The following is a 72,089-nucleotide window of genomic DNA, read 5'->3' as shown; positions in this document are numbered from 1 at the left end:
TCTGTGTTTGGATCATTGCAATTTGCTGGAGCTAACATGTAAGTCCTTTGCACGTGCTAGTAACACTTTTAATACTTTAACATGCATAGATTACTGTAATATGTCTGCAGCTTGTCTTCTTGGCGAACATGTGGAGCCATTGCACATTCTGTAGGAAAGCACTGCTCCAAAAATAAATGTCGGTTGATCTCCTTAATTGGGGATATGTGAAGGAAATGGTCTAGTGATGGATGTAGGAAGCTTTTGGTGTTGGCAGATAGAATATGCGGATGAGAGTTATAATGGTGTCCTCCCCATTGAATGAACGGACTGGGTACTCACAGCCCCTTCTAGAGAAGTCCAGTTAGGGTCACATATCAGAGGATACTGTAAGCAGCATTATACTAAGGTCTGAGGGCAAACTTTTGTATCAGGAGCTGCGGATATTGTCAGGTGAGGTGTGATGCATGATCTAAGGCTTCACTGGGGACATCTTAGTATTTCAACTCTATGGGCTCAATCCAATTAGGTGTGAATGGCGAGTAGCGAGTTTGTGTCTTGAAACTCACACACTTCGCAATGAAGCGCGTTCCAGAGTATTCTCCAATCCAATAAAAAATTCCTATTCGCAGCGGAGGGGTGAAAATTGACTGCCAAATGAGATTTGCGAGAATTGCATGAAAATGTGGGGAGACCATCCTGGAACCCCAAAACTGATAATTTTGTTAGCAGGACCATATAGAAGGCTGCTTGTGGGTATTATAAAGGTACTGTAGGTTTTTAAATGGTGTAAAATGGCTGATTTGTGTTTTTGTATGTTAAATGCATGAAAATGATAAAAAAAACAAAAAACTTTTTTCATGTGATCTCAAATTAATTAAACGAAAAATGCAATAAAAAGTAGGAGAAACGGTGATTTTGGGGTACTTTGAGGGTACCTTGAAATTTGTTAAAAATTTTAAAAACAATTATTTTTCAACTAAAAAAATATTGTAATTAACTTTGGGGTGCCTAAACTAATGAAAAAGTTGATTTTGGGGTAATTTAAGGACTTTCTTATCCCCAAAATTTACATGTAATTATTGGACTAATGAAGCTCATTGAAAACTTCCAAATGCCTAATTAGTCATTGGGGTGTGGGGGGTGGGGGGGGAGGAGTCTAAGGGGTTCAGCATGGCATCCCCACATTTTAACCTTAAAATAAAGACTTTCCTTTCCATCTCTCACCCTAAGGAGGTGCAAGAGGAAAGTTGTGAATTCAGTTCAGTGTGAGTTGCTAATTGTGTTGCAAAATGAATTCGCTATGCGAATTCAATGTGAAAATATCAACTCGCATCTTACACCCACCCATGATTTATTAAACAACTGGAAATTTCCAAAAAGCTAAATTAGTCCAATAATTACCCTCTGCCAGCAATGTCCTCCTCCTCCGCCACCCCAACGTGCTGAAATCAGACACTTCTCCTCCCAGTCTACCACAATGTTCTCATCCACCTTCTCTGGCAGCTGGCCCAGAGTCTGTGCTGGGATGGTAAGGAGAGGGCATCCCTCATGTAGTATATGAATAGCCCCATGCAGCAATGCACACACTGCAGGCACAGCTTCTCCCTTCTCTCCCCTCTCATTGCTGAGTCATGTGGATATGATCCTCTCACAGGGGGAACAGAGCACAGCTTCCCAGAACTGTGGGATGTATAGACTGCCTGTGGGATAAGAAATAGGGGGGCACAGAATGTCACCAGTGTTTGCGGGCAGCGAACAAAGGATGGGTCTTTGCTGCTGCCCAGGAGGTGCTGTTCTTTTGCAGTAAAATTTACAGCAACCATTTTTTTTCAATTGGATTCCTCTGGTATCAGGAGCACGCATAATACACGGTGATGAAAAAATGACTGCGAAAGCTGCTTTAATTTTTACAACAAAAATCAAGTTCCCAACTGAATATGCCCACATATCTTTACTCTTTCTGAACTGAAATGAATCCATGGAACGTTTCAGGGTGTGGTATGATCCAGGCTTGTGGGAGAAAGTAGTAACTCATGGTGAAGCTGAAGTAGTTGTAGAAACAAACATTTTTTTATTTTTTTTTAAATCCTGAAAACCATTCTATACACCCAGTGCCTCCTCTTCCTCTGTAATGTAAGAGATGTGCAACAGCTATCTTCCAGGAATTTCAACTCTGGTATTTAATTAGCATAGTGCTTTCATTTTTAATGCACTACGATGTATAATCTAAAACACATGCATATGCACCGTTTTCTCCATATATAAACATAAAATGTCAGAAATGCACTATATTCATACTGAATTTGGTCAATAAAGTAAAAGATGGTATACACCACAGTGTTGTGCTCCGTAAAGTCAATGGTAACTATCAGGACTGTCTTACTGTCACTATTTTGGAGGCTAAAACACAGTGTAAAGAATGTCTATATATACTCCTCTAAATGATTACATTATAGAAACATACAGGGGAAGGAAGGCGCAGCTACAAATATCTGTCACTGTGAGGAGGCCCCTTACAAGGTCTGCTTTCTCTCTTGCTTGAAGAGGCTGTCTTGGAAGAGTTGCATGGGCTGCTGTGTCTAGTTATTCATCAACTGATATTTTGCTCCTCATCCAATACACAAACTAACATAAATTTGTACTAGTGTAACATAAATTATAAAAGACAAATAGTCAACAAGAAAAGGTGAGGTAGGAAATCACCGCCAATGGTATATATAAATATATATCTCCTTTATTTATATGGCACAAGGATTCCGCAGTGCCTCACAAAGTACGTAAACAAATGAGCACACAGGAAAATAGTGACTTATACCCCTTTTACACCAGAGAAAAAAACCTGGGTTTTTGCTGGGTCTACACCTCAGTGTAAAAGGGTCCCTGAAAAAAACCTGGGTCAAGTGACCCGGCAATCCAACCCAGGTAGCTACCATGGTCGGACCCAGGATGGACCTGGGTAATGGTGCAGTGTAAACGGCACAACCCGGGTTATTCGACCTGGGTCATGCCTAAAATGAGCTGATTGGTGGTTGTGGAGCAGTCACCTCCCACTTTTTATGACCTCACAAGTTTAGCAGGGCAGATCCAGGTTCAGTGTGAATGGGGTTAACCTTAAAATAACCCAGATTGATGGTGCTGTGTAAACGGCGTCTGACCTGGGTTGGAGCAACGTCTGAAAACCCAGGTCGGACCCAGGTTTTTGGTGGAAAAGAGGGATTTACAGTACAAAACAATGCAGGACAAGGACATAGTTTATAAACATTCCTGTAATAGTGATCATAACACTATAAAGCAGCAGGGTATCAGCAACCAAGTGTTAGGTGCTGCTGTGGGGAGTTTGGAGTAGATGATCGTATGAGTAAGGGAAGGAGAAGCACAGTGGGAAGAGGGCCCTGCTCGTGAGAGCTTACATTCTAAAGTGTAGGGGCAGACAGACAGGGGTGACACAGATGGGGTAGACAGTGAGGAAAAAGCATGGAGCAATAGGTTAGGATCAGAGCTGGAAGGCTTTGAGGAAGTAGTGGGTCTTGAGAGCTCGTTTGAAAATGTTTTGAGTCTGATAGGGAGAGAGTCCCAGAGGTAGGGAGTAGCACTGGAAAAATCTTAGAGGCGGGAGTGGGAGGAAGCAATCAGTTGGCAAGAGAGGCGACATGCATTTATTGAGTGAAGCGGGCGGGCAGTAGTGTGAAGTGAGATATGATCAGAGATGTAAATTGGAGAGGATTGGGTGAGGGCTTTGTAAGTGAGGGTAAGAACCTTGAACTGGGCTCTGAAGGGGATATAAAGATTGTGTATATATATATATATATATATATATATATGTATACAGTCAGGTCCATAAATATTGGGACATTGACAGAATTTTAAAATTTTGGCCTCTATTCACCACCACAATGGTTTTGAAATGAAACAAACAAGATGTGCTTTAACTGCAGACTTTCAGATTTAATTTGAGGGTAATTACATCCAAATCGGGTGAACGGTGTAGGAATTACAACAGTTTCAATATGTGCCTCCCACTTTTTAAGGGGCCAAAAGTAATTGGACTGTCAACTCAAAAGCTATTTCATGGACAGGTGTGGGCTATTCCCTCGTTATTTCATTATCAATTAAGCAGGTACAAGGTCTGGAGTTGATTCTAGGTGTGACATTTGCATTTGGAATCAGTTGCTGTCGACTCTCAATATGAGATCCAAAGAGCTGTCACTATCAGTGAAGCAAGCCATCATTAGGCTGAAAAATCAAAACAAACCCATCAGAGAGATAGCAAAAACATTAGGTGTGGCCAAATCAACTGTTTGGAACATTCTTAAAAAGAAATAACGCACCGGAGAGCTCAGCAACACCAAAAGACCCAGAAGACCATGGAAAACAACTGTGGTGGATGACAAAAGAATTATTTCTCTGGTGAAGAAAAACCCCTTCACGACAGTTGGCCAAATCAAGAACACTCTCCAGGAGGTAGATGTATATGTGTCAAAGTCAACAATCAAGAGAAGACTTCACAAGAGTGAATATAGAGGGTTCACCACAAGATGCAAACCATTGGTGAGCCACAAAAACAGGAAGACCAGATTAGAGTTTGCCAAACAACATCTAAAAAAGCCATTACAGTTCTGGAACAACATCCTATTGACAGATGAGACAAAGATCAACTTGTACCAGAGTGATGGGAAGAGAAGAGAAGGAAAGGAAATGCTCATGATCCAAAACATACCACCTCATCAGTGAAGCATGGTGGTGGTAGTGTCATGGCGTGGGCATGTATGGCTGCCAATGGAACTGGTTCCCTTGTATTTATTGATGATGTGACTGCTGACAAAATCAGCAGAATGAATTCTGAAGTGTTTCAGGCAATATTATATGCTCATATTCAGTCAAATGCTTCAGAACTCATTGGACGGCGCTTCACAGTGCAGATGGACAATGACCCGAAGCATACTGCAAAAGCAACCAAAGAGGTTTTTAAGGCTAAAAAGTGGAATGTTATGCAATGGCCAAGTCAATCCCCTGACCTGAATCCGATTGAGCATGCATTTCACTTGATGAAGACAAAACTGAAGGGAAAATGTCCCAAGAACAAGCAGGAACTGAAGACATTTGCAGTAGAGGCCTGGCAGAGCATCACCAGGAATGAAACCCAGCATCTGGTGATGTCTATGCGTTCCAGACTTCAGGCTGTAATTGCCTGCAAAGGATTTGCAACAAAGTATTAAAAAGTGAATGTTAGATTTAGGATTGTTTAGTTTGTCCCATTACTTTTGGCCCCTTAAAAAGTGGGAGGCACATATAGAAACCATTGTAATTCCGACACCGTTCACCTGATTTGGATGTAATTACCCTCAAATTAAATCTGAAAGTCTGCAGTTAAATCACATCTTGTTTGTTTCATTTCAAAGCCATTGTGGTGGTGAATAGAGGCCAAAATATGAAAATTCTGTCAATGTCCCAATATTTATTGACCTGACTGTATATATATATATATATACAAATTACTAAATATAAGATCCACCTAGGTGGTAATAAGCACAAAATAATATATGGCGAATGTTTTTTTAATTAATAAATCTGACACCTTGTAATTAGCGATTGGCTTTATACAGTATATATATATATATATATATATATATATATATATATGTATGTATAAAAATAACAAGAGGTATGGTAAGAACTTACCTTTGTTATCTCTGTTTCTACGAGGTCAATAGGGTCCACAGGGTTGACCTTGGGGTATAGCTGGATCTGGATCCACGGGCACCACGCAGTTAAAGCTTTTGCTGCTCCCAGGATGCACCTGGGTCCATCCTCCTCTATACCCCGCCCCGAGCCGCAGGCACCTCAGTTGGTAAGCAGCCAAGGCCAGAGGAGGAGACTGAACATAGAGAAGGAAGACTGGAGCACATAAGAAACCATACTGTCAGAAATGGGAGACGGAAAACCGGTGACCAGCCACACAGCCCATATGAAGCCAGGTGCGTCACGGCGGGCGCCCTGTGGACCCTATGGACTTCGTAGAAACAGAGATAACAAAGGTAAGTTCTTACCATATCTCTTGTTTACTACTTCAGGGTCCATAGGGGGTCCACAGGGTTGACCTTGGGGATGTGCCAAAGCAGTTCAATTAAGGGCGGGGACACTCCTTTGCAGAAAGGAGAACCCGGTGCCCGAAGGATGCATCCTGAGAGGCAAAGGTGTCAAAAGCATAGAACCTCAAAAGTGTCTGAATGGAAGACCAGGTGGCCGCCTTACATAGCTGAACAGCAGAGGCGCCACGTCTAGCAGCCCAAGAAGGACCCACAGACCGAGTGGAATGAGCCTTAACGGAGGCTGGAACAGGTAAACCCTCCTGTGCATAAGCCTCACAAATATCAGAACAAAGCCAACGGGCTAAAGTTTGTTTGTTGGCAGGCCAAACAAAGAGGACTACAATGAATCAGACTTCCTAACAGAATCAGTCCTGAGAGCACGGACTACATCCAAGGAAGCCTCACCAGCTGAAAGATCAGGTGACTGAAAAGCTGGCACAACAAGTTCCTGATTGATGTGGAACTTAGAAACCACTTTCGGCAGAAACTCAGGACGAGTGCGAAGTACCGCTCTGTCCTGGTGACAAATCAGAAAAGGGGGACGACAGGAAAACGCCCCCAATTCTGACACCCTCCTGGCAGAAGCAATTGCCAGGAGAAAAACAGTCTTAAACGTTAACCACTTGAGTTCCACTGACTCAAGAGGCTCAAAAGGAGGACCCTGCAGGACCCGAAGAACCACCGCCAAGTCCCAAGGAGCCACAAAGGGAGGCTGGATTCGGAGAACACCTTGGAAAAAAAAGTGTGAACATCTGGCAGTGTAGCGATCCTTCGTTGGAACCACACAGACAGCACGGACACATGAACCTTCAGGGAGGCAAGACGTAAGCCTAGGTCCAAACCTAATTGAAGAAATTCCAAGATCCTAGAAACTCGGAACACCTGAGGATCATAGTTTCTGGACTCACACCACTGAAAGTAAGTGTGCCACACCCTGTGGTAAATCCGTGCGGAAGCAGGCTTGGGTGCCCTGAGCATGGTACTAATAACTGAACCCGAGAAGCCCCGAGACCTTAAGATGGCTGTCTCAAGAGCCACGCCGTCAAAGACAGCCGACCCAGATCCGGGTAAAGGCAGGGCCCTTGAGACAATAGGTCCTGACGCTGAGGAAGAAGGTACGGAGCGTTGATGGAGAGGCTCCTCAGATCGGAGTACCAAGGACGTCTGGGCCATGCTGGAGCCACCAGAACGCGCGAGCCGCCGTCCTGCTTGAATTTCTGTAGGACCCGAGGCAGCAGGGATATCGGAGGAAACAGGTACGCCAGTTGAAACGTCCATTTCACTGACAGCGCGTCCACCAGACTTGCGCCTGCGTCTCTTGTCCTTGACCCGTACACGGGCAACTTGTGATTGTGACGGGAGGCCATCAAATCCAGCTCCGGCAGCCCCCATCTGTCCACGAGTAGTTGAAATACCTATGGGTGAAGCGACCATTCCCCGGGATGCACGTCGTGACGGCTGAGGAAGTCCGTCTCCCAATTGAGGACTCCGAGGATGAAGACCGCCGAGATTGCTGGAATGTGGCACTCCGCCCAAGCAAGGATGTGAGACACCTCCGACATCGCAGCCTGACTGCGAGTTCCTCCCTGGTGGTAGATGTACGCCACAGTGGCGGTGTTGTCGGATTGAACTTGATCCGCCCTTCCTTGAAGAGCGGTGCCGGACGACTCCAGGGCCCTGTATACGGCCCTCAGTTCCAGAATGTTGATGTGGAGAAGTGCTTCCTTTGCAGTCCAACGTCCCTGAAGTGACAACGAGCCTGTCACTGCCCCCCAACCCCGGAGACTGGCTTCTATTGTGAGCAGGACCCAGTCCGGGATCCAAAAGGGGCGCCCCTTGACTAGATGAGCTGTCTGAAGCCACCAAGCTAAAGACTGTTGAACCTCCGGGGACAACACCAGCATCTGAGACTGGATCCGGTGAGGTAACCCATTCCATTCCGATAGAATCAGCCCCTGCAGGGGCCTGGAATGGAACTGGGCAAATTCCACCATGTCGAATGCAGACACCATGGACCCCAGAACTCTCATTGCTGAATGGACCGACAGTCGGCAACTGCTCATGCAACTATGTATCCGCAGCTGTAGGGAGGAGACCTTCTCCAGAGTCAGGAAGATCCTTTGCTGATGAGAATCTAGCAGGGCTCCCAAATTAACCATCCACTGTGATGGAATCAGGGAGGACTTTCTCCAATTTATCAACCACCCGTGTGCTTGCAGACAAGCGATCGTCAGGTGGAGATGTTAAAGCAGTACCTCCGGAGAGCTCGCCAGCAAAAGGAGGTCGTCTAGATACGGCAGCAGCCGTACATTCTGGCTCTGAAAATGGGCGGCCATGATCGCCATCACTTTGGTCAATACCCTTGGTGCTGTGGAGAGGCCAAAGGGAAGCGCCCGAAACTGGTTGTGATGTTGTAGGATAGCGAACCTCAGATACCGCTGGTGCGAAGATGCTATCGGAACATGGAAGTAGGCGTCCTGGATATCCAGGGAGACCATGTAATCCCCAGGTTCCATCGCCAGAATGATGGAACGTAACGTTTCCATCCGGAGTTTGGGAACTCTGAGGAATTTGTTCAAAGACTTCAAATTGAGGATAGGGCAATGAGAACCATTTGGCTTCTGCACCAGAAAGAGTAGAGTAGTACCCCGTCCCTCATTGTGACTGAGGAATGGGAACAATGACCCCTGCTTTCAGCAAGGACTCTATAGCTGCCTGAATCTGCAAAGCTTTGGTTTTGTCCTGAGAAGGACTCGTGCAGAAAAACTGGTGGGGCGGTCTGTGCCGAAAAGACAGGGCATACCCCTGGGAGACCACTTCTCGAACCCAGGCATCCATGGTGGTATTGTGCCAGCACTGGGCAAATTGAAGAAGTCGGCATCCCAGTCTGGGGTCCCCCAAAGGGAGGCCCGTCCCATCAGGCAGAAGGTTTATCTTGCTGCTTGGAAGAAGGGCACCTAGCACTGCTTCTTGGGCTTAGAGGCGGCCTTGGTCGCCGACTACCTCGGGAAGGACTGACCTTTGACCTTACCCTGAACCCGAAAGGACCGAAAGGCGGTGCTCCTCACCTTAGCAGGTGCTGAAGCCGAATGGAGGAAGGCTGACTTGGATTTAGCCAGAGTGTCCACTATTTTGTCCAAGTCTGGACCAAATAGCAACTCCCCATTAAAAGGTAAGGCCTCCAGGACCTTTTTAGAGTCTGCGTCTGCTCTCCAGGACCTCAGCCACAAGGACCGACAAGCAGACACAGCTGCAGCCGAAACCCTAGAGATCAGCAGGCTGGCATCTAACGCCGCTTCCCCAATATAGGAAGCCGCATCTCTCATCTGTCCTATTAACACTCTCTGGATATCCGGAGCATCCTCTGGAAAAGTATCCTATAATGCTTTTGGCCCAGCTCTCAACGGTGTTAGCCACCCAAGAGATGGCCATGGACGGACAGGCCACTGCACTTGATAGAGAGTAGAGAGACTTTAAACAAGTCTCCACTTTCCTGTCCGTGGGATCCTTCAGAGAGGAGATAGACGGTAACGGCAATGTAGCGCTTTTAATTAAGCGGGTGACATGGGAATCCACCGCAGGTTGGGTTTCCCATTTCCTGCAATGAGCCTCAGGAAAAGGATAATTGGATGCCAACTGTTTCTGTGGTTGGAATCTCTTACTGGGTGACTGCCAGGCCCCCGCCATATGATCCGTCAATTGGTCAGACAGGGGGAAAACATTCGAAGTTACCTTAGCCTTTTTAAAATTAGGAAACTTCGACCTAGGAGCCGGTGCATCATCCTCTATGTGAAGGATGGCCCGGACCGCCCTAACCAATGCCAGCACATTAATGGAGGACTTAGTCTCCACCTCCTGGGCCATGGCATCCGAGTCAGTGTCCTCATGTACTTCTCCGTCATCTGAAGACACGTCCGTGTCTGTTAACTGCGCAGCCAGTGAAGCTGTAACGGGGCGCTTGGACGCCTTCGGGGGCATGTCACTTTGTAACATCGATTGAAAAGCCGAAGATGAGGCCGCCAGACTCTGAACAGAGCTGGAAAGTACATTCACCCAGGGTGGAGGAACCGCCTGAGGATACCCCTGAAAGGGCACCATGGACTGCTGCGTCACTGGGGGAGACTGAACATACACAGGCAACCCCGAATAAGGACCCACAGTCTGAGACCCGGGGGGAGACTGCAATAACTGTGGAATATCCGGGGAACAGGGGATGGTATGCTGGGGCAACGCCCTAGTAGGGACAGCTAAACGGTCCGCGATTGATGCCAGCACCTGTGAATACATCGCCCAAGGAGGATCCTGCGACGTAGGGGGTTTAGAGGGGCCAGGCACTAGCTGGCAACACCCGCACAGACCATCCTGTGATAAATCCTCCCTATCAACCCCTACAGAACAGCGTCTGCAGGAAAACAACACAGGAGCCACAGAGTGCTCAATCTCCTCATCAGACATGACACAATAAATTTTCAATAAATATGTATCACAAAGAAGAGGTGTGGCGTATAACACCTGCGTACTCACAAGTATGCAACACAAACAGCCCACAATATGGTACTGTGTAGCACACAACTGTATGTGACTGACCTCACAAATACGTGTTCTATAAAAGTGAGGTTCACAGAAAAACGCCCTTCTCCCACACACCTGCCGGGCTGTAGGAGAAGGAAAGGGATAGGTATAAGCTGACAGTTAGTAGAAATTAGCACAGAGAGGCAGCACTAGCAAAAGTCACATACCATGCAGAAAGATAATACTCACTGCACCTTTCGCTACAATCAACCTCCCAGATTCAGTGTCTGGGAGGGCTATAGCTCTGTGTACACTGGGCCTGATTCAGAGCCGGACGCTATTAGCGGACGCTCATTCTAAAAAAGGGGCCGGATATTTAAATTGAGCGCTCGCTCTTTGCGGTGTGTTGACGCGTCTGAAAAATGCGCTCGCTATTTGTAAAGACGCCCCTTTGCCGTTCACATCACACGTCATCTCCGGTATTTATTAGATTAATCGGGAACATCGAAGGGCATCTGAACTGCTCGCAGTGCTTGTGGTAGGATTTTCTTTCCCCTAATACTGCGAGCAGTTCAGGCTAAAAGGCAACCAAGTGACGTGGTCGATGACGCTCCTTTACTAATTATGCACTGCCATTAAACGCTCTTTTGATCGTTAGGCACGCGGATCTCCACTCCCCCGTTTTCAAGCACCTTCCCTTGTTACTACCCACAAATGGTACATTCTGTTAATCAAATTAGCCCCTCACTGTTTTACAAGCGCACAATTTCCGACCGCAATAACTGGTTTGCGCATGCGCATTACAACCCATACGCATGCGTAGTTGTGCGAACATCGCTCAGAGCGAATGAGCGGCCGCTTACGAGCAGCTCTGAATCAGGCCCACTGTCCTTTAGCAGGGGAGAGGTATGCAGGGGACCGGTCCATGCACCTCCTGGAAGATCTGCGTTGCTGCCAGAGAAGATGGCCGCCGGAGAGCTCAGAGGAGGAGTGGCCGCAGGAGGAACAGCTCAGCGACGCCAGCACACGAGAGAAGGCGCACTGAGCTGAGGAGCCGCAAGACAGGGAAAAGCGCACTCCCCTGGCCAGTAAAGAAACCCAGGGACGCTGGTTCCCGCTCCAGCCTTTACTCCCTGGTGGTCTAGCGGACACGCGGGGTATGCCTGAGAGGGGGAGCGCGCTGCAGGTCTGTCCCCAGAGACCTGCAGCTAAAAACTGCATTTTCCCCGCGGACAACGCAATGCGCTGCCCGCGGCTTACCTGACCCCAGTGAATCCGGGAACAGTCTGTGGGAGGTCCCGGAGCCCTGCTAGTACTGACTCCGGGGTCCCGCTGCGATCCCCAGATCAGTACTGGCATTGCAGCGCCAGCGGGGTTGTTGGAGCGGCAGCGTGGACGTCCAGATGGACAGTCTGATGTTTCCGCTCTGAAGAGTAAAAATAAATAAATATCTTCTTTAAAAAAAAAAAAAATAAGCTTAGGGGCTGCTTATATAGCCCCACTGCGCCAGGGTGACCCAACTCCGGCCGGGCACCAACTAAAACTGAGGTGCCTGTGGCTCGGCGGCGGGGTATAGAGGAGGATGGACCCAAGTGTATCCTGGGAGCAGCAAAAGCTTTAACTGCATGGTGCCTGTGGTTCCAGATCCAGCTATACCCCAAGGTCAACCCTGTGGACCCCCTATGGACCCTGAAGTAGTAATATATATATATATATATATATATATATATATATACATACATACATATACACAGACACATGCAGTAGTTTGGCACCCCCATTGGAGATGGTTTGTTACCTCCCCTTTTCTTGTTAGTTTGTATATTTTAGGTACTCCAGAATTACAGATTGGGGAGCTGCATTTAATAACACAATCCATCAATTGCCTGGCATGGTTGCATCAGATGCGACCACACCAGACTGGGCTTTCCATGACATGGTGGCATCTGATGCGACCAATCAGAAATGGCCACTAGCTGGCTGCAGGAAGCTAATCTTCCCGCAGCCACCTATATAAGTGGGACCTGCTGGTCTCTCTGCACCCGTGGCCGCCCCTCCAGTGTGTCCCGATTACTGCTGGCCATAGTGATCGGGCATCCTGCGGGACCCCCTACCGGCACCACTGCACTGCTGTCCCGGGCAGGTGGCGGCATCCTCCTCCCCCGGCGCGGCTGTTACTCCTAGAAGCAGCAGCCTGCTGTTCCCGGCGGCACTCCCACCCTGGCGCTGCTGTGACTAGAAGCAGCAGCCACGGCTCGGCTCCTGGTAGCCACGGCTGCTGCTCTGTCCCCGGATACAACTCTGCCTCTCCCCTCTTGTTCCAATCACTGCTGAACACAGTGATCGGGCATTGTCTTGTATTGAGCATGTATTCTCACAGGTCTTTATATACACATATAATTTTTTATATATATATATATATATATAATGTGTGTGTGTGTACAGGTAGAGAGTTTCTCATCTCAGAAATGCTCGGGACATGCAGCATTTCAGATGAGATTTTTTTCAGTATTTAGAATACCTGGGGGGTCTGGAGTGGGTGCGTGGGGGTCCAACATTGTCTGCGGGGGCCCGGCTTGTGTTGCGGGGATCCAGCGGCATCCAGTGGTGGGGTGCGGGGGGTCCGATGGTGCCCATCATAAGAATTGCTATTTTTATGGTATACAGTGATTAAAAACATTTTTTTTTTTATAAAAAAAAGTGTTGGATAGGTTTTAAAAAGATGCTCTTGACCTAATTCAGTCATTAAAAAAAAAAAAAAAAAGACAATTTCTGAGCGGTTTATGGGGGAAAAAAAAATTGTCAGTTAAGTGGTTAAGGTTTTTTTTTTTTTTGCATCCAGATGATTTTTTGTTTATGGCAAGAACCAAACCACCAATATAGTTTGATATAAAGAACATGTGCTTGGGTCATTAATTGCTTATATTTTGCTGCCACACTGCACAATAGCATTGATACACTGTATGTTTTAAAGGTAACACATTTTTTACTATAAATGTAGGATACATATAATAATGTAGTAATGTTTTGTAAATACAGGTTGAGTCTCCTATATCCAAAATGCTTTGGACCTGGGGTATTTTGGATAACGAAATATTTCAGATTTTGGAATATTTGCATATCATAATGAATTATCTTAGGAATGGAACCCCAATATACACACAGAATGCATTTATGTGTTATATACACCTTATACACACAGCCTGAAGGCAATTTTTATACTTTTTAATAATTTGTGCTTTAGACAAAATTTCTGTACATGGAACCATCAAAAATCAAAAGGTTTCATTTTCTCAGTCATGCCAAAATAAATCCGTATTTCGGAATATTTGGATATGGGAGACTCAACCTGTAGTATATTATACAGAATAGGGCAGAGGTTACCAAACTTTTTGGAATCACCGGAACCCTAGAGAATCAGCACTGTTTTAACAGCACCCCTAAGCCAAAAGTTTGTTATTGAGAAATTCAGAAAAAAAATGTAGTGAAGTAGTAAAGTAAACTGATTACCTGTCATCCTTAGGTTCATTTATGTGGTGTTGGACAGGTTTGTAATTTCTAATTGTCCACATATTTACATTACATTGACCATAAAGAATTTGATTTGGTGCTGGACCACCGTCCCGAGGCACCCCAGGGTGCGCGGCACAGTTTGGGAATCACTGTTATAGGGTCTAATATTTTTGATGGAGTCAAAGTTAATGCCTTTCGTGGCATTTTTTTTCCCCACCCTGACAGGTTTATGGGGGAGATGTACAAAGCTTTAGAAAGAGATAAAGTACCAGTCAATCACCACCTAACTGCCATGTTACAGGTTGTGTGAAAAATTAGTTAGGAGCTGATTGGTTGGTATTTTCAATCTCTCCAAGGCTTAGTACATCTACCTCTCAGTCTCTTCTATTTCTTTACCTTGGAGAACTGTGGAGTGGATTGGCACCAAAACACAACGTTAAGCTCTGACAGCAGTTTTCCTTCATTATCCAAACATAGTTTTACTAGGTTTGGTTATCTGAAAATAGGAAAAAAATTTTTCCTTTTTGCTCAATGGGAGGTTTATTATGATTCTCATTACCGTACATACATAATTGATTTCATTTTTTCTATTTTGTATATGCAGCCTCTAATTATATTACAACCAGTCGAAGCACTGAACAATGCAGTATACAGATACAATATTCCCATACACACAGATGTTTCCATTGGGATGTAGTTAGGTAGCTGGCGGTCGAAATGGCTACCGCCGGCCTCCCAATAGAAAAAGCATGGCATGGGACTAAAGATAGGCGTCTAAACACCAACGCCTATCATTAGCCCCACGCCAGGCATACTGAATGTAGATAAGCCGGGCATCGGGAGCTCTTAGCCACGGGGGTTGGGGATTTATGGACTCCCAGGGGTACTTAGGTTAGGCACCCCCCCAACAGGAGGGTTAGGCTAGGAGAAGGGGGGCATAGGGTTAGGCACCCACCAGGGAGGGCTTAGTGTGCAGGGAGAAGGGGGGTTAGGTTCAGGTACCCCTGGGGGGAGGTTAGGGTCAGGTACCACTGAGGGAGGGCTAGGGTACTTACTTAACCTAGTGGAGATCTTCATCTGCCAGCCGTCCGGCGTCGGGATTTCTTTGCGGCTTAGAACCGGCGTTGTTATATACCGATTCCGATCCCATTGCTGGACTAAGGGCCTGATTCAGCAGCGATTGTTAGCCATTGCACATGAACTGCAATTGCACTGCGATTACGCACGCACAGAGGAATCCATCGTAGAGTAAGTGACGGGCTGTGAGAGTTCAGGGGGGGTGACAGGGAAGTGGTTGGAAAAATGTAGTTATCTCTGTCCATTTGAATGCAGTTGCTTGGACGTGCATATATTAGCCACTGCGATTTCTTACGCAGCTTGAGAGCCCACTGTGTGCAAAGACTTGCAGTGTCTGCGGAAGGTCAGAGCGGTTGTAAATACTGCATGAGTGGTGGATGTGTGTCAGTAGTACCGATGTTTACACTGACAGATATGACAAAGCAGAAGTGGGCGTCTATGCCGGCTGCGCTTTGGCAAGCGTTAGCATGCAACGCAGCTGCGAAGATATGCTATTTCGCAGCTGCGATCGCAATTAGGCCCTAAGTCAGTTATCAATCACACAACTAGAAGAAAAAAAAGGGATGTAAAAGAAGAGTACTCATCCCATCTCCCAAATGCTATTTTATAAATGCCACAAAATAATTCACATTTAAAACTAAGCTATTGTGTGAAAAGTTTACAAGACCAGGCTTAATATCTCACACAAGGGAACTACATAGAAACTAATTTCTTTAATAAAAGTTGCAGCGGCATGTAAACCAAAATAAAATAGGCTGAATTTCAGCTTTGTAAAGAAAATCTCTTTATGGCATGTTCACCTACCCATTCAGATATGGGTCACATATGACAGTTGCATCTTTACTTCCATCAAAGACCCACAGAGGCAACTTGTTTTTTTTTAGACAAACCGTTCAAAATAAACAAGCATTACCCAGTTGATGCGAGAGGTACTATTTAGTAACAGTATCTTGAAACTGAAATGAAATACCTGGGGGTAATGGATGGACAGCCGGGCATGCATATGAATCATGCTATAATATTTAATGATTCATATGCAAGCCCGGCTGGGCCGCAGTCAGGCTCTAAGCCGGACGCCCGCTGAGATGTTATTACCAGCGGGCGCCCAGCTCCTTCCCTGCAGCGCCGCGTTAGCAGGAGTTCTCTTCTGAACTACAGCTTCCACCTCTCTCCATGCGCACTATGGGAGAGACGTCATGACGTCTCTCCCATAGTTCCGAGGAGCAGCCGGGCGGACAGGACGGCGGCGGATGCAGGAGCAGGGATTAATGTGTTTTTTTTTTTGGTACAAGCGGCACTACAGGGGCATTATATGGGGGCACTACTACAGGGGCATTATATGGGGGCATAACTATATGATTTCCTTCCTTTCAAATCAAGGGGGTAACGTCGGCGTATCTAAATATATTTTGGGGTAAAAAAGTTCCCTGATCTAGTATGAAGGTTCACATTTATTAATACTAAATATGATACTTCATTCATCAGGCAAACATTTTATTTTATTCTAGAACCATGCTCTCTACACAGAGTGGACTTCAAAGACCAACAAGATAGTAAATACTGCAGAATTTACACCCAGCCATAGCCATAACATTAAAACCGGTGAAGTAAAGAACATTGATCATCTCGTTACAAATGCACCACTCAGTTCTTGAAGGTGATGTATTGGAAGCAGGAAAAATGGGCAAGTGTAAGGATCTGAGCGACTTTGATGGGCCAAATTGTGATGGCTAGATGACTGGGTCAGAGCATCTCCAAAACAGCAGGTCTTGTAGGGTGTTCCTGGTATACAGTGGTTAGTACCTACCAAAAGTGGTTCAAGGAAGGACAACTGGTAACAGGGTCATTGGCTCCCAAGGCTCATTGATGCTGTGAGGAGTGAAGGCTAGCCCATCTGGTCTGATTCCACAGAAAAGCTACTGTGGCACAAATCCTAAAAAAGTTAATGCTGGCTATGATAGAAAAGTGACAGTACAGTGCATTGCAGCTTGCTGCGTATGGGGCTGCAAAACCGCAGACCGGTCAGTGCCCATGTTGATCCCTGTCACCTGGCAAAAGTGCATACAATGGAAACCTGAGCATCAGAACCGGACCGTGGAGCAAGAAGGTGGTGGCCTCAAAGATGAATAACATCTTCTTTTACATCTTGTGGACAGCTGGGTGCATCATTTACCTGAGGAAAATATGGCATCAGGATGCACTGTTGGGAGTGGCCTGTTTTAGCAGGATAATGTGCTCAGCCACACTGCAAAAATTGTTCAGGAATGGTTTGTGGAACATAACAAAGAGTTCAAGGTGTTGACTTGGCCTCCAAATTCCCCAGATCTCAATTTGGTCGAGTATCTGTCGATGTGCTGGAAATACAAGTCTGAGCCATGGAGGCCCCCACCCTGCAGCTTAAAGGATCTGCTACCAATGTCTGATTGCCAAATACCACAGGACACGTTCGGAGGTATTGTGGAGTCCATGCCTCTACGAGTCAGAGCATTTTTGGGGCATGAAGGGAACCTACGCAATTTAGGCAGGTGGTTTTAATGTTATGTTTAATGTGTATTTCAGATGGCAAATAAAAACAAAAAACACTTTACTCATAAGAAAATATAACACTTGTTTATTATATAGTTGCACAAGTAGGTGAAGGTTATGAATTAGAATGAAGATAGACACAATCAAAATAAATAAGTATTTTAGTGACATATGTTAACACTTTTACACATGAGAAACAGTGCCTACTGTACATATAGAATGGAATGTTGAATGCAGTCAAACCCTAGCGTAATTATACCAGCTACATATTGAAAAGAATGTATACTTGTTTTTAAATAAAAGTGCTTTAAAGACAAATGGAAATAAGCAATATATATGTAAAAAGAAAAAAAGAAAAAACATAAAAGTGGTTACCATTACAAGCAAAAACACTATTGTCAGTGCTTCCTCATCCAAACACACAACTTAAAAGGGGATATTGCTTAAAAGCCAAAGACAATCATTTGCATTACTCCAGTTTTGTCCAACTTTATCTGACCAATTGTGTAGACCCAATCTCTGCCATTATTGTCCAGGTTAAGGATATCCATGCTTGAGTCCAGATGTTTAAATCAAATTGACTGAGGCACTAATTATGTCACCTGCACTGAAGCATAGATATCCTTAACACGTGGACTATAAAGGGCAGAGTTCGGGAACCTCTGGTGTAAGCTGCAGCATAGAGGAATGCTACCCACCACTGTAGGTCATGGATATTTTCACATGTGGAAGTTGCACCAAGGGGCAGATTCATTTAGTCATGGTCTCACCTCCAAGGTAAAGTACGATCCATACACAAGCAGCCATGAGACTGCAGTCAACACCCTCTGAAAGTGCTGCTCACATGTCTCTTATTGAATAGTTCTTGGTACTTGAACAAGGAGAAGAGACTGTGCGACACATCCCACACCTAATTGAACCTGACCCTAAAAGTAACCAAGTTGAACTTTCATGTACAAATGTCAGCAGCCAGAAGTTGCACAATGATGTAGCAATAGGCAAATATTAAACAGTCTGCACTGATTTTTCTTTTTTTTTTCTTTCTACAAAACTGGAATTATGATTTAAAAACATGTATTCAATATATGGCCATCTAGCTGATGTGGAAATACACATACCAGTGTGGCCTGCCACAGATTTAGCATGCCCTAATAGCAAAACTATGGAAGGGCATGCTGGGATGTGTAGTTCAAGAGCACCTGGAGGGCTACATGTTGAATGCCCCTACATTAAAAGATAGTTTGAGCAGTATCCCCATAACCACTAATGTAGACTTTATAAAAAAAAACTGAAAAGTCCATTTAGGTTTGTTTATTCTGAAATGATGCACTTTAGTTGTACCATGTTAGTCGATGGCAGAAGCAGGAAATATTAAACTGTTACTCTTTATTGGCCAGTGGCAGAGCACCCTAAAAGAACCAGCAGTGGTATGAAACATGCACACGTACCCTTTATGCAGGAGCATAAAGTGCATTGTACCTTTTCCTGAAAATCCTACAAGTGGTGAAACTTTATATGCTCCACTGCATTTTTCATACAGTAGAAACAAAAACCATCATGCTAATAGAAGTTAGATTCAGAAGAACAGATTATTGTAGTAGCAAATATCTGCAGCATTGGCCACAGCATAAATCATTTTATTATCACTGTATTAAAAAGGCTTTCAGAGCAAAAGTAAAGGGAATAGAATCGGATACAAAAATTCCAAACCATGCTCTATGGAATGTACAGGGACAACCATTGCGTGTCGTTATAAGTTTAATTCAACAGCGGTCTCCTTATTAGGCCAAATCTGTAGCCTACTAAGCATCTAAGCAATGTTTAACATTGCAATAGACTACCAAATGGTCCTCACCTACCGAAACATGAATCTGCAACTCCAGTGCATACATTCTGTGGCTGATCTGCTAACTAGTATCTCTGCTCCATATCAGCACATTTGAATCAAAACAATAATTCCATTGCTTTGTACTTATGGGCATAAATGTTATGGTTCCGATTGCATATTACATGATATCTGACAAAGAGCGAAATAGTCTTGAAAGCTTGCAATATAAATATTCATGTAGGCAATACATGGCACCACTTTCTCCAGAAGATACACAAAAAAATTCTGTTTCATTTCAGAATCTGCCACAGTCATTTCATACCTCAAGATCTGTAGTCACCAAAATATATCCAACAGCTAAGGTCAATATTTGTTTGAATTAAATCACACAACAGTGTGCATGGCCTTGGCCTCCCAAATCTTTGGTGTTTTTATTTTCCCAGCAACTGGTTTACAGCAGGGGGTAAAGTGCACAGACCAGCATCAATATAATGGTAACTACAAAATTTAGTTTAAATTCAATGAGGGATGTACTACAGAGAGGAAGCCCATTCAAACATTGTACTACATAAAGATCATTTTTGTATGTAGGAATATCACCAGTGCTAATCACAAGTGTGACAAGTCAGGAATATTGGGTGAATTCAATTGATATTGACGTTCCCCACCCCCTAGATGGGCATCTATGCTAACAGGCGCCTGATGGAGCAATTCAATTGTTTCTCCATTCGTGCACCCATTAACAGTCATCATGGCCCCAAATCACAGGGTTTAGGCACACGCAGCGGCTAAACCATTAAAAAAAAAAAAAAGTGGTTAGGGTGCCTAAAAAAAGTGGGCTTTGGACATTTCTTCTTGCACCTCAGGAGGATTAGAGAAGAAATGTCTCACCCCGCAACTGTAGGCGTCTGAATGAATCAACAATTGAATTGCTCCATAGAGCTCTTATTGATACAGACACCCATGAGGGGGCGTCTATAACAATTAAATTCCCCCTATAGAGTCCAAGCTGCGTGTCTGTTTTGAATTGAAATCCTCCCCTTCTCTACTGTTGTGCTTTCATTGCAAAGAAGAAGTGGATATCAATTTTAAGATAAGTTATTGCATTGTTTTTTCTTTTACATTTGAGCCTTTGTTCATCATACTTTTGCAGATACAGATGTGCCCTCCTAGCCCTAATGTGCCAACGGGTGCGAGATGCCCTGTGCGATTGAGCCTCATGAAGCAGTGTAGCGCAGCAACCTTTTCTTTAAATGTTGTGTCTTATTTGCATTGCGGACGCAGTGAAACACCACTGAGTGTACTAGAGATGCTGGGCTGCGACTTTAACTGCACAGAAATGAGTTTTAACCTTACACAAAGACGCAGGTGTAGCACTTTGTATACAGATTTAGACTCATTCACACATATGTACAAATGTCATACATTAATCAGTGCAGCCTAGTCACGTAGTTTTGCAGCTTCCAGCTTTATTTGTGCAAATAAGACGCATGTTCTGAACGAATAAGATGCACGGCCAAGTGACCCGGGATCTGGCGCTGAGAGGGGCTGTTTGGTGAGACTGAAGCCACGGTGTATGAGGACACATCTGTATAACGGTCCCACAAAAAGTTGATTTGTAACTCCTTTCACAGCATTTATTCTAAACCAAGTAGAACAACGAAACATATGATGTGATCTTACTCAGTTTTATGTGCTATGCAGGCTGGGTAATAGAATGAACATGTATGCTGGAATTACAAAGATAAGTCTACAATGGTTATTACAAAATAGTGTGAAGGTGATATTTTTATTGAAAACAGAATACAAACACATTTTATGTTGACTTATGTTATTCATGTTGACTTACTGTTGTACTTCCCATAGTTGTAAAGTACACATTAAATTCTGCAGGCACTTTGTAAGTCTAGGTTCTAGTTTAGACATGTATGTTGAATTAATTGAAAATCCTGCTGAACTTTCAGCATATATGTAAATAGGTTAGTCCCACTAAGAATACTTCAAAATCGTTATCAAAGTAACAAAAAACAAAACAAAAAGCTCTCTTCCCCTTATGGACTGCATAAACATATATGCAGAACATGCAGAACACAAACTAGGCATGTATAGATGTGTCCACATATGTCTTTGCTGCGAATGTGAAAAATCACGGATTGCATAACGGGAAGAGTGCCCGCAAAGTGTGTACGTTTGCCTTGATCGTATCTCACGATGCATGTGCACGTTTGTCGTGATCGCATCTGTATATGGTGGCAGCGGCAAGCCAATTGCCTGGTCTTTTATCAAAAAGTATATCGACATCCTCCTGCATACCATCCCCCCCCCCCCAATTTGGAATATTCATTAGAAGAATGCACTTATATTGAATAGCCTTTACTCGCAAGCTTTTATAACTAATTCCTTTAGTCCCTCAATTAGGTAGAAACTACTTTCATATGCAAAAATAGGCACAATGTTTCATTGTAGGTGCACTAAAAAGAAAAGCTAATTAGTACAAATGTAAATTTGCTTTTCTTAAAAACATACACAAACTACATTTACTGTTCACACACATTGCTCATTGAACAGTATAGTTATTTGTGATACGTTATTTATGTATGGATATTTGATATTAGCTTGTAGTAAACCATTTTCAATTTTGACATATCTGTGTATACTCTAAAATGTGTGTTTAACAATTAAATAGTTTCCAAAAAAATGTGCAATAAAATTTATGTTGAAATACAATTAAAAACCACAAAATGTGCATTTATGTAGGGGATCCCATCTACAATAATTAAGGCACACTTCAAATTCTACAGAGAAACACTTTAATTAAATAAAAGGAGTTTTAGCTTTCACGTAGAGACCAAACATAGAAGTAGCATTTAAGAGCTAAAGTGACAAGTCTGACTGGCAGTGAAAAGTAAAAAACCTAAATGTAGGGATGAGAACCTGAGATGATGTGCACACTACAGACCTAGAATTATTGCATGTGGAGTGAGCAATCTAAAGGAAGTCTGAGATACAAAAATAAAATCTAGAAACATAGAAATGTACAACTTTTAGAGAAGGGTGTTTGGAATTATCACAGCTTGAAAGATGTGTCAGCTATTAAAAATAGATTTAAAAAAAAATAAAGTCACATACAGCAATCTATGCATCATAAAAAGGCTGCAGTCTCTTCTCCCATATGTACCTCTAGTGGCAGAGGTGTAAAACTCAGCAGTTAACTGACAGGCTCCATAGGCAACAAGAAGAGGTGTAAATGTGAAGTTTGAGACGTCCCCTCTCAGTGGCACATCCGCAATGTCATTTCTTTCTGTGGATGGTATAAAATCAGTTAACGAATTCGACAAACAAATCTAGTAATAAATGTGAGGCCATACAGATGTAGCGAATACATAAAATATTTGCAAATACATTTCATCAGTTAATTTAAGATGCACAAAAAGAGCAATGCATAATAACATTGCTGCCCCACTGTCTCTCAGTCAAAAGTGCCCATTATGCAGTGCCCCCTGTATTTGTGCCCTTTATGCATTGCCCCCTGTAGTTTAGCTTTGCCCTTATGTAGTGCCCCCAGGCTTAAATAGGGCCCCAGTAGCAGCCCCCTTTATACAGTGCCCCCAGTAGCAGCCCCCTTTATACAGTGCCCCCAGTAGCAGCCCCCTTTATACAGTGCCCCCAGTAGCAGCCCCCTTTATACAGTAACGCATACACACAAAAAAAATAAAAATAGACAACTTAACTGATCCCCACTCCAGCCGACAAATGCCACTGTCCGCTGCTCCCGGCCCACTCTGCACTACGGGAGAGACGTCATGACGTCTCTCCCATCAACCGCTGCGGGGGATCTGGAATGGGAGCTCATGAGTGAGCTCCATCCGGCTCCCTCCGTGGCCGCAGCAGCCAATCAGAGTCTGTATGACTCTCATTGCATGGCTGCGCTGCTATAACACACAGCTGCCGCTGGCAGCTGTGTGTGTTTCTGTGTAGGGCAGACCGCTACTCACTGCGGCTGCCCTACACTTTGTGGACCCTGGAGACACTAGCGGCGGGTGCGGGCCCCGATGCAATGCACCGGCTGCACCGCCGCTAGTTCCGCCCCAGTGCTCAGTGCAGCTCAACTGCCGGGCGGTGGGGGATTTTTACCGGGTGGTCCGCCCGACCAATAAAAGCGTGGATTGTATATAGTATCTCAAGAAGGTCCAAAATTTAAGTCATCCCACAGGCACACCAAACACAATACTGCCATTAAAGAGAAAAAAATAAAAAGGGGAAGAATAAGCAGGAAAATAGTTTGTAGGTCCATGGAAGTAAATTGAGCTGTATGAAATACTAAACGTTTGAATTCCTTATCAATAAACAGCACCCAGCATATAAAAAGAAAAAACTGTGTGAAAAAGAGAAATCGTATTGTATTGTATTTATTGTTGTCATCAGCAAAACAAGTTTGACAGACGAAATTACATTGCACTTTTTTAAAACAGTGAATAGCAATCCATGGTAAAGGTTATCACAAACAATTTCACAAAAATAATAAAATTAACTAAAGAGATTCAATCATAGCATTCAACATGCGCACAGCAGATGGAAGAAAACTAACCCTCAAGCGACTCGTACGTGCCCGAAGTACTCTAAACCGCTTTAAAGATGGGAGCTTATCAAAAAATTCATGAAATGGATGGCTTGGATCCGATATGATACCTTTGGTTCTCTTTAGAACCCTAAGCCCATAAACATCATGAATAGTTGGCAACTGCACGCCAATGATTTTGCTGGCGGTCCTAACAACCCGTTCCAGTGCACTTCTTTCACTCGCTGTGCAGTTGCCATACCAGATAATGATACCAAACGTCAGAATGCTCTCAATTGAGCATCTGTAAAAGTTTAGCATAGTTACTTTGCTAACTCCCGAGGCCCTCAAACGTCTTAGGAAAAACAAACGCTGTTGCGCCTTTTTAATTAGGGACAGTGTATTTAAAGACCATGTCAAATCTGCCGCAACCTGGATACCCAGAAATTTAAAAGACTCAACTATATCAACATCCTGGTTGTTAATAGACACTGGCAATTTCTGCTCTAAACATCTCCTACGAAAATCAATTACCAGTTCTTTTGTCTTGTCACCATTTAGGAGCAAGTGATTATCACCACTCCAAGAAACCAAATTTTTGATCTCTTTCCTATAATGGGACTCATCATTCCTGCTAATTAACCCAACGACTGCAATATCATCAGCAAATTTGATGATTTTCACAGAATCAGAAGTCGACATGCAGTCGTGGGTAAATAGCGCGTATAATAGGGGGCTGAGAACACAACCCTGGGGAACACCAGTCTTAATCAACACTTCCCCCGACACAGCACCTCCAATTCTAACTACTTGTGGTCTATCAGTTAAAAAGTTTAAAACCCAGTTACAAATAGACCCACTTAACCCCAAGTCAAACAACTTAGATGTTAGTGAGATGGGAATAACCGTATTAAAAGCAGAACTAAAATCAACAAAGAGTATCCGAACATAAGAATCCCTCACTTCCAAATGAGCTAAAATAGAGTGAAGTGCTGTAAGTACCGCATCATCAGTGCAACGATTTTTCCTATATGCAAACTGAAAAGGATCAAAATCTACTGGGAAAAAAGATTGAATATGTCCTAATACCAGCCTTTCAAAGCATTTCATTATCAATGAAGTTAGTGCAATTGGGCGATAATCATTAAGGCATTTTACTACCCCCTTTTTTGGAACTGGAACAATATTTGCCTTCTTAAAACATCTCGGCACTACACAATTAAAAAGGGACAAATTAAATAAGACCGTTAATATCCAACTTAACTGGTCTGCACACCCCTTGAGGACTTTACCGCTAATCCCATCCGGGCCGGCTGATTTACACAAATCAACCCGACGTAGACATTTAATCACATCATACTCCTCCAACATAAGAGGAGACTCCCCCACCCGGGGAATTTGGGGCGTAACAGAAAAACTATTCTCTTGATCAAACCTAGAGTAGAACAGGTTCAAATCTTCAGCTAATAGATTATTGTCATTGCTAATCACCTCCTTTTTTATTTTACAACCAGTAATATCCTGGATCATCTGCCACAGGCTTCTCGGATTCCTGTTATCATGACTTCTAGCTTCAATCTTTGCGGAGTAACTAATTTTAGCCCTCCTAATACCTTTCTGCAATTCACACCTGGAAGATTTCAACATTTCTAAATCACCAGATTTAAACGCTCTATCACGAGCCTTGAGTAGAGATCGAACTTCCCCGTTCAACCAAGGCTTCACGTTGGGAAATATTTTAATACTCTTTGTTACTGTAACACTATCCGTACAGCAACCGATGTAACCTAATATCAATGATGCTAGAGAGTCAATATCTATATCACCATTTACCCTACTCTCATCAATAAACAAATCCCAGTTTGTGAATTCCAACATATCCTGTAATCTAGTCAGTGCGTCCTCCGGCCATATAGTTACCAGACGTCTGACCGGTCGCACTCTCCTAACTAATGACCTGTAAACAGGTATGAGAAACAGGGACATATGATCGGATCTGCCAATATGGGGGCAAACAACAGTTTCATAAGCTGACTTGAGGTTTGTATACACCTGGTCCAAGGTACGCATGCCCCTAGTTGGAGCCGATACATTTTTATATAACTTAGGCAATACTTTCCTCAGGTCAGCTTGATTGAAATCACCTGCTATAATGAAAACTGCCTCAACATACACAGATTGTAATTTCGCAATTTCCTCGTAAAGAATTCCCAGGGCAATTGTCACATTAGCCTGAGGGGGAATATAAACGGCAATGATAATTGCCACCGAAACTTCTCTGGGCAAATAAAAGGGTCTACATTTGACAGACAGATATTCAATATCCACTGAGCAATGATTACCAATACAGATAGCATCAATACACCAGGTACGCAGGACATACAAACACAGCCCCCCACCCCTACTTTTCCCTGATGAAGAAGTTCTGTCTGCTCTGAACAGAATCCTGTTTCCAAAAGAGACCGCAGTATCCAGAACTAAGTCATTTAGCCAAGTCTCGGTAAAAATTAATACAGAGCAGGACTCCAGATGCTTCATGTATGAAAGAACTGCATGTAATTCGTCCAGTTTACTAGTCAGGGACTGAACATTTGCTAGAAATAAGCTAGGCAAAGGGGGTTTGATAAAACATAAATTGAGCCTGGCTCTAGTACCAGCTCGTTTACCCCTTTTTTGCCTCCTCTCCCTCCTCCGATGCCTCTTCCAACCCTGCCTGCGTCTCCAGGGATAACCGAGTCTCCAGAAATGCCCCCCTCCAGAGCGCTGCCCACCCCCATAATCTCTACTTCCATTGCCGTGCACATGGCTCTTCTCACAACTCCAGTCTCCAGACCAGCCACCACTCACCACCCCAGCTGCGACAGACCCATCCAGGGCCGCCACGCTTGCAGGCACAGTAACTCCAGGGGCAGCAGACACACAAGCTCCAGAAGCGGCAGCAATCCCAGCCACCCCCGCTCCACCCACAATGCCTGTGGCTGAGGGGTTACCCGGGGCTGTACCTCCCTCAGAGACCTGCACAGCCTCTGCGCCGGACCCAACAGCTCCTGCAAGCGGCTCCACTCCACCAGCTCCGGAACCTGCCACTCCACTCCAAACTCCAGTCAGGCGGAGACCAAGGAGCACCTCGCGGGGGTATGTGATCCCACACCAGCCGCCGTCACCACACAGGACTCCGACAAGCAGGAACAGGAACAACCACACCACATCCGGAGCGCGCAACACACGGACACCCGGACCATAGGAATCGCCATCACCGGCACCAACGGTAAGTGCAGCCGCAGCGTATACACGCGCCGCCATTTCCAGGCACAGCAGGGATAGGAACACTGGTTCAGAATGTGTAGTAATAATGTAAGTAATCTGTGTAGTAATAATGTAAAATGAGATTTTAAATGAATGATCACACATTATGAGCGCTGTTGATACCAGATCCCAATGCAATGCATCTTGGTATAATTTCCTCATTTGTGGTATTTTTTTCATAAATTTTGCATCTTAGTTTACATATTGTGTACTAGGTACTTAAGATCATACTAATTCCTTTGCATCAAAAAGACTAAAGTCGCAGATAAAGCATAAAGATGCATCACCCAAGTCACTCAAATCTGACCTCCTTTTTACCTTAGATTGTATACTTTTTCCTTAATTCTGCTATTTAGTTCACCAATAGTTTTAGGTACTTCGGATTAGTGTTTGGTGCAGCTAAATCACAAAGTCCATGGCGTGCTGTAGCAGCACTTTCACATTTTAGCAGATTATCTAATCCAATGGTGTCTAACTCGGGCCCTCCAGCTGCAGTTGAACTACACATCCCAGCAGGCAGTGCCACAGTTTTGCTATCAGGGCATGCTGAGATATGTAGTCCCACAAAAGATGAAGGTTCAGAGTTTGACACCACTGGTCTAATACAACTTTTGTTTTAATCCTCTGACCACTTCCATAGGCAGTGTGGTTTTTAGTAACATGAGGCTTGTGCCCGGCATCTATTTTCCCTGTTGGCAGCGCTTGCGGGCTGCCTGGCATGTCCGTAAGTGCCGGGCACGCCCCATGAGTGACGAAAAGGGGACAAGTCTTATAGACACGCCCCTTTTTGGCGCACACACGGAAGTGTCCTCTCTAGCTCCGGCGCCCTGTCTGCCGCCGGAGCTAGAGTGAACTCTAAATTACCACATGTAATAAAGTCTGCCCCATGTCCAGCACTTAGGATTCATTAGGTGCACAATAAAAAGCTTTATTTTACTAAAAGCGGTAGCACCAAAGTGGACGGAGACCGGACTAAGATTAAAATTTAGGGGGAAATGCAATTGTTTTATCACAGCCGCAGCTCCAGTCTAAAGTGTTTTTGTGTACCCATCACTATTGCGGATGTCGTGCCCAAAATGCATGGGATTAGTCACAAAGTGGCTTATCCTAACAAAAGAGACATTTAAGCCACCCAAAAGCACTACTTTGGGCATATTTCCCCTCACACCTCAGGCTGTGAGCAAAAAATAATCAGTGATAAGTAATGAATCACTTTAGATGGGAGCTACAAATGCCCAGATACAATTAAATTCCCCCCATAAAGTTTTGAACATTACGCCTCTTCAATATCTCTCTCTCTCCCTCCCCCCCACGAGGGGTGCCAATAGGAGAGGAAAAGGCATTTAGCAGTGCACACTTGTTGGATTTCATAAATTGCCTCTCCACAGCATCCTTATCTTAGCTTTCCATCTGTTTATAGAGTGACATACAAGGTATGTACATTTTTTATATTTCCTATATTTTTGTGATGGAGGAGCACTTTGATACCCTGTAGACTGCAGTTCTTCTTGCGCTAGGTCTGTTCATAGCTACTGTTTCAATTTGTACCTCTATAAAACGGTCCATTAAGTACTAACAAATGTTGGCGTTTAGTGCCAAGACAGGAGGGGAGAAAGCACTTGGAAACTTACCAGCGGCTCTAGCTCTTTGGTGTCAATCAGATTAAACTCTGTGACAAAGTAATAAAAGTGCTTGTAGCAGGTGTTCACATGAGCCTCTGCTCCCATTTGGATGATTCTATCGAAATGATGGATGTAGACATGGACAAATACCCGGAAAAGTCTGGACAGTATCTTTTTCACAACCTGTAGGAAATTCTTTGGGAAGGGGGTACCTGTAATGGAATAGCAGACAAAGTCAGATTGACCTATCTTTCCAAAATTCACACACTGGCATTGTGCCCCATTTGTCACAAATGTAGTTAAATTGGCTGCTTACCAGCATTAAAAGAAAAAAAAAAAAAAGTCTGAAACCCATACTATTCATAACCCACCATTCTATCCTCCACATCAACCTTTACAATAAAATGTTGCCTTAATTCTTCCAATTCTTTGTTGCATTTGACCTTTATCATATTAACTTTCTATGGGATCTTCTACTACACACATTTTTTTTCCCCCACTATCTCCTACCTATATAAACCCACACTTTTCAAAATTGCTTTAAATCAATCCGACTGTCTTGAGTAAGCAAACTGGTGCAGCAGATATTTGTGAGACTTTTGGCTTAGAGGCACAGGGGTGGGGTGTGAGACTTTTGGCTTAGAGGCACAAAACTGGGCAGGGGAGACACCAAATGGGGCAGGCGAGACTGGGAGATACAGAGGTGGGATGATGCCGACAGACACAGGCGAGAGATGAAACACTGGGTGGATGGTGCTGAAGACACAGATGGGGCAGGAGTGACACAGCAGGGAAGGTGCTGAAGAGACACAGCAGGACTGAGGCTCGAGAGATACAGTGGGAATGAGGCTGTAGATTGACACAGAGGGTATGAGCTGATGATTCACCGGCCTGCACCTATCAGGGAGGGATGGGGGGCCCCAAAACAGGAGTATGCTGGACCCCATAATGATTATGGCTGCTGACAGAAAAACAGTGAGTGGACTGACTCGGATGCATGTACAGTAGATGGATGGATACTCACAGACATCCTTATACTTGCATCCAATTCAGAATCAGCCCGTGACCACTAGCTGATTGACGGAGTGCAGACTGAGGTACCCAGGTCCTTTTATTCCGCCTTACAGCTATATGTGGGTAAGAAGATACGTTATAGCACATCAGTGCGAACACGGTTGCCGACTATATTTATCACCGGTGTGTGGTGGGTGTATTGAGGACCATGGTAATGATATTACATTGTTATAGAGATTTTAAATAAAAAGATAAAGTGCTTAAGACCTGTACATTAAAAAAAAGTGTATAACTCTTATGCACTTTATCTTTATTTTAAATATTTATAACCATGTAATAACTACCTTGGTCCTCAATACACCCTTCTACCACACCCCAGTGTAAAACATACGTAGCATCCAGCTATAGCAGCATCTAACATAACATATTACATGGATCTCCATGCTTTGACACTACCTGCGACTACGTCAATCAGGCCTCACATTGAGGTGCAGGAGGTGAAACGACAGTAAGTGGAGGAGGGTGGCGTGGCCGCATGGCTCAGTCAATCTGTCAGTGTCAGCAGCACAGCATGGTGCTGTGTAATTGGCCACTGGCTGATTAGAGAGGCAGAGCATGGCCCGTCCAGCTGACTGCCGTTGGGCCATCCACCCACGGCACCCACTTTGGACTTTTTGCACTGGTGGGAGAGGGGTTGGCAGTGTGGAGTAGAGCAGCGGCAGGGGTTGCGATGAGCTGGGGGAAGAGCTGTCACTGTAAACCAAAAGGCAGTGAATCCTGAGGCTGCTTATTGCTGAATGGGGTACTGCAACAGTGCATTGTGGGAGATCAAACAGGAGGTGTCTGATCTGATATGAGGAGTGATGATGCAGGACAGCCATGATGATCACAACTACAGGTTAAGGGTGGGGGGGGCAAAGGAGGAGAGACATGAAGGGATCAAAGGGAGAGACATGGAGAGGGGTCAAAGGGAGAGAGACGTGGAGAGGACAATGGGTAAGAATAGCACAGTTTTTCTATTTCCTTTTTAAATACTATTCACGTTATTAAGACCAAACTACTTAAAAAAACTGGACTGCTCAATAATTATTTTGGCTTAGGGGTGCCTTAAAAAAAAAAAAAAAAAAAAATTATGGATGCCCTAAAGGTGCCTCCATCTGAGAAAGTTTGGGAACCACTGCAGCAGACTGTTAAAATAACTGTCCTTTGTGTGATGGTAACACTCCTTATTACCACCTCATTTCCCAATGCCCTCACAAATTCTTAACTGTCATATTGGTGGAAAAATTGTGACATTGATACACATACACAATGTATATACACCGATCAGCCATAACATTAAAACCATTGACAGGTGAAGTGAATAACATTGATTATCTTGTTATAATGGCACCTGTCAAGGGGTTGGATATATTAGGCAGCAAGTGAACAGTTCATGAAGTTGGAAGCAGGAAAAATGGGCAAATGAAAGGATCTGAGCAATTTTGGCAAGGGCCTAATTGTGAAGTCTATGCAACTGGATCAAAGAATCTACAAAACGGCAGATCTTGTGGGGTGTTCCGGTACGCAGTGGTTAGTACCTACCAAAGGTGGTCCAAGTAAGGAAAAATGGTGAACCAGCAACATGTTCTTGGGCACCCAAGACTCATTTATGCATGTGGGGAGTGAAGGCTAGCCCATCTGGTCCAGTCCCACAGAAGATTCTGACTATGATAGAAACGTATCAGAACACACACTGCTTCGCGTAGCCGCAGACTGGTCAGTGCCCATGCTGACTCCTGCTTACAATGGGCACACAAGCGTTAGAACTGGACCATGTAGCAATGGAAGAAGGTGGTTTGGTCTGATGATTCACATTTTCTGTTATATCATGCAGATGGCTAGGTGCGTGTGTGTCATTTACCTGGGGAAGAATTGGCACTAAGATGCACTATGGGAAGAAGGCATATAGGTGGAGGCAGTGTGATGCTCTGGACAATGTTCTGCTGGGAAACCGTGGAACCTGGCATTCATGCGGATGTTACTTTGACACGTAGCACCTACCTAAACATTGCTGCAGAGTAAGTACACACCTACAAGGTAACGGTATTCCCTGATGGCAGTGGCACCTTTCAACAGGATTATACGCCCTGCCACACTGCAAAAAATATTCAGGAATTGTTTGAGGAACATAAAGATCAAGGTGTTGACTTGGCTTCCAAATTCCACAGATCTCAATCTGGTTGAGCATCTGTGGGATGTGCTGGAAAAACAAGTCCGAGCCACGGAGGCCCCACATTGCAACTTATAGGCCTTAAAAGGATCTGCTACTAATGTCTTGGTGCCAAATACCACAGGACAACTTCAGAGGTCTTGTGGAATCTATGCCTGTTTTGGCAGTATGAGGGGGACCTACACAATATTAGGCAGATGTTTTCTATGGTTGATCGGATATATATGTATAGACACAAAAATATACATACATAGTGGGTGTAAAATATATATATATATATATATATATATACATACATACACACACACACACACACACACACATATACATACACACACATATACACATACACACACACATATTCCTGATCTATTAGAATTTTTTCACTCAAAAGAATGTAATCTACTAAAATTTACCAATGTTTGTAGGGAATATGTCTTCATTATTAATTTGTACTTCTATCCAGTCCATCAATAGATTCATGTATTTTGGAGCGGAGAGAGGTGTGGGTTTTCGATATCTGTTTTCATCTTGCCATCGGTACTCATATTTTGGACCACCAGACATAATTGGACAGGACTGCTCAGTGCAATTGTCACTGATGGTACCATAAATTAAGTTGATGCGATTGAAAAAATCCACAACATGTACTGCCACCCAATCATTCTGGTCCTCCCCATGTGGTAGCTGGACGGCCAACTTCAAGTCTAATCCAGCATTGAGAGACGCTTGGGCTTTCTTATGCAACTCAAATCGTTGCGTGCCAGGCTCAAATTTCCGCTTGGGGCGGAATGTTCTGTCCTTATTAAACACTTGTTTGAGGGGGTTGGACATAGTAATAGAGGTTTACGTTAACTGAGCCCTTTGTTATTATAAAGTTACACTTCATATGCCGTTTTGAGTCTAGGGAAAGAATATAAAAAAAAATTGTTGTTAAAACAAAATGAATTTACACTTTTTCTGAGTAAAATTTCTAAACTGTAAACTTCTCATCAAATCTTTCCAAATAAATATTACATTAGAAAACAACATATTCAGGACTAGGCATTTATTATTATTATTACCAGTTATTTATATTTAGTAATAATCCCATGCTAGACTTCTTACAATGCTTGAATGTGGCAAATTTAGGTGCCATAAGAATATGCAGCCATATTTGATTATCATTAATCTACATTGCATCAACATATTACACACTGCTTATTGAGGGAGATCATGATGTAAACAAATTACATACAATTACACGAAACATAAGGTAAAGATGACTGCCCAGATAAGTATTTAATCTAGGAGGTTTGTAAAATACCATAATAATTCGCAGATGTGTGAACAATGGTGAACTAATAAAGCTGGTATATTGCACAAAATATCCTGGGTTGTTTATTATAAGCACTGTGTCAGCTTAAGATGGCACATACACAAAGAACATACTGTGTGTAGTAACTGGAAGGAGTGGTTCTTAATGATACCAAGCCATGCCCCCTCCCTAATTGCCATCAGCATCAACCCAATCAGCACTGTCGGACTTCTAAAGTTTTCACCCCTTCAAAATCCTGCAGTGCTGAGGATTAGTTAGTGTAGTTGTCATCAGTAAATGCATCAAAAGTAGTACAAGTCTGACACATCCTTAGCACTGAAGGAGTTAAAAGGACCTCTAAACAAAGTACAAGCTGCCATTTAAGAAAATATAAAAATAACTGATATTCATAATTGTGCAATCTTTTACCATAAGCTATTTTCTGCCAAAATGGCTTTACTGAGAGGAGGTCTACTGTGCTTCTGAAAATATCTCCATGTTCACAACCTTATCCAGGGTTCGCAAAATATACGCTATAGGGCATTCTTACACGCTACAGTAACCTGGGGACCCAGTTTTAAAAACTGATCGGGTCCCGCAGGACGCGCTGGTGCTGTGTGTGCTGCAGTAGCTAATCGATGCACGGGGCCATCTCCTCTGCATGGCGGAGTCTCCCCGGCCAATCCATGCAGTAATGCCCCAGCTGCAATGCTAACCCCCTCCCTAACCCAAGTACTGCCCCCAGTATTGCCTGCCCCTAAACCCCTCTTTGCCCTCTAGTACTGCCATAGTTTTCTACCCTTACCCCACCCTAACCCCAGTATTGTCTGCCCCTAACCTCTTCCTTGCCCCCAGTACTGCCCTAGCTGCTAACAACTCTACCCCCCATACAGCCCAAGCTGCTATCTACACTTGCCCCCTCTCTACCCCCAGTGCTGCCCCAGCTGCTATCCTGACCCAGCACTTACCCTAACCCCCTCCTTGCCCCCCCAGTACTGCCCTAGCAGCTATCTACCCTCGCCCCCTCCCTACACCCAGCACTGCCTGTCCCTAACCTCCTCCTTGCCCGCAGTACTGCCCCAGCTGCTATCTACCTCTGTCTCCTCCCTACCCTAAATACTGCTGCCCCTAACCCCCGCCATGCCCCCCCAAGTACTGCGCCAGCTGCTATCTACCACTGCCCCCTCCCTACCCCCAGCACTGCTTGCCCCTAGCCGCCCAGCATGGTCGCAACAACTGTCTACACTTAGCCCTCTCTGCCCCCAGCCCTTACGCCCCTCTAGCTGCAGCTCTACCCCAACTTCTCCCTGTCTTTACCCCCAGCTTTACCCCAACTCCCTCCACCTCAACTGCTACATACACCCCAGCACTATCCCAACTGCTGCCTGCCCTCAACCCCCATAATATGTGACAGGACCCAGAAAAAGTGGTGTAGGACCCCAATTTTTTTAAATAGAGGGGTCATTAGGACCCACATTTTCTCGCTCAGCGCGATCACTGCTTATCGAAAATTTGATAGATTCTGATAATGATCTGAAGTTCATGAAAAGTTTCTTCGTGTTGAGTTTGGTTACTTTTTAAACGTTTTATTGTCAATTATACAGATTACATTAAATGGTTTGCCCTCCACTTAGGATGCCAATGACAGTCTATATCACCAGGCATCTCCCCAGACACCTCATTATTAGTGATATTAAAGATTACATGCTTGCTACAGGGCGTCCCCCGAAACGACAGAAAACAGGCATCACCACTAGTGTTTTCTGTATGAAGAGAGTTGACCTGGCCCTAGGAAGATCATCAATGTCACAGTGCCCCTACTGGTAAAGGATGCATTTACTTCTGCTGCAAAACCCAATAACCCCTTGGCTTGATAATATCATGTTGGGTACACGCTTGCCGATATCTCTCGTTCTATCAACGAGCAGTTGTGTGTGGAGAGTGGCAATCTACTTTTATGCTGATATTTTGGCTGCTGGAACAGATAGATCTATTCAATACAAGTGTCACAACAGGCGCCAGGGTACTTTTGTTTATTTGAGTATACATTAAAAGTACTATTAGACCAGAAAACATATATAATTTTTTTTTTTAAGTTTTGTATATATTATTTCAAACACAAATTCACTTTATTTGATCAATATTTATTTCTAAACCAATTGTTATATTTCATATTCTGAATTATCTGATTTAGCAAGTGAAAATAGAAGTTAAAATGAAAGAAAGACAAAATTTATATCCTGGATTAGATGAGTATACTCTTCCCCTTTAGACAGGTCTGTATTAATGGTTATGTCTCAACTTCCTTTCGCCTTTTTTCCTTCATGAGGCCGACTACCTAATTCAGTCGTTTTGATATTGTAACGACTTTTCAATTCTAATAAGCGCCTGGGTACCTTTTCCTATTTGTTCCTTAATGCACTGACCCTGGCTAAAGTTTGCATTGACCGCACTTGGATGGCCTTTAGGTGCCCTTTGGGCGGTATTCGATTGTTATAGCGTGCCCGATCACCCGCCTAAAGTGACGGGAGATTGCAGGGCGCTATTCAATTGTTACAGATTTTCGCACTGATCGCACCCATAGAGATCGTGTTTAGCCGCGTAAAATGGCTATCCCAAACCAAAAAGTTGGGCGCGATCACAAAAAGTGCCGTTTGGGTGCCCAAACAGGTCACTTCGCCCTTTTCAGCTCGCATCCCCCTGGGGGTGCAAGCCGAAATAGTGCGGCGGCAGCTGACCGCGCCCAACAGGAGCAACAATTTAATAGCTCCTGTCGGGAGCGTAGGAGGGCTAAACAATTGAATTCCGCCCTTTATTTGCTGAGTGGTGCCAACTGATAAAAGTAGTGGTGGGTCATGAGCATTTTCTATATAATAAGCGCAATTGCATACATAAATTCGACCATTTACAGGGTTCTTCTACCCCTTCTTTATATGGTGTACGGCTGGGGGGGATACTGCCTACTTATGGGTTGGTACCTAGCGAGACAGCACAGAAAGGAGTATGATGATTTGTGATTGTAGCAGATCCTCATGTATGCAATTAGTGGTCAAATGTTTACAATGTCTTGATATATGAACTTTTAGATTATTTTGAATATTGGCTATACTCTTTCTTAATACTTTTTGTATTGTATGGGTTTAAGGGGTGGTGGGAGGGATATTATTTGATTATATCTAAATTTAAAAAAAATATGAGATATGGTAAGAACTTACCCTTGTTATCTCCATTTGTACGAAGTCCATAGGGTTCCACAGGATACCTTGGGGTATAGGTGTGACGTCAGTCGCTGGGCACCATAGAGTTAAGCTTTTCAGCCTCCCAGGGTGCACTAGGGTCCCCCTCCTATACCCCGCCCCCGAGCAAAGGCACCTCAGTTAGTTATCAAGCCATAGGCCGGAGGAGGAGAAGGAAGAGAGAGAAAAAAGATCTGGACACATACAAGAATCACATTCTCACCAGAGGGAGACGGAAAACCGGTGACCAGAGCAAAGCCCATCTGCAGCACAGGTGCGACAGGGCGGGAGTCCTGTGGAACCCTATGGACTTCGTAGAAATAAAGATAACAAGGGTAAGTTCTTACCATATCTCATTTTCTACTTCAGGGTCCATAGGGTATCCACAGGATACCTTGGGGATGTCCCAAAGCAGTATCCTTTAAGGGTGGGGACGCTCCTGTGCAGAAAGGAGAATCCGCCGCCCGAAGGAAGCATCCTGAGAGGCGAAGGTGTCAAACCTGTAATACCTCACGAAGGTATGGACAGAGGACCACGTAGCAGCCTTGCAGATCTGAACTGCCAAGGCACCACGTCGAGCTGCCCACGAAGGACCCACAGACCTAGTGGAATGAGCCTTCAGAGAAGGAGGAACCGGTAGGCCTTCATGAAGATAAGCTTCAGAAATAGCCATACGGATCCAGGCTGCCAAAGTTTGCTTTGAAGCAGGCCAACCCTTTTTACGGAAGCCATAGAGGACAAACAAAGCGTCCGACTTCCTAAACGAAGAAGTGCGGTCAACATAAGTCCTTAAGGCCCGCACAACATCCAAAGAGGCCTCACCCACGGAAAGACCCGGTGAGTTAAAGGCCGGAACAACGATTTCCTCGTTAACATGAAACTGGGAAACAACTTTGGGAAGAAACTCGGGCCGAGTGCGGAGCACTGCCCTGTTCCCATGAAAAACCAAGAAAGGGGGTCTACAAGAAAGAGCCCCTAACTCAGAAACACGTCTGGCCGAAGCAATAGCCAGAAGGAAAACAGTCTTAGCTGTTAGCCATTTAAGATCCACTGAGCCCAGTGGTTCAAACGGCGGTCCTTGGAGAGCCCTCAGGACCACAGCCAAATCCCAAGGCGCCACAGGTGGAACAAAGGGCGGCTGAATGCGGAGAACACCTTGCATAAAGGTACGCACATCCGGGATTGTAGCAATCCTACGGTGAAACCAGACAGACAGGGCCGAAACCTGTACCTTCAAAGAAGCAAGGTGAAGCCCATGATCTAGTCCCGCTTGCAGGAAGGCGAGAATCCGAGACAGACGAAACTCCCGCAGTGCATAACCACCACTGGAAGAACGTATGCCACACGCGATGGTATATCCTCACGGAAGACGGTTTCCGAGCTCGCAACATGGTACGCACCACAGAGCTGGAAAACCCCCGGGACCTCAGCATGGCCGTCTCAACAGCCACGCCGTCAAAGACAGCAGAGTCAGGTCCGGGTGAAGACAAGGACCCTGAGACAGAAGGTCTGGTCGTAGCGGCAACCGCAGAGGACTGTCCACGGACAGACCCTGAAGGTCTGAGAACCAGTGCCATCTGGGTCACGCGGGAGCTATCAACAGGAGCGTCCCTCCTTCCTGTTTGAATTTCCGGATTACCCGTGGAAGAAGGGAGACCGGAGGGAACAGGTATGCGAACCAGAACGTCCACCGGACGGACAGAGCATCCACCAGAGACGCCCCTTCGTCTCTTGTGCGAGACCCGTACACCGGCAACTTGTTGTTGTGCCGGGACGCCATGAGGTCGATCTCTGGAAGACCCCACCTGTGCACCAGCAGTTGAAAAACGTCCGGGTGCAGGGACCATTCCCCCGGATGAACGTCCTGGCGACTTAGAAAGTCCGCCTCCCAATTTAGCACTCCCGGGATGAAGACCGCTGATATGGCCGGAAGATTGCGCTCCGCCCAAACCAGGATCCGAGAGACCTCTACGAGAGCCGCCCGACTGCGAGTTCCTCCTTGCCTGTTTATGTAGGTCACGGTGGTAGCGTTGTCCGACTGGACCTGCACCGGGTGACCCTGGAGAAACCGATGTGCCTGCTGGAGAGCATTGAAGACCGCACGGAGTTCCAAGATATTGATTGGAAGCTCCGCTTCTGTCGGCGTCCACCTGCCCTGGAACAAGTGTGGACCCGAAACTGCTCCCCAGCCCCGAAGACTGGCGTCCGTTGTCAACAGGACCCAATTTGAAACCCAGAACGGACGTCCCTTGTTGAGGTGGGTCGTCTGTAACCACCACGCAAGGGACAGGCGAACCTCCGGGGTGATCACAATCGTCTGGGACTTCAGAGACTGAGGCAGCCCGTTCCACTTGGACAGGATCAGGTGCTGCAGAGGTCTGGAGTGAAACTGGGCGTATTCCACCATGTCGAACACCGACACCATGGAGCCCAGTAACCTCATCGCCGAGTGTAGGGACACCCGGCGGCTGTGCAGACAACTGCGCACCCTTGACTGTAAACAAGAGATCTTGTCCTCCGTCACGAAGATCCTTTGCTGTCCCGAGTTCAATAAGGCTCCAAGATGCAGAATCCTCCGAGACGGGATTAGAGTGGACTTCTGCCAGTTGATTAGCCAGCCGTGCCGTTGCAGCAGTGCAATGGTCAGGTCCAAGTGGCGTAACAGGAGCTCTGGAGATCCTGCCACCAATAACAGGTCGTCCAAGTACGGCAACATGTGGACTCCCTGCAGCCGCAGAGAAGCCGCCATGACCGCCATCACCTTGGTGAAAACACGTGGTGCTGTCGCCAGGCCAAAAGGTAACGCCCGAAACTGGAAGTGGTCGCTGCGGATTGCAAACCTGAGGAACTGTTGATGGCGCAAAAGAATAGGGACATGCAGGTAAGCGTCATGTATGTCCAATGACACCATGTAGTCCCCAGGTTCCAGCGCCAGAATGATGGACCGTAGGGTCTCCATCCGAAACTTCGTAGCCCGCAAAGACTTGAGTGCTTTGAGGTTGAGAATCGGACGATACGACCCATTGGGTTTCTGTACCAAAAATAGATTTGAATAGAAACCCTGGCCCCTCTGGGAGAATGGAACAGGCACTATAACTCCAGCCTGGAGCATAGTGTGCAATACCTTCCGCAGCTACGTAGCCTTGTTCCGGTCTGATGGTAGACCCGTGGTGAAGAATCAAGCCGGGGGTCTGTGCCGGAAGGAGAGGGCGTATCCGTGGGAAACCACCTCCAGAACCCAAGTGTCTGTCGTAGTGGCCGACCAACACTGGGCGAACTGCAGCAGGCGGCCTCCCACCCTGGGATCCCCCAAAGGGAGGCCCGGACCGTCAGGCCACAGGCTTGTCATCTGGCTTGGGGGCCGGACGTCTGGTACTCCATGCCTGCTTCCGGGGCTTGGCCGATTTCTTAGGGCCAGCCTGTCGAGGAAACGACTGTGGTTTGGGCCTGCCCTGGGCCCTAGATGACCGAAAGGACGATGGTCTAGAACCAGAAGGAGCAGCGGCCGACGGGAGACAAGCCGATTTGGCTGCCGCCAGCGTGGCCACAATCTTATCCAGATCCGGACCGAAGAGAACTTCTCCGGTAAACGGCAACGCCTCCAGACCCTTTTTGGAATCTGCGTCCACCTTCCAGGATCGCAGCCACAAGGTGCGACGAGCAGCCACCGCTGCTGAAGAAATTCTAGACACCAGAGTACTAATGTCTAGGGCCGCCTCGTTGATATAAGTGGCCGAATCACGGAGATTACCAATCAACTCCGCCTGTTCGGCCGGACAGTCGGAATCAAAAGAAGCCTCTAATGAATCTGCCCAGCGCTCCTTCGCTCTGGCAACCCAGCAAATGGCCATAGCCGGCCGTGCTGCCCCCCCCCGCAAGGGAATAAGCGGACTTCAGGCAGATCTCCACCTTGCGGTCCGTAGCATCCTTAAGGGAGGACATAGATGGCATCGGCAATGTGGCACTACGGACAAGACGGGTCACGTGAGAATCCACCTGTGGAGGGGATTCCCACTTTGCAAAATAATTATCCGCGAACGGATAAGCCACTGCCAGGCGCCTCTGCGGCTGGTATCTTTTGCCAGGCTGTTTCCACGCCTCCTCTAAATGGTCCACCAACTGACCCGAAAGAGGAAAGACTGTGGCATCGCCCTTCACATCTTTGAAAAAGGCATACTTAGATTTAGCCGCTGGGGGAACTTAGTCCTCAATCACCAAGGCTGTGCGGACCGCCCGAATAAGTCCAGGAATATATACTTTGGACTTAGCATCAGCGTCCTTAGTATGGAGAGGTTCCTGATCGTAAGGATCCAGAATCTCCCCATCATCAGACGTCCCCTCGTCATCCTCATAAGGAGCCGACAGAGACGCCACCGGCCGTTTATGCGGCAGCATCACAGACTCCCCTTGCAACACATCCGACAAGTGCTGTACAGAACTCGTCAGGGAGTTAACCCACGCTGGCTCCTGAGAAACCGGGAGCGGGGAAATAGGGAGACTGTGGGGTACCACCAATTGTCGTGGGAAACCCTGCATGGGTGACGACACCACTGACTGCTGGGATAAACCCATCGGTGTAAACACAGGCTGCGGAGCTAACTGGCCCACTAAGGCTGTAAGTGCCTGAGCAAAACAAGCCCAGGGCGGCTCCTGTACCGGTGCTGTAACCGTAAGAGGCCGCGCCATGGACAAACAATGCCGGCAAAGGCCCTCCGCGCTACCCTCCCCCTCCGCTAACGGTACTTTACACGTAGTACACTGTAGCCGGAGGGGAAAATCACTTTCGGACATGATGGCACCACGTATGTGACCTCTCTCACCAATTATAACTTAAATAGGCGAGAGACCACCCTGCAGCACTGCACCGCAAGGGCTTAGCAGAAAGAACAGGGACAGTAATAAAGCTGACAGTTTAGAGAAAAGTTACAGGCAGCAGCGCTAGCACAGTCACGTACAATGCAAAGAAAATCAATTCCTGCACTAACAGCGCTGATCACTCAACTACGCAGACACAGGGCCTGGTAGGACACAGCGCTGCATACACAGACCTGACCACAGCGGAGGAGAGGTATGCGGGGGGACCCAGACCACGATGCTTCCGTCCAGCGCTTCCAGCAGCGTTCACCATGCGTTCTGGAGAAGATGGTCGCCGAGGAGCAGAGAGGAGGCTGGCCTGGGGGAGGAGCGCTGCCACAGGACCAGTCGGCAGCGTGCAGAGAGGGCTGTGTGCAGCGGGGGAGGTGCCGGCTGTGAGACAGGGAAGGCGCGCTCCCCTGGCATGCATTTAACCCCTGGGACGCCGCAGCGCTACCGCTCTGCTGCGGTCCGCTGTCCCAGGGGGTAGTGGAAAGCGCAGGTTGGTCGCCTGGCTCCACGCTGCAGCCAGTCCCCAGGGAGCCCCCTGCCTGGGGACTTAGGACCATGTGACCAGCGGGGACCCACCGCGGGACACCGCTGCTTACCTTTGTCCCCCTTGGATCCGGCCATGGTCCGGAACATCTGGGGTCACCGCTAGCTGTGACCCCAGATGCTCACCAGCATCCCCGGATCGGTACCGGCGTTCTGGTACCGGCGGGGGTGTAGGGAAGACAGCATGGACGTCAGGACTGACTGTCCATGCTGTACATCCAGATGTGCAGCCACACTGAAGAAAGCTTCAGGGGCTCTTCTAGCCCCCACTCCGACAGGTGCACCCGACTCCGGCCGGGCACCAAACTAAACTGAGGTGCCTTGGCTCGGGGGCGGGGTATAGGAGGGGGACCCTAGTGCATCCTGGGAGGCTGAAAAGCTTAACTCTATGGTGCCCAGCGACTGACGTCACATCTATACCCCAAGGTATCCTGTGGATACCCTATGGACCCTGAAGTAGAAAGAAACAATTTAAAAAAAAATATATATATATATATAAAGACAGAAAATGGAGAATTATTGAAACAAAAAAAAAAAAAAACACAAGCCTAGGGGCAACTATTTTTATTTTAGGGTGTGTTCTTTAACTATAATTTACGAGCAATTTCCAGTTATTAAATTGTGTGACCAGGTTGATTTTATTAGATAAAAGGTGTTGATGGTTGGCATATATTTATATTATTTTACAAAGTAAATTAATATATTTATAATGATCCCCAATTATTTGCAGTACAGTGCCCCGATTATAAAACTTGTAGTGACAATTACCAGCAGGCATTTTCTATTAGTCTTCTCAAATCAAAATTAATGGTAGAATGTGTATTATCTCAAGCCCTGGGTGGGACCCTTTCCATCTTTCAGGGATTATATAAATATGAGCTTTTTGACTATGCGAGGAGAAAGCCACATCGACCAAAACTGCATTACAGGCTTTTAGGAAACGGTGCATAAGAGAGGCGCAATAGGTTTTATTATAACTCATTTGGAAGCCATCAGGGTCTGGATTTTTCCCCGTTGGAGGAGCCAACAATGCCAACTCCTCAATGGTGAACGATTGTTCAATGGAGGTCAGTTCTTCCTCAGTAATGCGAGGAAACTCAACAGAACTGAGGTAATCCCTGACTGCTTGCTTAAAGAAAGTTGATCGAAGGAGAGGTGGTCCTTCCTTAAATTGTAGCGGTTTGTGCAATAGGTTTGATAGGCTTTGTGGGAACGTATAAACACACCTCCCCCAGAATTGCGGATAGAGTGGACATATGACCCTCTGCGCCCTCATTGTCCTAGCGAGCATTGATCCAGACTCATTGCCCCATAGGTAATATTTATACCTACATTTACGCAGGTCAAGCTTGGTCCTGTCGTGGAGGAGCTTTTTAAGGGCCAATCTCACCTAAGAGAGCTCTGGACCACCTTTTTTTTTTTTTTTTTTTTTTTTTTTTAACTGGGAGCCTAGTTGTACACATTTATTTTTATGGCAGAGCCAAGTTTGTCCTTAATATGAGGATCACTGAGTAATAGTTCATTATAGCGCCAGGTTCATGGGAAGGGAGGCGCTGGGTGAAGCCTTAGAGGCATAAACTGGGGAGTGGTCAGACCAGGTAATTTGTAAAAATCTATGATCAACAAGAAAATAGTAAATGCAGGAGCACAGTATATGAAGTTAGAGGCTGAGTAATGAGTGTAATCTTTTACAGTGGTCTGTTGAGTCCTCGCTAGATCAACAAACTGGTGTTCATGAAGGAGTTGACCGATTCTACGATGGTCTTGTAGATGTGAGCGAGACAGCACAAGAGAGTAATCAGTCTAATATAAGACATCCCTCTCTCAGTGGTTCCAAAAGTCAAAATCCTAATAAAAACTTTTTGCGTTTGGGAAACTATACATTAACAAAAAGGTGTACATTTGAGCGAACAACTTACATTTGAGAACCTAGCAGGTTTCCAAGATGTGGTGGGAGACTTCTGAAAGAGGAAGCTTGCGAGAGAGCAAGAAAGCCAAGCCTAGGGGCTTATTTAAAGCATTATCGTTGCAAAAGGTCTGTGGATAATAAGACTTCATTTAGGAGAGGCATGACGTTTGAAATGTGTTTCTTGTAGAAATGCAACATCCACCTTATCAGTTCTGAGTAAAGTGACATTTACATTTATAGAGCATAGTTTAACAGCAGAATGATCATTGGAAACCATGTGGACTAGAATAAGGGCATACAAGCGTCTGCAATAACACACTTAACATAGGGGTAAACCACTAGGTATTCCCTATAGGGAAAAGATGAGGTTGCTTGGAGGAGGAAGGGGGGGATTGGGTAAATAAGGTAACTTGAGGAAAGCACTGGGTGAGAGAGGGAGCAAGTTGGAGGAAAAAGGAGAGAAAAGAACAGAGTACAGGCAAAATATAGAAAACAAATTGAACATATAAAGCAACAATAGGAACCAAAATTCACTGTTGGACTAAATGGGTAGGAAGATAAATCCCATGATCCAAGAGGCAGGTGCGTTTTAACCCAATTGGGTTAGGGTGGACATGGCCAGTGTCCAGGACCATATGAATAATCAAATGTAACTAGCGTTTACAAAGTGACTGTCTAGGAAACATAACAAAAAAAGAAGAAAAAACACCTAGCACACCTGAAAAAAAAAAAAAAGGACATATTTAGAGCAACTGAACGCCAACATTAAATCTGCTCTAAGAAAACACACCTTGTCAAAAAGAAACTAAAGCTGGCCACACACTAGATCAACTTACATCCAACTAGTTGATTGGTTGGAATGAAAATCTGGTAAGGTACGAAAGCAAATGACAATCAGCAATTTGCTCCCAAACGCCGGAAAATGGACAAAAACTGTTTGAACAAATTGTTTAGATCAAACATTTAACAAACTTGTCTGACGACCATTTTCATTTGTTTTCTGGCATCTGGGAACAAATTGCTGATCATTTACTCCCATTCCTTACCAGGTTTTCATTCCAACCAGACAACTAGTTGGATGGTTGGATGAAAGTTGGTCTAGTGTGTGGCAAGCTTAAGGCATTTTTAGCATAAACCCCATACAAATGGAAATCCTCATAAGGAAGCTATGCATTCAGCAAATAAACATGTGAAACAACTACTATAGAAAACAGGTTCTTAGAATCAAACAAAGCAGTCACTTATCCTGAGAGAAGGAAAAAGTAAGCTCACATATGAATAAAGACAGTCATCGGGTACCAGCCTCTGAGCGGTCAGGCCGTGGGGAAGGACACCACGATTGGTACCACGCACCAATTGCCAGGATGTGCGTTGTGCAGGCAGTCAAGTGGGTCCAGTCAAGAAGAGATGGTTTCGGAATATCAAAAGGCAACGCAAAATGTATTTTAAGCTGCATACACACGGTACGATCTGCACACCAACAATATTGCTGAACGGTTTCCCTTCAACTTTCAGTAGTGGAGGACAAACGATACTGGGTGTACACACTGAAAGATATCTATGATAGATATCTTTCAGTGAAGTCATCCTGCCACATCTCTGAACATGCAAATCTTGATGATATCGTCCAAGTTGGCCTGCATGTACGGACAACCGTAGATACCGTTATCATCCATGCGGGAACGCGCATTGTTGGTCGTTCACTGCATAAAAATGAACAATTTATCATTGAACGATATTATCGTTCATAGATATCGTACCATAGTCTCAGAATCCTGAAGAACAACTTGACTCTCATAAGAATGCTAAGCGGGAAGCCCCAACAAAATCGGATAAATTTTTTTGTTTACAGTGTCAATGAATGGCTTAATTAGTCTCTGCTAGAGAGAGTGCTCCAAGAAAAGTCAGGGAAGATTTGAATTTTTTTCCATCATTAAAATCAATTGCCTCCAGCTTGCAAGCTTTGCTAAGTATTTCTTCCGGAACATGGTGGTAACGTAAATGACAAATGTCGTCTCTGGGAGCCTCAGACTGAAGACAGCGTGGCCCAGAGCACACAATGTGCGTAGTTAAAGAGGATGACGTGGTCAGGGTCTGCATCAGTAATCTAATTGAAGACCTTAGTGAGAGCATCCACTATACCTGGGCCCTGCACATTTTCAGGTATCCCCCTTAGTGTTCACTCTAGCTCCGGCGGCAGGCAGGGCACCGGAGCTAGAGAGGGCAACTTTGTGCGCCCGAAAAATGGGCGTGGTCATGAAAAGGGGGCAGGTCTATAAGACGTAGCATTCCCGCTAGGCACGGCGTCCTGCCCTCCTTCTGGAAGGCAAAAAGCGCCCTGCCCTCCAGAAGGAGTGCAAAAATCGCCCTGCCCCAACAGCCTGCGGGAGCCATCTTCAGCCGCTGGTCGCAGTGTCCCGCGGGTGAAGAAATGTGCAGTGACCCGGTCACCCCCGGAGAATAGACGCCGGGCGCATGCGCCCGGCATCTATTCTCACTGTCCTTAGGGCTTGGGGGCTGCCCGGCGTGTCCGTAAGTGCCGGGCACGCCCCCCAATAGTGACGAAAAGGGGACGCGTCTTATAGACACGCCCCCTTTGCAATGACCACGCCCCCTTCGGCGCACGCAATGACGTGCCCTCTCTAGCTCCGGCGCCCTGCCTCGCGCCGGAGCTAGAGTGAACACTAAAGACGCATCCCCTTTTCGTCATACTTGGGGGCGTGTCCGGCACTTACAGACACGCCGGGCAGCCCCCAAGCGCTGCAGACAGTGAGAATAGATGCCGGGCGCATGCGCCCGCGTCTATTCTCCGGCGGTGTCCGGGTCACCGTACATTTCTCCACCCGCGGGACACTTCGACCCGCAGGTGAAGACGGCACCCGCAGGCTGTGAGGGCAGGGCGCTTTTTGCCCTCCTTCTGGAGGGTAGGGTGCCTTTTGCCCTCCAGAAGGAGGGCAGGGCACCGCGCCCCTCTAAAACAGCCTAGCGGGAACGCTACTCCTGAGGCGAAGGCTGTTGCGGAGCTCTCTGTTGCCCAACTCATCCAGGTGGCTCTGCATAATTTTCATCCTGGGCATGTACAGAAATGGCATCCCATAGTTGAGCCTGAAAAACCGACAGCCCTGGCATGATCTTCCAGCTTAGATACCCAGTGGGTTACCTGAGAGAGGTCTGCTTGAAGAGCAGAGATTTCTGTTTTGACAGTTTCTCTGAGCCTCTTTTCCAGGTCCAAGAAATCCTGTTTAGAGGGGAGGTCATTTTTAGTAGGGAACGTTTTTAGAAGGCAGAGTGCGAAAAATGGGCAAGGACTTCTACCTTCGTGGCCTCAGGACTAACCGCAGAGCTGAGGTGGGTTGAAGACTCCATAAGTGACATTCCATGGTAACTAAAGCCGCTGGTTTATATATGGTGGAGATAATGCAGGGGGAATATATTAACAGCATTTAGGTAACTGTGGCATAAGATGGCTCCAAACCCACTATCACACTGGTGGTGTTATGGCCGGCTAAAAAGCAGCCAAGTAGAAGGAAGTGGGTGTGGAAGCCAGAGAAGGGAAGCAAGTCCCAGCAGATACAGGGGTCTTGTGGTGTGTATACATTGCTGAGTCTACTCACCCTGTAATCCGGATGACTGTATGGAGCTCCAGCTAGTGTCCACATGCAGCCAGGTCTGGGCCACCTCTCAGGTCAGGCATCTACCACAAATACTGTAGATCCAGGAGTGGCACACAGGCGGCTGCTGGGGCGTGTGGCAGCTCCGCTACGCAGGACTGCCAAACTCCGGTCACAGCAGCCGCTGGGGAGAGCACACCCATTGGTCAGTTCCAAGATGGAAGTCCCCCAGGCACCGTGCATAGCTCCATTCCCGGGGTTTGGAACAGCCCAGAGCAGATAAGGAGGGCTCAACGTGTGGCTCAAACACCCGGGCGCACGTCTCCTGGGCCAGTAGAGAGTAACAGCAGAATAGGCAGTTAGAAGCAAGCTTTGAACAGCGGGCCTGAACGGAGCTATTGGAACCTGCATCCGCCATCTTAGGCTGCTTAGCCAAGCCCCCAGGAGTGCAAATCTTAATTACTTGTAAAAAATTTTGCATTTTGCGGTTCGGGATGATGGTCTGGCTCCTAAACTTAAGATGGCTTTGAGAAAATCTGTTGACTCAATATAGCATATCTACTGATGTAGTGTTTCAGAGGAAACAGCCGTCCCCATCCACAGGCCGCAGTGCAGTGAGAGCTTGGGGGCAGCCCAGCATAACCGTGAGTGCTGGGCAAACCACCTACAATGATGAAAAAGGGGAGCACCTCAAGCACATGCCCCCTTTTCTAGTGACCATGCTTTTTTTTCAGACGCACGCAGATAAGTGCCTTCTGTGATAGCCACCTTGCTACCTCTAAAAATAACACTACAGATGGGTGCGACAGCAATCTTATGCTCACGAAACAGAAAATTAGTTGATATTTTAGAGCAGAGTACGAACAAAGGTTGGGTACATATTAGGCGATATATTGGCCAATTTTACATTTTGAGGCAAACTGGAATGACATATCGTTCATATTGTATAGTTTGTACACTCAATCGCACGTTCACGTGCGTCAACAGCGGCATCGTCCCATCTGACGGGATGATGTCGCAGACGACTGCATGCAGGATGAAAGGGTATATGGCACGGTCGTACACTGGATCACGTAGTGTGTACAGCTGCCCAATATACCCTTCCATTGGGCGTCTGTTTGGCTGGCATACATGTGTACCCAGCCTAGGGCCCAGAAGTCAAAAGCGGCCCGCCACCTGCTGCAGTCTGGCCCATTGACATGACTGCAGAGTGGACATTGGAGTGGATTGCCCATCAGTAGGTGAGCACTTAGCAGGGGTTGCTACCAGGGATGAAACACGTGACTTGGTAGCAATGTGGGTGAAAGACCCTGTTATTGCAGAGATGTGCACAATACAGATGTAGAATCCCAAGATGGATATCAGCTTAGCCGGTATCTGATCCCAATACCCACTCTCCTATCCATACTTCCGACTCTCCTGTCCATACTGCCTACTAGGAGATATCTGTGCATAAGGGAGGTTAAAACTGGTCACCACTTTTCAACAGGGGGCATAATGAGAACTAGGTGCAATATACTACAGTATGGACAAAGCGAACTGGGGGCACAATCTTAATACTTCTCTTTTTAGTGATGAAAGTCTCTTGTATATACACACACAAACTAAATTTTGTGGCCTCTGTTCAATTTTTTGAGTTTTTATTTATTTCATTTTTTTATATGGCATTTCAAGAAAAAGGTTTGAATGCCCAGCTTTAGAGGGACAGATGCCTTTAACCCCTTAAATCTGATCTTTAAAAAGTTGCTAATGTTGCCTTTGAAAGCAAAAATTAATAAATAAAATATAATGTCTCCAGTTATTGATTTGGAGACATGCACTCAGGTGCAGCAGCTTTAAAATTAAAATCACTTTAAAGTACAGTACACAAGGTATAATTCATTAACTCTGAGGCAGGAATTCAATTGTCTTAAGTGACCAGAGGTCGGGGGGCGATATTCAATTGTTTTGGGTGCCCATGCCTTTTCATGCATGTCGCGTCCAAAAGCATCAGCTTTAGACGCGCAAGATGGATAAACCCTTGCAAACTCCTCATTATCACTTCCAAACGGCAGATTTCTGCTCACCACAGAAATCTGTGCGCCCGTGGCATTCACACCTGATTGGAGCAACAATTAAATTAATTTGTCAGGCGCCTATTACTAACAGATACGGGCAAAACCAATTGCATTCGCCCCTGAGAGTCTAGCCAAAGCAATAGAAAATTGGAGAAGTTGTATACTGTGAAGGGTCCACCACTGTTTGGCATCTCAGGGAAAGAGAACAATGAAAAAAATTAACAGACGACTCTTTTGCTTTAAAGTTATGACATATACTGTAGGTACTTTCCATACAGGTGACGTGTCCCTGTCTTGTGTCTACTTTGACTAGGCATCACTGATCCTTATTAAGAGGTACAACCAACATTGTTAAAGTTTCACATGACAGAATTAATAGACCTGTACAATGTCTCTCAGTCTATGACCAACCCACAGCAGCTGACCAAGAGATAACAAAATTAGCCTCCTTACAACTCTCCACTAGTATCCACAGCATGATCCAGCACGTCGTATGCGGTTGGGTATGGGATGCCGGTGCTCGGAATCTAACTCCAACCCTCCCCATAGTGCCTAACCCTTATCCTTCCCTCAACCCCTCTACTCGCCTTCGGTATCCCGGCAGTCGGGATGCCAGCACCGGGATTGTGCCGAACGTATCCCGTCGTATGCATGTGGATACTTCAAGCTATACAGTCAGCCTAGGGAGAGGGCGAGATTATCTAACAAAAAACTGGTTCTCGGCAGCAGCTTTACCGTACAAAATTCTTTAAGTAAGCCAGCACACAAGAAAAGAAAAACATCTTGCTTGTCAACATTGTTAAAGACACAGGTCCTCAAACTCAGTACTCAGGACCCCAAAAGGTGCATGTTTTCCAGGTCTCCTCACAGAATCACAAGTGAGATACTAGCTCCATCTGTGGATCTTTTAAAATGTGTCAGTGAACTGTGTGGGGTCCTGAAGACAGAGAGTTTGAGAACCACTGGTGTAAGATAACCAGCTACACATATAAATTCCAAAAATGCTATTCTGTTCTTGCCAAATGATGCACTGTGACAACCGCATCAACAATGCAAGTTCACTCAGGAAAATGACAAAGCACATGACAACATGGGTCTACCACCCAGATGCTTCACTAACCATTGCACGTGCACAACAGAAACACAAATATTAAACCTCATGGCCAGGCACAAGATAAAATGTACCATTAGAATTGCATGGTAGTTTATAGCACCAAAAAATAGTTACAAAAAACAAACATAATTTGAATATTCTGTATCATATTAATTCATACCCTTCAAGGCTAGACTTTTCAATATGGTATAAAATAATTGAATCAGTACATCCAATGTGGAGAGGTAGCAAAAGAAATTCCGCTGTTCAGATACACTGATGTCAGGATGCTTGGTTCTATTATGCTGTATTTCAGGCCCAGCCAACCAGTGACTCTCCAGCTTTTATAAAACTACAAGTCCCAGCATATCCTCTCAACAATCAGCTGGTAAAAGAATGCTGGGAATTGTAGTTTCACAACAGCTGGAGAGCCACAGGCAGTCAGTCCTGCTATTATCTTGTTTTATGTATATTATCTCTGAATTGCATACACACATTCCCACAATTAGTACCCAATACAAATAGAACCTTACTGTCAAGCACTAATGGTGCGTACACACTGGGCGATTAAAGTGGACGACTGAACGATAACGATATCGTTATCGTCCACTTTATCGTCCATTTTTAACAGAAAAAAGATGAACGATGACGACGCGCGTTCCCGCGGGTCGTTCGTCATCCTCGTTCATCGGGCTGACATGCAGGCCAACCTGACGACCTCGTCAGGTTGCTGCATGTCAGGGAATGGGTGAGAGAGCCCGGCGCTGAACGATATCGCTAATGATATCGTTCAGTGGCTGTGCTCAATGTCATGAACGACATTGAGCACAGCCTGCCGGGGACACACTAGACGATATCGCTCAGGGAGCATATCGTCTAGTGTGTATGCACCTTTAGTTGTCAATGTGAGGCCACTCACTGTAAATACACAATGTATTGCATTAACAAGGCTGGACATACTTTTAGTCTGGTCTATGCAAGTCTTAAAATTGCAGACTTCTGAAATCAGAGTTGCCACATCTTGCCTCCATCCATCTAATAAGGGGAAGCATGTTCTAGTTAAAAAAAAAAAAAAAAAATGGAAAAAAGCAGCCACTGCATCATAGTGCATCGTATATAGATTCAGAGAGATTCAGTCACACACAGATATACAGTGTCGCATATCAAATTAAACTGTGCAGTCTGCTGGTGGGCATTGCGACAGACATTTTCGGCAAAAAGACGCAAAAAAAAAACCCCACCAGGAGCCGGCAGAGTTGCACGGGAGCCGATGCGCAGAGAGGGGCTGCCTGGCACAGCTGCAGCAATGATATGTGAGGACACATCTGTAAAGTAATCTGTAATTCCTAAAGGAAACCTAGTGGTTGATCAATCAAAGGAATTTATCTTAAATTGTTAATTGCAGCATAATGTAAATTTGAAAGTTTGAACTGGTCTAATTTTCAACTTAATTATCATGTAAATCTAAGGCCTTTCCAAACCAAACATCAATCCAAACATGTACATCATATGACATTGGCTGCCACCTAGCAACCAACTGGAAATCCCCTAAACGCCCCCTCCCTCCCTTATTTGCAGCTGTACTTGATTATGGCAGTGGTACACAAACTGGGTTCCGTGGGTTGGAGGTTAAGGACCAAATCAAATTATGTAGTTAATGCAGTGTACTCCTAAAGCTGTTTTTTACGGGTGCACCACCGGGCAATTAACAGCCTACCACCCGGCACTTTGGGAGCCTGCAAGTGGGGACAGTATCTGGGAGCTGTATAAAAAGCACTAGATCCTACAGACTTCAGTTTTTTTCATAACCAGACGACTGGGCCTCTAATAAGAAAGAGAATTAATATATAAAATGTTATTTCAAATAATTATAAGGTTTAAAACAATTTATTATTGTGCAGGCCCCCACCCGGCTACTTCTTGATGCCACCCGGCAGGAAAAATTTTCTAGGGAGAACACTGTAATGTGATTGGCAACTGACAGCACAGACTTTGCCTATCATATGTGAAAAACAGAAGCGCAACTGTCTACCACCACAAAACTAAACCTAAGGTTTTTTTTTTTTTCTGAATTCCTCAGTAAAGAAACTTTTGGCCTAGGGGTACCATTAAAAAAAAAAATGCAGATACACTGGGGTGCTGGGATTCAAGAAAGTTTGGGAACCACTGAATTATGGTATACCTATCATATGGAATATATGATAGCTATTTTAAATAACTTTGCAAAATAATTCACTAGAACTTGGGGGACCATGAGCACAATGATTCATGTTTTTCTTTAGAATAAACTAGGTTGTGGCAATGAAAAGCTGCAAAGAGGCATTTTTAAAACAAGAAAAAAAAAAAACAAGTATAAGTAAGGCCACATTCATTATACTGAATTTTAATCTCCTGCTTGTCTGGGACAGCCTTGGTTGGAAGCGATTGTTTGTAAGATAATGTTTACATCTCGCAGGGTATTTCAAGAGATTGGTGTGCTCATCCTGGAAGATGCTGTGAACTTTCCACTGTAATTTGTTGGAGGATATTTCTGCATGTGATAATGGCAGAGCCATGTGATGAGGGAAATGGAGAATAGTGAGAGTTCACAGACTTCGGGGCAGACTCCATTAAGCGTCTAATGACCGGCGTCGAAATCCCGATGTCTGTCATTAGACCTACGCCGGGAGCCCGACACCCGGCTTACAGATCGACGGTAAGTCGGGCGCAAACAGCCGCGGCGGGGTTAGGTTAGGGGCTCCTGGGGGAGACTAAAGCTGGCCACACACTAGACCAACTTGCATCCAACCAGCCAACTAGTTGATTGGTTGGAATGAAAATCTGGTAAGGGATGAAAGCAAATGACAATCAGCAATTTCCTCCCAAAGACAGGAAAATGGACAAAAACTGTTGTTTGAACAAATTGTTTAGATCAAACATTTAACAAACTTGTCTAACTGACCATTTTCATCTGTTTTCTGGCATTTAGGAGCAAATTGCTGATCATCAGTTACTCCCATACGTTACCAGATTTTCATTCCAACCAATCAACTAGTTGGCTGGTTGGATGTAAGTTGGTCTAGTGTGTGGCCAGCTTTAGCATTAGGCTGCGGGGAAGGGGAGGGTTAGGTTTAGTCACTTAGAGGGGGGTTAGGCACAGGCACCCCTAAGGGAGGGTTAGGGTGGTAAATAGGAAAAAAATACTTACCTGTCGGGATCTCACTGCCGGGCTTCCGATGTCGGGTAAATCATACTGATCCCGTTACTTGTGCTTAATTGAATTAGCGCCTTAAAGCTCTTTAAAGCCAGCCAAAAGACAGATAACGCTATTTAGTCCTAACACAAGTAACTGAACATCGAGCCTTACATACTGATTGTACCGAAAAGACTAAAGGTGCACACACACATACAGATATACTTACGAACCGACGATGTGTTCGATTTCCCTTGAAATTCTCCCTGGCATCTCAGCACACGATATGCTGTCCAATCTTCATCCGATCTCTTGCAGCCAGACTTGTTTTATAGTGCATTGTGTCCTAGATTGTCAGATCTGCCGTACTGCACGGCAGATCTGACTATGCAATGTGCGACCTGCGGGGAGCGCATCGTGATCGTGAGTGGGGACTCACGACTTAGGCATTTTTTACCTGATCTGTCGTTCCAATGTGTCGGAATCGGACAGATGGGGAAAAAAAAAAAATCGTTATGTCTATGGGCACCATAAGGATAAATAACCAAGTTAATTACACAAGAAGGTGGCCAAAATTAATAAAGTTTATTAATTATCGGGTTTTATAATTTTGTATTGCACAATAAGAGACTAAATATCCACCAAACGTATAAAAAAATAAATAAAACACGCAGGGACAAGGGCTCTGTTCCCTGCCAACCTCTTTCACAAGCCAGACGTGCAACTGAAGATGGTGTTAGCTGCTAGGGCCAATCTCCGTAATGCACTGCATTCCGGAGCTCTAAACTCAGCAAATAAGCAGCCCACAGAGAAACCTACGAGGACTGCAAAATCTGGGGGATCGCAGCAGATGTCAGGTATCTGCAGCACATCCTTGTAGATACATCAAGGGGACACTTAATATTGGTAGGTACCCTACCAAAACACTGGTGTTTTCAGGGGATTTCAATCAAGTATGTGTTGATGAAAAGGCTCCAAAATAATTTGTAGTGTAACCACTGCGTGTTAGTGAGGGGACAAAATGACATTACACAGTTCAATAGTAATTATTTTCCATCTGGATTTACCAAAACGGCCCATATTGATTACATTGATTTTGAAGAGATCAAACGCCAGACATTCTGGGAACGGGATGTAGTCATCAACCTGGCATGCGGGAAGCCACCGGTCGAAAATTACCGGCACCAGAGTCCAGCCACGTAAGGATCCCGGCTCCAGTATCCCGAAGGTAAGTATCGGGGGTTAGGTTTAGGTACTGGGGATGAGGGAGGGGGGGTGTTAGGGTTAAGGATTAGCGTACTTACCTAGTAGTGTCTGTATTCTGACCAGCGGGATCCCATAGCCAACCAATGGGACCAACCACATTGAAATATAAAAGTGTAAGGCTGTTGGCCAGCATAGCCAGATTCCATTTTCTGTTCATCAGAAGACTACATATAGATCTACTTAACCTGCGTGAATTAGAAAGTTTCAACTAATCTGGTCAGGAGGCCATGATTTCCTTGTGACAAAAAGGGACTGTTCAAAAACTTTAAATTAGAACTGGCAGGATCATTTTATCACTACTAGTGAATTCACATCTTTAAAATTATAAGATGATACAAGGCTTTTATAAGTGTAATTTCCCATAACAAAGGACAGAGAAATATAAAGCTGTGGGAAGCCGATAAAATATAATAAAACCACAGCGCATATACACAATACAGGAAGGAAAGTGACAGCAGGAAACACATAGCAGGATATGAGACAGTTGAATTATGAAGCATTGCAGTAGCAAGAACTGGACACACAATTATAGCTGTACCAGAATCCTTTACAAGTGTATTATACACAGAAATAACAGCATGCAGTGCACAGATAGTAATAACAGAGTAGGCATCATCTGGAGATTACAGGTATTATGAAAAGAACTAAAATTCCCAGCACTCCCAGCTATAGCATACTGGGGCTAAAGGTGTCCACACACACAGCGATATTTTACACGATTTGGCCGATTTCAACGAATCGTGACGACGAATCGGGTAAAAGAAAAAAAAGTACAAATCGTGAGTTTATACTCACGAGCACGATGCGCGTCCCCGCTCGTCGTACATCGCATCTTCTGATCTGCCGTGCTGTAATGGTGCCCACACACATAACGATGTCCTCACGATACGATTTTATGGCCAATTTCCTCATGAACTTTCACGGGAGCTCCCTTGCAGTCGTGATCACAATTTGGAGTTAAAAATGTCCAATCTGACTAAAGATCTATCTTGCAGCCAATGCATTGTATCCCAGATTGGCTAATCTGCCCTACAGCACGGCAGATCAAGAGATGCGATGTACGACGAGCGGGGACGCGCATCGGCATCGTGCTCGTGAGTGTAAACTCACGATTTGTACTTTTTTTTTACCCGATTCGTCATCACGATTCATCGAAATCGGCCAAATCGTGTAAAATATCGCTATGTGTGTGGGCACCTTAAGGCAGATTAGCCAATCTGGGATACAATGCATTGGCTGCAAAATGGATCTTTAATCAGATTGGACATTTTTAACTCCAAATCGTGATCACGACGGCAAGGGAGCTCCCATGAAAGTTCATGAGGAAATTGGCCATAAAATCGTATCGTGAGGACATCGTTATGTGTGTGGGCACCATTGGACTTACACCCCTTCAGCCACCCAGCACAATACTCACTGCAGGTTATTCTACACCAAATACTTTAAAACAAACTGTTAACAATTTTGGTGCATTAGGGATCAGTGAGGAAGGAACATGCGCCACCTGTAACATCAGCGGCCTCCACCCCGCCACCACCCGGTACCGTCTCTGTGCACCGCGGGCAGGCAACAGGAGGTTATGACGGGTCTTACGGAAACCAAAACACATTATCCAGAAGCCGCGCACTGTCGCCGGCCCTGAGTGGCTATCACACAGTGACATGCCGGGGGAGCGGTGCACCGGAGGGACGGACACACAAAATACTCTTATTAGTCCGCCGCCTGTAGAACCAGAGATGCCGGATACAGCCGGAACTCCAGCTCACAGCTCGCCCGGAGACAGAGAGGGCACCCGCTCCGTACATTATTGTCATCGCCGCCGCTACCTGTATAACCGGCGGATGCTGCTCCTCCGCTTCTCCCTGCTCTGCTCTCGAATTCCCGCCCAAAACAGAGGCGCTCCCTGGTACCGGGCTGCTGTGGTCTCTGTCACTCCCAGACGCTCTCTACCACATACGGTTACTTCCGCCGCTCACGAGAGTGACGACTTGTGACCACGAGCCGCTTCCGCCACCCTAACTCTGTGAGTGACTGGTAGCCACGCCTCCTCCCAGTCACCACCAGTTACTGTCTCAGAGTAGGATGGGACGGGGAAACAAACTACTACTAGACTAGGATTGAAGAAAATGTACCCCTAGCCGTAGCTGCAGATGTCACCTGGCTTCGGCCTGGGGCTACTCTGATGCCTGAGTCACAGGCTGCCTGAATTGTTACCTTCAAAACACAAAATACATTTTTCAAATAGTAAACCTTTTCTTCTGTAGGGGCCGGGGGCCCAGATATGCTCTTTTGAGAGTAGTGTCAGGAGGTGGGGGAGGCTAGAGCAGAGTATACTGATGTATGACAGGAAAGGCTCTGCCTCACCTGACTGCCCTGAGAGGAGTTTTATAAAGTCGGTAAGTATGGACACTGTAGGAACATGTGACATATTAACCACTTAACTGACGATTTTTTTCCCAAAACCCGCTCCAAAATTGTCGTTTTTTTAATGAGTGAATTAGGTAAGGAACATCCATTTTATCTTAACCAAAATAGGTTCATAAAAAAATTTTTTTTTTTTAAGATTTGTAAAAATAATCGTTTTTTAAAATAACTGAACATCGGAACCACCATCGGAAACATCGCGACCATTGCACGTTCAGTTAGAGACCGGATACAGGAACCAGGTATGTCAAGGAAGTTAAGGGGAAGGTTAAACCAGGGGTGTATCTAGGCATCCCAGAGCGCCCCTGGCAAGGTAATGGACTGGCGCCTCCCTCTCCCCATAATTTCAGGAAGTGTCCGCAGTAGTAGTGCCCCCAGTAGTAGTCCACCCTATGCAGTGCCCCCAGTAGTAGTCCCCTTTATGAATTGCCCCCAGTAGTTGTCCCCCCTATACAGTGCTCCCAGTCGTGGCCATTCACCCCCCCATAATGTGCACCCAGTAGCGGGCCCCCCAATACAGTGCCCTCAGTAGCCACACTCCCCCCCCCCCCCCCCTGTGCTGTGCCAGAAAAAAAAGCACACACACACACACACACAGAAAAAAGCAACTTACCTGATTCCCCACTCCTGCCGACGACTGCCGCTGTCCACTCCGGGCCCGCTCTCGCTCTGCACTATGGGATGCGAGAGACGTTATGACGTCTCTCCCATCACCCGCACCAGGGGGACCCGGAAGGCGGAGCTCATGAGTGAGCTCCAGCTGACTCCCTCCGGGGACACAGCAGCAGCCAATGAGAGTCTGTCTGACTCTCATCGGCTGCTCTAACAAACACACAGCTGCCGCTGGCGACTGTGTTTGTTACTGTGTATGGCAGAGCGCTGTCACTGCGGTCTGCCCTACACTTGTGGGGACTAGCGGGGCTAATTCAAGCCCCTGGGGTAGTCCACCCATTGGCTGCTGGTGGCACTGCCGGATGGCACCCCCTCTTTGGCCGGCGCCTCTGGCTAGTGCCATCCTGGCCAATAGGTAGATACGCTCCTGGGTTAAACTTACTTTTCCCCAGCGGCTGCTCAGTTCTGCAGGCGTTGGGTAGGGGGTCCTGCTTTGCTGACCGATCACTAGTGATCGGCAGCACAGCAGACAGTGGGGGAGAGGGTGCTGGCAAGAAGAGGGACCGTCAGGTCCCTCTGAGAACAGCAGCTGCGGGAAGATTCTCTTCCTGCAGCCGCCCTCATGTTTATCTGTCTGGACGAAATTTTATGCCCAGTACAGATAAAGAACTGCCTGGTGTGGACAGAAAATTACGTCCATGCCAGGCAAGTGGTTAAAGAATGGTGAACACAAGTTGAATAGCCTTACATCATATAATATGTTTTATATGCTACTACATGTAAACTGCGTCTTTATGCTAATGCAACAGCCGATGGCCTTCCTACTGAGACTATGAAGATGCACCATCGGTCGCACCATCGAACATTGCAGCAGGCCTATGGAGGCGCAGAATCTCCATCTGAACATTGCCGCCGATGTCAGTGCAACTGCGTCTTTAGGCGCAGTCTCTAACCGTGAACCGCCCATGGCACGCCTGCTTCTAACTACCCCCCTGTTACCGCCCTGTAATGCTCACTGCAACTTAGGGCTCTTGTATCCAAATTTATTCTGCAGCTCCCACTTTTGGAACGCATGTAAAGTGCAACTCGGATGTTTTTGGCATCGATGTTACGTACACCTCTGCAACAGGCCCCCTAAGTTTTTTAATAGGTTATATAATGTGCACCATTTCTAAACATATCTCTGATGACCTTTTAAGGATAAAGCTTCTTTTAGCCCTACCATGCCTTGATTTATTCCTTCCACATTTTTCCTGTTTTGGGGTTGAAGCATAGTAAATCCTCATATTTAAGCAAGACATCATTATTTATTTATTTTTCTCCTTCATCCACTAGGGGACACTGGAGTCTCAAAACAATGGGGTATAGGAGTCGGTTAACCGAGAGCTGGCACCTTAAAAAAAAAGTAACAGTAGCTAGCTCCTCCCCCTCCATACCCCCCCCCCCCCCCCCCAAGCCAGTCTAAAAAAGTGTGCCCTGGGAGCTGGACGTTGATCTCCCGTTTAGGGCTTATTTTAACATAAAGAATGACCTCAAATCAGCAGGAGGATGGACAGGCAGCCCACTGCCCCTGCCTGTCTACACCAATGGATGCTGCCGGGGGAGACTTCACCGCTGCTGCACAAAGTTTGCGCTGAGGTCACCTGCTACAGAGACCTCAGTCTCTGGGGAACCCAGATACGCGCTGGTTGCAGTGCTTGTAGCGGGTTCCCACAGCACATGCCCGCCGCCGGCAGCTTAGGCAGGGTCAAGGTTAGTGTCACCTGGCTCCCTGGTTAGCAGGGAGCCAGGACATTATAATAGGCGGGCATTTCACAGTTGCCGCTCGCGCGGAAGGGCGCCATAGCGGGGGGGGCGGAGCCTAAGTTTTTTCTTCTGCTTCTGCCTCCCATCAGCCTCAGCGCTTCTAGAGAACGCTGAGGGGCCATTTTGGAATACCAAAAGTGAAGGAGCAGGCTGTGTCTGGCTAGTACTCAGTTATCAGCCTTGCTATTATTGTTGCAGCGTTATTCAATTAGTGCTGTACACATTGCTTATCCCCCTCTGTGCCCCTTCTCAGTCAGTCATAGGTGTGATTGTAATTACTACTGTCGTTTTTTTCTGTCTCTGTGTGTGTGTGTGTGTGGTAACTGTAATGTCTACCAAGGGGTCTAAGGCAGCCCAAAAGGCCTTTTCCTGCAAAACTTGTGGGGAAAAATTCACACAGGGGCAGCCTAATGCTTCCTTACTGTGTTATAATTGCTTGTCTCAGTCTCAGGACTCTGTTAATGTGAGCCAGCCTATGTGGTCAGATCAATTAACATCAGTTATATCCAACCTGTCATCTGAGTTGGAAGTAGCTCGCAGAGACAGGGAGAGGCTGAATCAGACAGCAGCTGAACCAGATTGCGCCCGATCTCTAGCAAGATCGGTAGAGCGTCTTACAAAGGCAATGTCCCAGGCTCCCTCTGCATCTACTCAGGTCCTTTAGTAAAAGGTTGATTCATAATCCTCTACATTGGGATGAATCAGACGAAGAGGATGTTCAGGACCAAGAGGAGGGTGAAGTGCAGGAGGAGGAGGTTCAGATTACTGAGGAATTTGAACCTGCATCACGACAGGTGTTACATGTGGAGGAGGTAGAGGTAACTGCAAAACCGTCTATTTTTGGTAAAAGGGTTAAGCAGTCCGTTACCTTTCCAGCATCGGAGGAGCTGGATGATATTCTCTCTATTGCATGGAAACACCCAGATAAGAGATTTCAAATGAACAAGAAATATCTCTCTTATTACCCTTTTCCGCAGGTCAGTAGGAGATTGTGTGAAACTCCTCCTGCGGTAGACCCATCAGTAACCCGTCTTTCTAAAAAGACAGTACTTCCAGTGCCAGGTGCGGTTGCTTTAAAAGAGACCTCGGACAGGAAGCTGGAACAGACATTAAAATCCCTATACACTGTAGCAGGGGTTTTGATGCGTCCGGCTCAAGTCTGCTGTTGGGTGAACAAAGCCATTGAGAATTGGGCTTTGCAGCTAGCGGAAGGGATTAGGTCCGGTGCACAACCCGATGACCTCATTCAGTTAGCTGAGCAGATTACAGAATCAGCTGCATTCCTGGAGGAAGCGTCAAAGGACATTTGCAGTCTATCCGCCAGATCTTCAGCATTGGCTGGGTCAGCTAGAAGGGCTCTGTGGTTGCGTCAGTGGCAAGCAGACGCAGAGTCAAAGACAGCAGTCGAGGCTCTTCCTTTTACGGGGGAGGTTCCTTTCTGCTCGGAATTAGATAAGTGGATCTCACAGCTGCCTTCAGCTCCCTGCAGGAGAAAGCAGCTGCAAAGCCTACCGCATGACGTTCTCCCTTCTCATTTGGGGGACCCCAGAGTAGGGGCTCGGCTCCTACGTTTCAAGGACATTTGGAACCAGTCTTGTCAGGACGCCTGGGTTCGGGATGTCATTGTTCAGGGACTAAAGCTGGATTTCAGAATACAGCCTCTCTCTCGTTTTTTCAAGACAGGTTTACCTCAGGTTATGGAAAAACGTGTAGCTATCCAGGAGGCAATACAAAAACTTATTGTCTCAGGTAATAGTGAAGGTTCCATCCCACCAGAGATGTCAAGGGTTTTATTCCAGTTTGTTCGTTGTGCCCAAGCCGGACGGCTCCATGAGGCCCATCCTCATTCTCAAGGAATTAAACCCTTATCTGCGACTCTTCAGATTCAAAATGGAATCTCTCCAATCCATGATTGTGAGTCTCGAGAAAGACGAGTTTTTAGTGTCCCTCGACACAAAGGATGCTTATCTCCATATACCGATATGGCCCCCTCATTAGGTTTTTCTTCGTTTTGCAATACTAGACTCGCATTTTCAATTTCAGGCCCTGCCTTTCGGTCTTTCGTCAGCACCAAGGGTGTTTACAAAGATTATGGCAGAAATGATGGCCCTGCTGCATCATCAGGGTATTGTCATTGTTCCGTATTTGGATGATCTCTTGATAAAGGCCTCGTCATGGGATTGCCTGTTAAAGAACATTCATCTAACGCAGGGTGTTCTCTTACAACACGGATGGATCCTAAATTTCAAGAAATTCTCCCTGATCCCCACTCAATGCCTGATTTTTCTGGGAATGATACTAGACACAAGGGAACAAAAAGTATTTTTGCCCCAGAACAAGTTTGCCCCCATTCAGCACCTGGTGCGCATGGTTTTACAGCATCACTGGGTGTCTGTACATCTCTGTATCCGTCTTCTCGGGAAAATGGTAGCAGCTTTCGAGGCAGTACAATACGCAAGATTTCACGCCCGAACCTTCCAGTTAGATCTTCTTTCCCACTGGTCAGGGTCCCATCTGTTTCTACATCAGAGGGTCCTTTTGGCGCCGCAAACACGAACATCCCTCATATGGTGGATGAATCCCTCTCACCTGTTGGCGGGAAGAAGATTTGCGATGTGGGATTGGATACTCCTCACCACGAACGCAAGCCTGAGAGGGTGGGGAGCAGTGACCCTGGGAAAGTATTTTCAGGGGCTCTGTACTCAACGGGAAGCAAAACTATCCATAAATGTGCTGGAGTTGATAGCAGTGTTTTATGCCCTTCAGAAGGCGCAGCCCATATTGAAGGGTCAGGCGATCCGAGTTCAGTCAGACAATGCCACGGCGGTGGCATATATAAACAAACAAGGTGGCACAAAAAGCAGAGTCGCTATGAGGGAGGTAAGCAGGATTTTGATATGGGCAGAGAAATTCGCAGTAGCAATTTCAGCAATATTCATACCGGGAGTAGAGAAATGGGAGGCCGACTATCTCAGTCGGCAGAACATCCATCCGGGGGAATGGTCCTTGAATCCTCAGGTGTTCCATCACCTGACTCTGAGGTGGGGCTGTCCGCAAGCCGATCTCATGGCGTCAAGAGTAAATCACCAGTTACCAGTCTTCTACTCCAGGACAAAGGATCCTGAAGCTGCGGCGGTGGACGCACTGTCAGCTCCGTGGCCCTTCCATTACATCTACGTCTTCCCTCCGTTTCCTCTCATTCCACGCTTGCTCCAGAGAATCAAGCGAGAAAGAGTCAAGGTACTACTAGTAACACCAGATTGGCCCAGGCGAGCGTGGTACTTGCAAATACAAAATCTGTTAATAGACGAACCTTGGCCCCTACCCCTTCAGGAGGATCTTCTTCTGCAGGGACCGTTCGTTTATCAGAACTTACAGCGGCTTCGTTTAACGGCTTGGCTATTGAAAGGGCCATCCTCAGAAGCAAGGGGATCCCGTCCAGCGTGATTCCCACTATGCTGCGGGCCAGGAAGGATGTCACCTCTCAGCATTACTATCGCATATGGAAGGTTTATGTTGTTTGGTGCGAGAGACGTAATTACCCTCCAGCAATTTTTAGGACATCACGTCTCCTCCTTTTTCTTCAGGCCGATCTAACAGCGGGCCTTTGTCTAGGTTCCTTAAAGGTACAGATATCTGCATTGTCACTTTTCTTTCAGAAGAGATTGGCCTTGCTTCCAGATGTTCAGACCTTTTTACAAGGAGTCATCAGAATTCAACCTCCTTTCGTACCGCCCACTGCACCTTGGGAGTTGGATTTAGTTTTAGCGTTCCTTCAGCTTGAAACCTTTGAGCCTTTACACAGGGTAGAAATTAAGTATTTAACCTGGAAGGTGGTTCTGCTGTTGGCGCTCGCCTCAGCAAGGCGAGTGTCGGAGCTCAGTACCTTATCCTGTCGTCCCCCCTTCCTCATTTTTCATGAGGATAGGGCGGAGTTACGCACGCAGAAATCCTTTCTTCCCAAGGTAGTGACTGCTTTTCATATAAATCAGCCGTTAGTGGTCCCGGTTTTCAAAGACGATTCTCCAAATTCATAGTTATTGGATGTAATCAGGGCTCTTAAGATTTACGTGGACCGGACGGCTTCCCTCCGTAAATCTGACGCTTTATTTATTAGGTTTGATTTGGCTCGTCCAGGTTGGCCGGCGTCCAAACAAACCATTTCAAGATGGATTCGCCTGGCTATCAGACAGGCTTATGTGGTGGCTTCCAGACAACCACCTAGTACCATTACCGCTCATTCAACATGCTCGGTAGGCCCTTCATAGGCGGCTGCTCGGGGGGTTTCATTAAACCAACTTTGCAGAGCAGCTACTTGGTCGGGAAAGCATACTTTCCTTAAGTTTTATCGATTTGATACTTTTGCGGCCTCCGCTTCGAGTTTGGTCGTGCAGTACTGCAGGGTTCTCAGCGCTCTCCCACCCGGGATATAAGCTCTGGGACGTCCCCATTGTATTGAGACTCCAGTGTCCCCTAGTGGATGAAGGAGAAAATAGGATTTTGGTACTTACCGATAAATCCCTTTCTCCGATTCCACAGGGGACACTGGATGCCCTCCCTGCTCTGTTCTTTTCTGCAAGATGCTACAGTTGTTGCATTAGGTCGTTTGATTGGTCTGTTACCGTTTTTCTTTCTGTATTAGTACATGGAATAGTTATTGTAGCTTTTCTGTCTCCTTCTCCTTACTTCCAGCTCTCCTCGGGCACAGTTATTTTTAGACTGGCTTGGGGGGAGTATGGAGGGGGAGGAGCTAGCTACTGTTAGTTTTTTTCTAAGGTGCCAGCTCCCGGTTAACCCACTCCTACACCCCATTGTATTGAGACTCCAGTGTCCCCTGTGGAATCGGAGAAAGGGATTTATCGGTAAGTACCAAAATCCTATTTTAACTTCATTTTGAGTGAGCAATGCATATAATTCAGTAAAAGAATCAATAGTGCATTTCCTGGGACATAGCCAAGGTCGGGGCTGGCGGCAACAAAGCATCTCCAGGGACATAGCCAGGTTGGGACAGGTGGCAGACAATGCATCTCCAGGGACAAGCCGAGTTGGGGCAGGCGGCAGACAGTGCATCTCCAGGGACATTAGCCGTGGTCGGTGCAGGAGGCAGAGAGTGCATCTCCTGGTACGTAGCCAAGGTCAAGTCAGGTGGCAGACAATGCATCTCAAGGGATGTGGTTGAGGTTGAAGCAGGCATAAGACAGTGCATCTCCTAGGACGTAGCGGAGGTCAGGGAAGATGGCAGACAGTGTTTCTCCAGTGACATAGCAGAGGTCGGGGCAGGTGGCAGACAGGGATTTCCAGGGATGTAGCAGAGGTCGGAGCAGACAGCACACATAGCAGGAATAGATGTTTTTAGAACTGCAGTTTTCTGTTTACGTTAGTGCAGGTCTTCGTCTGATGGCATGATATCTGCTTCCATTAGCACATTGTAATAAGTTTCACTCCGTATGGGGCACACAAATTGAATTTAGTCAAAAGCCTCTGGTTCGTGCCAATAATTGGTTCTTTGAAAACTTCACTTTTAGGCACTTGAATTTGTTGTTCTGTATCTAGATCCATGGAGTCCTTGTTGTGACTGGGGATGCAGTATTTCCAGTCTCTGTCTCGTCCTAGTTAATTAAAGAGAAGAAGAGGTGTTCTCACACATTATCATTTACCCCTAGCCGGAAGGACTGTTCTTTGAACAGAAGCTTTGTTAAAATGTCCTCTGTTACAGAATCAGTAAGGCCTGGGAATGCTGGGTCTTGTGTAAAGATCATTGGCCCTCATTCAGAGCCGAACGCTCTGAGCAGAGCGCACGCTCTGCATGAGGGCCGCCCTCCATAATTATGGAGCGTCCTCCTGGACGCTCGTATAGCTGTGGGTCACCACCCACAGCCTATACGAGCGTGCAGTTTGATGGCCGTGATGGTCTTGACCATCACGACCATCGCCACTGCGAGCCGTAGCCTCCGGTTGAGGTTTTCAACCGCAAGGCCCGGAGTGATTTTGGCTCTATCAGAGCCAAAATCACTCCCACTGACATCACTAGTGATGTCAGTGGGCCGGCTTCTGACGGTAGGCGTTCCCTTGGGAACGCCCCCGTCAGGGAGGCACGCCCACCAAAGGGGGCGTGCTGTCAATCAACATCGACAGCACGCCCCCTTGATCAGACACAACGAGCGAAGGAAAGTCCTTCGCACGTCGCGTCTGGCGCATGCGCACGACGGAGCTCCCGCCGTCGTGCGCATGCGCAGTGCACAACATCGACCCACTTGCGAGCGGACAGCCGCTTGCGAGTGGGTCTGAATCAGGCCCATTGTCTCTACTTCTGATGATGACTCTCCAGGGAAAGGGTATGAACCTATGGTGAGTATATATAAAATAACACCAAATATGAACCAGTCTACACCTGCACTGTATGGCAGTTTATCATTTCTGGAGCATTATAGCCAGGTGTCCCACCAAAGTCTCTGGCATCGATTTCTCCATATGCATTCAATAGGGCCAAACCGAAGTCAGTGATCTTAACATAACCCTCAGCAGTCAGCAAAATTTTATTTTATGTCCCGATGAACTATTCCTGTTGAATGCATAAACTGCAATCTGCAAATCAGTTTAGCAGATACAAATGTTATGGTTGTGTGGTTCAGTTCTGAGGTCTCATTCATGAAATTGAACAGATCTGCTCCGCCAGCCAGTTCTATTACACAGTATAGATAGCTCTCTGTGTGGAAGGCTGCAAAACCATGGATCAGAAAAATGCTCTCATGTGCCAATTCAAAGGCCTAACACTCTACCAAAGTGTCCTCATATTCTATTACTGATCTCTTCCTTAAGATTTGAATTGCCACTCTCCCTACGAATAGCATCTGTTGCCAGCATCACTTTGCCATAACCTCCCTCTCCAAGTATTGAGTGGAAAGTAAATGTTTCCACTGTTAGAGGGACAGTCTCGGTGCTTTGGTGGCTGGTGGGCTTAGAGCAGCTTTCTTCTGCAGTTTGCTGAACTGGTGGGATGCCTGGTTGGCCTCTGCTAATTGCTGCTATGAATTGATTTTTCTGTTTTTTTTATAAATCCAGCAAACATGTCCCAGCGTCTCTGCATAGCTGCTTTGCGTGATTTTTTTACGGTCATCTCTTTTTTGAAATGTTTGTCTGGCCTGCCCAATGACTGCATCCCTTTCCAGGATCTTCAGCAATGTCAGAGTTTCTCCTGTGTCTCACTCGCCAAAATCTGGGACATCTGCTGCATGCTTTTATGAACTGATTTCTTTTCTTTTTTAGAAATCCAACAAACCTGTACACGTGCAATAAATGTGTTGTTTATTCTCACCTCTCTCTTGACTGGTTTTGTCTGGCCTGCTTGCTTTTCTCTGCGTCTCTCTGCTTTTATGCTCTGTTTTATGTGGTTTCTCCGTCTGCCTGCTTTGTCTGTTTTTTTCACTTAATAGTTCCCATTTTATGTCAGAAGACAACAATAGGGCTCTTAGAGAATAAAAAAATAAATAGCAGTATCGCAAGAAGTGACTGCGTAGTTTGGAGTTTCAGAAAACAGAGGTTCAGGGGTGTCAGTAGCTGTACAAGTAGCTGTGTGATGTCAGCAGTAACTGTGATATAACAAGCAGCTACAGTGTGCAATTGAGTTGGTCCTAAAGATCACATACATTTTGGCAGTTGATGTATCTGAAAGTTTTATCTTGTCCAAACTCTAAACAGTATAAGATATGGAGAAACAGTCCCTATTTCCCCTATCTAGAATTTACTTGTGCCCATATTAAGAATCTCTCAATTTTAGCCAGTGGGTTCCAGTCAGACATATCACAGGCTGATCTTTGTGATACTTTCTGCTATGAATTATAGAAAAAAATTACCAATAACCTATCAGACTTCATTTTCACTTTGTCAATTTGGGGTCTATTTATCATAAACAGTCCTTTTGTGGCAATGCAGAGTGTCACAAGCCTCCGCACTGATAATATTGTGCAAGGTGAATGCCGGGCCAGCATTCGTTGATACTCCGCCTACCTCCTGTCCGTCATTCTGGGACTGATCCGGATTGGCTCCTGCGTCCATATCCTGCTGCTGTGAACACTGCTCCGATGCTGGTGATAGCGTTTTCACATGTTGTCATCTAGGCGGCACAGAGTGCATCTCTGCTCCCAGACACTTGTGTCATCCCGGCGGCACAGAGTGCACTCACAGTCCTGAGTGCGCAATGCAGTGGCTTCTGTCAACTTGGTGGCATTGGTCGCACCTCAGCGTCCAAAGTGCGCAATCCAGCGTACCAACTACAGTTTCAACCTGGTGACTTAGGCCGCATTTCAGAGTGATTAGTGCGCAATTCAGCGCACCAACACCAGTGTCAATCTGCCAAGATATACCAGCCCTCAAGGCTGCCACACAGCCCAAAGGCTGCATTTAGCTCTCGTCCCACAGGCCACAACCAGCCAAGACATACCATCCCTCAAGACTGCCCCACAGCCCAAAGGCTGCATCTAGCTCTCGGCCCACAGGCCACAACCAGCCAAGACATACCATCCCTCAAGGCTGCCCCACAGCCCAAAGGCTGCATCTAGCTCTCGGCCCACAGGCCACAACCAGCCAAGACATACCAGCCCTCAAGGCTGCCACACAGCCCAAAGGCTGCATCTTGCCCGCGCCTCACAGGCCGCTAGTAGTCAAGAGTTCAACCCTCAAGGTTGCTACACAGCTCAAATCCGCGCCATGGGTACAACCTTCAGGTCATTATCTGCCAAAGAGCGTCACCTCTTAAGACTGTGTTCAGCATAAATCCAGCTGACTAACCCTCTGATTCCTAACATTATCACCGGCCCAAAAGGGACTATAGCGGTTTAGTCATGGAACCCGGACAGAATCCTGCGCAAATTCTTGCAGCCCAGATTCAGGTGCTAACTCAGAAAGAGCAGGAACTTTCCATCAAGGTTGAGGAGACTCGGGCTGCACCTGCCCATCCGATGGTCCTTGAGCCCAAACTGAACATGCCGGACCGCTTTTTGGGGAGCCGCAAGATCTTTGTAAACTTCAGAGAAAGTTGTAAACTTTACTTCAGGCTCAGGTCTCTGTCCTCAGGTTCTGAGGCCCAGCGAGTAGGGATTGTGATTTCCCTCCTGCAAGGAGACCCGCAGACTTGGGTATTTGGTTTTCCTCCACTTCTACTGCTCTTGAGACCATGAATTCCTTTTTCTCGACCTTGGGGCTACTATTTGATGACCCAAACAAGACAGCCATGGCAAAGGCTAGCCTCCGGTCTCTTAAACAGGAGAACAGAGCAGTGGAGGATTATTGTACAGAGATTTCCGGAAGTGGGCCATTGACTGAATGGAACGATCCTGCTCTGCGGGGTCAGTTCTGTTGGGGACTGTCGGATCAGATCAAGGGCGTCCTAGTTCAACATCCCTCCGCAGATACACTGGATGACCTTATGAGTATGACTATACATCTCCGGGAATGCAGGTTAGAAAAGAATCTGCCATCTCAAGTTCCTCGTTTGCCTCTTTGGGTTCCTTCGGTGAAAGAGGAGGAGCCTATGCAACTGGGGGCTTTCCGTCTTCCTGCATAAAAAAAATGGAGGAGGCGCACACTGGGACTGCATGTATTGCGGAGGTAAAGAACATATGGCCCAACTCTGTCCCATCAAGTCGACAAAAGGCAAGGTCTAGATGGGTGTGGAGAGTTGCATCTAGGCCTTGCATCCATCGCTCCAAGAAATTCAGTCCTTTACCCCACCATACTCAAGTCTTCATTTGCTCTGCCTTCATTGACAGTGGGGCCGCGGAGAATTTTATGGACCAGGCATTCTTTGAGACCTTGGGACTTTCCCCTGAACCTTTGGATAGTCCAGTTGCAGTCGTTGGTCTGGATGGTAGGAATCTTTCCTCAGTTCCCATTGCTTTCCGGACGCCACCTATACAGTTGACCATTGGGGCACTTCATCAAGAAGAACTTTCATTCCTTCTCCAGTGTCCATTGGCTCCCATTGTACTGGGTTAACCATGGTTTAAAAAGCATAACCCAGTTATCCAGTGGCGGACTGGGGAGATTATACATTATTTCTCCTGTTTTGTTCATTGTCTCATCCAGTTCGTCTTGCAGCAGTCATTTCAGCAGAAACTCAATTGATTCCCGTGCTGTATCATGATCTGGCGGAGGTTTTTTCTAAAAAGAAAGACGATGTTCTGCCACCTCATCCTTCCTTCAATTGTGCTATCGATCTGTTATCTGACGCCAGACTTCCCAAAGGTAGACTATATGCCTTGTCACCGGTAGGTGCCTGTTTCTTTTTTTGTCCAGAAAAAAGATGAATCTCTCTGACCCTGCATCGACTTTCGAGGACTAAATAAAGTTACCATGAAAAATGCCTATCCTTTGCCGTTGATCTCTGTCTTGTTCGACCAATTACGTGAGGCATCTATCTTTTCTAAGATTGACTTGCGGGGAGCCTACAACCTTATCTGCATCCACCAAGGCGATACATGGAAGACGGCTTTCAACACGCACTCGGGGCATTTCAAATATTTAGTTATGCCGTTCGGTCTGTCCAATGCCCCATCCGTCTTCTAGGACTTTATTAATGAGATCTTGAGGGATTTCCTGGGGGTCTTCGCTGTTGTTTACTTGGACGACATTCTCATCTATTCCAGTTCCGTGGAGCAACATCAACAACACGTGAGACTATTGCTGCAAAGACTCCTGGATAATAATTTGTACGCTAAGTTGGAGAAGTGCGAATTCGAGGTGGAAGAGATCCCCTTCTTGGGTTACATAATTTCATCTCGGCAATTCTCCATGGATCCCAGAAGGCTGTCCTAGATTGGGAACAACCCACGTCCCTAAATGCCATTCAGCGGTTTCTTGGATTTTCAAATTATTACCGCCTATTCATCAAATCCTTCTCCACAATCGTCTCTCCTATCATGGACTTGACCAAGAAAGGGGCAGATGTCTGTAATTGGCCTCCCAAAGCCGTGCATGCATTCAATCATCTCAAAATGGCGTTTGTGTCTGCTCCTGTCATCCGACATCCCAATCCCGACCTTCCTTTTGTGGTGGAAGTAGACGCTTCTGAAGTTGGAGTAAGGGCCATTCTTTCCCAGTGGGATTTGAAAGACGATAAATTACTTCCTTGCGCCTTTTTCTCTTGGAAGTTTCAGTCAACAGGGAGAAATGACGATGTGGGTAACCGAAGGGCTTCTGGCCATCAAGTGGGAATATGAGGATTGGGGACACTGGTTAGAAGGGGCTAACCATGTGGTGTCTGTTGACGGATCATAAGAATCTGGCTTATATTGAGTCTGCCAAAAGATTGAATGCCAGACAAGCGCGATGGGCCTTGTTCTTCACCCGCTTCAATTTTACCATCTCTTTTTGGGTCTAAGAATGTGAAGGCGGATGCCCTTTGTCGTAGTTTTTCTGTTGATCATTGTCCTACTGATGGAGAGGAAACCATCATCCCGTCTTTTTGGATTCATTTGGCCTTGACAAAAACCTTGGCAGACTCTCTTAAGCAGTGTCAGTCTGAAGCTTCTCTGGAAATACCCCGAGGATTAATTTTCATTCCTGAAAGATCTCGTAAGGCAGTTCTTAAGGATTTCCACTTGTCCAAGGCTGTGGGTTATCCAGGCATCGCCAAGACTCTTAAACTTCTTTCCCGCTCTGTCTGGTGGAAGTCCATGTCTCGAGACATTCATGAGTTTGTGGCAGCTTGTCATGTCTGTTCTAGAAACAAGACTCTCCGTACCTCTCCTGCTGGCCTGCTGTCCATTACCAACTCCCCTCAAACCATGGGCACATATCGCAATGGACTTTGTGGTGGATCTTCTGCCCGCTGTACGGTCATCTGGACCATTGTTGACAGATTCTCCAAGATGGTCCATTTTGTTCCTCTCGGAAAATTACCCTCAGCCAAAGATCTGGTGGTTCTTTTTGTTCAGCATGTTTTTAGACTGCATGGGCTTC

The 72,089-nt window shown here is 46.0% G+C and overlaps 1 protein-coding gene across 4 annotated transcripts; it reads right to left on the bottom strand.

The window, feature by feature from the left end:
• Positions 1-17,783: 17,783 nt before the first annotated feature.
• On the bottom strand, positions 17,784-57,637 carry MOB3A (MOB kinase activator 3A). 4 transcript variants are annotated; one of them, XM_088452941.1, is made up of 5 exons: positions 57,540-57,637; positions 44,101-44,218; positions 32,656-33,142; positions 29,023-29,225; positions 17,784-22,828 (listed from the first exon to the last, which is right to left on the bottom strand). In XM_088452941.1, exons 3-5 carry the CDS (start codon positions 33,071-33,073, stop codon positions 22,799-22,801), a joined length of 651 nt encoding a protein of 216 aa, XP_088309067.1. In that variant the 5' UTR covers positions 33,074-33,142; positions 44,101-44,218; positions 57,540-57,637; the 3' UTR covers positions 17,784-22,798. The 4 variants fall into 4 exon arrangements, with proteins under 4 accessions (XP_088309067.1, XP_088309066.1, XP_088309068.1 ...); XM_088452940.1 differs by lacking the exon at positions 57,540-57,637 and adding an exon at positions 57,116-57,441; XM_088452942.1 differs by lacking the exon at positions 44,101-44,218.
• Positions 57,638-72,089: the final 14,452 nt, after the last annotated feature.

Source organism: Taudactylus pleione, unplaced genomic scaffold (genome assembly GCF_031769625.1).
Source record: "Taudactylus pleione unplaced genomic scaffold, aTauple2 ptg000560l, whole genome shotgun sequence".
Lineage (NCBI taxonomy): Eukaryota > Metazoa > Chordata > Amphibia > Anura > Myobatrachidae > Taudactylus > Taudactylus pleione.
The sequence above is the reverse complement of the archived record's forward strand: the minus strand, read 5'-3'. Positions and strand labels throughout refer to the sequence as shown.

Bases quoted from the DNA above. Each gene is read 5' to 3' on its own strand.
- MOB3A (XM_088452941.1), bottom strand. From the start codon at position 33,073: ATGTCCAACCCCCTCAAACAAGTGTTTAATAAGGACAGAACATTCCGC. The intron at 29,226-32,655 runs GTAAATTTTAGT...ATTCCATTACAG, and splicing joins CATATTCCCTACAAACATTG to GTACCCCCTTCCCAAAGAAT. The intron at 22,829-29,022 runs GTAAGTTTCCAA...TACCATCCACAG, and splicing joins CCAAAGAGCTAGAGCCGCTG to AAAGAAATGACATTGCGGAT.